At 39.6% G+C, this 66,683-nt stretch overlaps 2 protein-coding genes and 1 pseudogene across 4 annotated transcripts in view; all 3 read right to left on the minus strand.

Moving 5' to 3' along the window:
- Positions 1–11,769, minus strand: part of SELL (selectin L) — a 23,411-nt gene extending 11,642 nt beyond the window's left edge. The window contains exons 1-6 of one of the 2 annotated variants that reach the window (XM_081224822.1): positions 11,665–11,769; positions 10,510–10,591; positions 8,870–9,256; positions 7,813–7,920; positions 1,598–1,783; positions 1–44 (exon numbers count right to left, since the gene is read on the minus strand). The exon at positions 1–44 is cut by the window's left edge and continues 118 nt beyond it. In XM_081224822.1, the coding sequence (XP_081080948.1) occupies positions 1–44; positions 1,598–1,783; positions 7,813–7,920; positions 8,870–9,256; positions 10,510–10,591; positions 11,665–11,667 (810 nt within the window). In that variant the 5' untranslated portion in view covers positions 11,668–11,769. Of the gene's footprint in view, positions 69–1,597; positions 1,784–7,812; positions 7,921–8,869; positions 9,257–10,509; positions 10,592–11,664 lie in introns of both variants that reach the window. The other variant, XM_081224821.1, reaches the window with a different exon arrangement.
- An 11,909-nt stretch (positions 11,770–23,678) lies between these two features.
- SELE (selectin E) lies at positions 23,679–31,135 on the minus strand (the record flags this gene model as incomplete). The annotated part of the gene is made up of 11 exons (XM_081257387.1): positions 30,993–31,135; positions 30,569–30,652; positions 29,607–29,993; positions 28,941–29,048; positions 28,342–28,527; positions 27,356–27,541; positions 27,058–27,246; positions 25,682–25,870; positions 25,294–25,470; positions 24,614–24,724; positions 23,679–23,731 (listed from the first exon to the last, which is right to left on the minus strand). The coding sequence occupies exons 2-11, from the start codon at positions 30,603–30,605 to the stop codon at positions 23,679–23,681; spliced, it is 1,623 nt and encodes a 540-aa protein (XP_081113513.1). The 5' UTR covers positions 30,606–30,652; positions 30,993–31,135.
- A 15,128-nt stretch (positions 31,136–46,263) lies between these two features.
- On the minus strand, positions 46,264–46,985 carry LOC308612387 (14-3-3 protein theta-like; annotated as a pseudogene). Its single transcript has one exon. The product of its transcript is annotated as a 14-3-3 protein theta-like (transcript).
- Between the last annotated feature and the right edge of the window lie 19,698 nt (positions 46,986–66,683).

A 66,683-nucleotide genomic window follows, 5' to 3' on the forward strand; every position in this document is an offset into this window, starting at 1 on the left:
GTTGACCAGGGGGTGATTACAGTCCATGGTTCCAAAATCGGGTGCTGTTAGAGGCTCACAATGAATCACTTCAGTGAAAAAGAAAAAAATCAGTATTTCTGAGCAGAGACCCTCCCATGACAAACAGTCTTTAGGCAAACTGCCTAACTCAACTGTGGAGCCATTGACATGAATCTAACATTTCTAATTTCTAGAAATTACTTCTGATGATGCTTCCAGAGTTTATTTTCTTGAGAATGATGGAGAGTGGTGAGTCAGAGGTGAAGCCAGGAGAACACAGAAAGCCCTGGGTGGGCAGGGGGGCATTGGGGAGAGGAGGGGAGGGTTGGCTCTTTCAGATTGCTGCCCCAGCCCTGGTAACACTCCATCTGCTGGAAGTGCCATGCTATGTGGCCTTGGCCTCAAGAGCTCTTATGGTGCATTATCAATGAATGTAGAGAATTTCCACTCTTTCACCTCTTCTAAAGTCTACCCAAGCAGTTTTGAAAAACATCCCCATTCTCTGAAGCAAGTCCCTCAACTTTTATAAAATTCAGTAGGTTGGTCAATTAGTTCTATGATTTCAAAAAATGATTTGGATAGTTCTTTTGAGAATTCAGCCACTTAAACTAGTGAGTCAAAAGCATAAATGTAGAAAATGTAACCAAAACTTCGCAAGTTTAGACACCACCAGTTTTTCCCCTAAAGGGATAATCTTCTTGACAGTAAAAAAGAAAAAACCAAAGAACACCATATTTCAAATGAAAAAAAAAATCAAGAGATTGTGTTTTTGTTTTTCACAGAATTTGCTATTCTCCTGAGAGTTCATGGAGGAGGAAATCTAAAAAATGATTTTAAGAATAAACCAAATAAAACAATCAAAAAAGACCTCTAGCCCCCTGACTCCAAAAAAGGAAATTGCTTGCTGTTAAGTAGGACACCACATAAAATAGGTGTTATTGAAAGGAGAGAACAACAAAAATTCAACTGCAGTTCAGCAAGACTGATTATTTATGCCATAGCAATGAGAAAATAAAAATAAAATAAAATAAAAATGCAGTATAGGGCTTCCCTGGTGGCGCAGTGGTTGAGAGTCTGCCTGCCAATGCAGGGGACGCGGGTTCGAGCCCTGGTCTGGGAAGATCCCACATGCCGTGGAGCGACTGGGCCCATGAGCCACAATTACTGAGCCTGTGCGTCTGGAGCCTGTGCACCGCAACAAGAGAGGCCGCGATAGTGAGAGGCCCACGCACCGCAATGAAGAGTGACCCCCCTGCTTGCCACAACTAGAGAAAGCCCTCGCACAGAAACGAAGACCCAACACAGCCATAAAAAAAAAAACAAAAAAAAAAACAGTATAACCACACTGTATTGCTGAAAATTATATATATATTCTGTGACGTAGTCTCAGAGATATTTGGTTGTTATTTTTTGTTTCTGGTTTTTCTGTTTAATTAGTAAAAATAACCTCTTTGAAAATCATCACAGTATAATCTAAGTTAGGTTAAATTATGCTTCAAAAGAGGATACAGACTTCTTAGCAAGACTCTACTACATTTTCTCAGTCTATAAACACAGGATTGCCATGACAAAACCTCTAGTCTGAACAGTTACTCACCTCGACATGTTGGCTTTGGAGATGACCAGTTTCCAAATGGTCCACAAGTGGTTTCTTCAATCCCAACTATGTCTGTTCCCTCAAAGCAGTTGAAGGCACACTGTGATGTGAAGCTGAAGTTTCCCAAAGGGTGAATACAGGCCATGGTACCCAGCTCTGGGGCCTCCAAAGGCTCACACTGAGTCACTTCAATAAGAAAAAAAAAACACTAGGCAGTGTTCCAGGGACCTGATGACTGGGTTTGAATCTTAGCTCTGATACTTGATAAACAAGTGCCTTTAAGCACGGTGACTTAACCCTTCAGCTTAGCTTCTTTATCTCTGAAAGAGGGATAATGATAATTGTATTGACTTCCTAAAGTTGGTATGGGAATTAAATAATTTAATGTAAGTCAAGGACTTAGAGCCTGGCTCATAGGAAGCTTTAATTAAACATTAGGTAATCTTATTATCTTTGGCATTACCTGGGGAGAGAGCCTTTAAATATAGATACAGGTTTAAGTGGGAATGACCAGCTCAGTTTGGAAATAACTGTCACATCAAAGCCCCTGAGTATACTAGACTGTGGAAAATAGGAAGTTCGGAGAAAGACTGGGTGTCCATAACTGGTCTTCTTTAAAAGGGGAGAAGATAAAAGCTTTAGGAAGCATCTTAGCCTGGATTCTGCCTTCCCCATCTCTAGCTCAGTTCCAGAACTTTAGTTCTTTTGATTTTGCCAGTCCTCTCCAGAAAGTATGTCTACTTCCTTGCCTGATTGGTGGTGTAATAGATCAAATTAAGACTTGGAATTCCATCTTCATGTTTTAGACCCTGCCATGTCATTTAGGCAAATACTGCAACTCTTGTGTCTTATTCCTTATCAAATTTAAGCCATCATTTTAAACTTCTTCTTGAAAGTTCAATGAGGAATGAATTCAAGAAATTAGAAGAATTTTAATATTTTCCATACACAGTACAAGTCCAAATGAAAGTAACTTATGTTGTCCCATACAGTTCATGCCCACAAGCAAGTGCCTAGTCTCAATCTTACAGATGCAGTGATAAATAAAATGCTGACTGATCTCAAGTTGCTGTCAGTCTACTGGGGAATACAGACAAGAAAATCGATGACTTCAACAAATGTGGGATAAATAAGAAAGAAATATATGGAGCTATTGGAACACAGAACAGGGATGCTTAGCCTGTCTTGGCATCCAAAGAAAGCTTCCTGAGAGAAATGGTCCCTGAACTGTTATCTTCCAGATGAACAGGTGTGTTAGTCATGTGCAAAATGAGAAAGCCCTGAGCAAGTCAATGATTGATATACAAAGCAATATGGTAAGTGTGGAGAACTACAAGCATTTTGATGTTACTAGAAGGAAAGAGGAGGCAAGGGGTGATGTGAGATGAGATTAGGGAGAAAGATAGGAGCTAAGACAAAATGCCTTTATCTTTTTTCATGGGTTTAATGAGTATCTACTATATATCAAACATTACTCTATGCCTTGAGGAGTTTAGATTTTATTCTGTAGGACGAATGGTAGGTAGAAACTCAAGGGTGGATGGTCACATATGTGTGATGTTTACTTAATATTTAAAATTGATCAGATTGCCTATAGTATGAATAATATATTTGAGAGGAGCTAATTTAAAGATGTGGAACTCAGCTCATAAATGACTGCAATAATCTAGGAGGAAGATAATGAAGGCAATAGTGTAGCGTTAATGAGTAGAAGACAAATTGGAGAAACAGTAAGTTATAAAAATGAGTAGTAACCTTCCAAGACTGAACCAGGAAGAAATAGAAAATATGAACAGACCAGTCACAAGCACTGAAATTGAAATTGTGATTAAAAACCTTCCAACAAAAAAAAGCCCAGGACCAGATGGCTTCACAGGAGAATTCTATCAAACATTTAGAGAAGAGCTAACACCTATCCTTCTCAAACTCTTCCAAGATACAGCAGAGGGAGGAACACTCCAAACTCCTTCTATGAGGCCACCATCACCCTGATACCAAAACCAGACAAAGATGTCACAAAGAAAGAAAACTACAGGCCAATAACACTGATGAACATAGATGCAAAAATCCTCAACAAAATACTAGCAAACAGAATCCAACAGCACATTAAAAAGATCATACACCATGATGAAGTGGGGCTTATCCCAGGAATGCAAGGATCCTTCAATATATGCAAATCAATCAATGTGATACACCATATTAACAAATTGAAGAAGAAAAAACATATGATCATCTCAGTAGATGCAGAAAAAGCTTTTGACAAAATTCAACACCCATTTATGATAAAAACCCTCCAGAAAATAGGCATAGAGGGAACTTACCTCAACATAATAAAGGCCATATACGAAAACCCAACAACCAACATCATCCGCAATGGTGATAAACTGAAACCATTTCCACTAAGATCAGGAACAAGACAAGGTTGCCCACTCTCACCACTCTTATTCAACATAGTTTTGGAAGTTTTAGCCACAGCAATCAGAGAAGAAAAAGAAATAAAAGGAATCCAAATTGGAACAGAAGAAGTAAAACTGTCACTCTTTGCAGATGACATGATGCTATACATAGAGAATCCGAAATATGCTACCAGAAAACTACTAGAGCTAATCAATGAATTTGGTAAAGTTGCAGGATACAAAATTAATGCACAGAAATCTCTTGCATTCCTATACACTAATGATGAAATTTCTGAAAGTGAAATTAAGGAAACACTCCCATTTACCATTGAAACAAAAAGAATAAAATACCTAGGAATAAACCTACCTAAGGAGACAAAAGACCTGTATGCAGAAAACTATAAGACACTGATGAAAGAATTGAAAGATGATGCAAACAGATGGAGAGATATACCATGTTCTTGGATTGGAAGAATCAATATTGTGAAAATGACTATACTACCCAAAGCAATCTACAGATTGATTGCAATCCCTATCAAACTACCAATGGCATTTTTCACAGAACTAGAACAAAAAAATTCACAATTTGTATGGAAACACAAAAGACCACAAATAGCCGAAGCAATCTTGAGAAAGAAAAGCGGAGCTGGGGGAATCAGGTTCCCAGGCTTTGGACTGTACTACAAAGCTACAGTAATCAAGACAGTATGGTACTGGCACAAAAACAGAAAGATAGATCAATGGAACAGGATAGAAAGCCCAGAGATAAGCCCACACACCTATGGTCACCTTGTTTTTGATAAAGGAGGCAAGAATATACAATGGAGAAAAGACAGCCTCTTCAATAAGTGGTGCTGGGAAAACTGGACAGCTACATGTAAAAGAATGAAATTAGAACACTCCCTAACACCATACACAAAAGTAAACTCAAAATGGATTAAGGACCTAAATGTAAGGCCAGACACTATCAAACTCTTAGAGGAAAACATAGGCAGAACACTCTGTGACATAAATCACAGCAATATCCTTTTTGACCCACCTCCTAGAGAAATGGAAATAAAAACAAAAATAAACAAATGGGACCTAATGAAACTTCAAAGCTTTTGCACAGCAAAAGAAACCATAAACAAGATGAAAAGACGACCCTCAGAATTGGAGAAAATATTTGCAAATGAAGCAACTGACAAAGGATTAATCTCCAAAATTTACAAACATTTCATGCAGCTCAATATCAAAAAAACAACCCAATCCAAAAATGGGCAGAAGACCTAAAGAGACATTTCTCCAAAGAAGATATACAGGTTGCCAAAAAACACATGAAGGAATGCTCAGCATCACTAATCATTAGAGAAATACAAATCAAAACTACAATGAGGTATCACCTCACACCAGTCAGAATGGCCATCATCAAAAAATCTACAAACAATAAATTCTGGAGAGGGTGTGGGGAAAAGGGAACCCTCTTGCACTGTTGGTGGGAATGTAAATTGATACAGCCACTATGGAGAACAGTATGGAGGTTCCTTAAAAAACTAAAAATAGAACTACCATACGACCCAGCAATCCCACTACTGGACATATACCCTGAGAAAACCACAATTCAAAAAGGGTCATGTACCACAATATTCATTGCAGCTCTATTTACAATAGCCAAGACATGGAAGCAACCTAAGTGTCCATCGACAGATGATTGGATAAAGAAGATGTGGCACATATATACAATGGAATATTACTCAAACGAAATTGAGTTATTTGTAGTGGGGTGGATGGACCTAGAGTCTGTCATACAGAATGAAGTAAGTCAGAAGAGAAAAACAAATACCATATGCTAACACATATATATGGAATCTTAAAAAATGGAAAGTGGTCATGAAGAACCTAGGGGCAGGGCGGGAATAAAGATGCAGACCTACTAGAGAATGGACTTGAGGACACGGGGAGGGGGAAGGGTAAGCTGGGACAAAGTGAGAGAGTGGCATGTACATATATACACTATCAAATGTAAAACCGATAGCTAGTGAGAAGCAGCCGCATAGCACAGGGAGATGAGCTCGGTGCTTTGTGACCACCTAGAGAGGTGAGATAGGGAGGATGGGAGGGAGGCTCAAGAGCGAGGTGATACAGGGATATATGTATATATATATAGCTGATTCACTTTGTTATAAAGCAGAAACTAACACACCATTGTTAAGATTATACTCCAATAAAGGTGTTTAAAAAAAAAAAGAGTAGTGTGTTACTTTGCATAAATGTAAGGGGAGGTGAGAGAGTTTTATACCAGAGTACCCATATAAATCGTGGAACCACACACTGAGATAAGGAATACAAAAAGGAAAGCTGGCTGGGGACAATTGATTTTTCAGTCTTTTGGGCATCCCTAAGGTTATGCTTAGCGTATTTGGAGTTCGGGGCTGGATACACACTTGTCAGTCCAAAGTTCATGTAGATTTGTGAGTCCACATAAGTTGCTAGGTTTGACCAAAGGGGGCACATAAAGTTGGAAGAGCAATGGGCAAAAGATGGAAGGTGAGACATAATAATAAGTGTATGGGCTTGGATAAGTGCCCATGAAGAAACCCAAGGAGAAACGATCATAGGTAGAAAGAAAACCAGGAAAGACTGATATGATGGAAACCAAGACAAAAACAGAGTAAAATCTTCAAAAAGGAGTGAAATGGGCATGCCAATGACATAAGAATTTTTTTAAATTTAGAAATCGAGTGAAAGTAAAGTATTGGTAGAAGTCATGGCTCAGGAATTGACTGAAATGAGTCAGATCTGTTCCAGTTGGTTGATCATTTACATTTATTTTGGCTTTAATTCTTTATCTATTCATTGCAAGCACTGCTTTTTTTCTTATTATAATTTTCTATTTTATGCACCAGATACTTCAAATATAGTTCTGAAACTCAACCAGTATCAATCGAAGGACGTGAAGTTTCTTTCAGTAGTGAGTTGACTAGGTCAAAGACTCCATGTCTTTGAATCTACGAATTCTTTCCTTTCTGTTCCTACCACCGTGACTCTGAATGACTTCAATAGACCCCTGATGATGCTCTCCAGCTTCTCTCTTTTTGTTCAATCCATCTTATGTACCACTTCTAGGGTAATGGCCCTAAATGAAGGTGTTTAGATACTAAGTGGCCTCTCATTGTCAAATAAAGGGCAGATTCCTTCATTAGGCAGCTTTCAGTCTCCACAGGCTTACTCCAGCGTATCTGGCTTTCCATCACATTAAATTATAAGCATGTATAATTTCCACTACTTAACTGTAAATCCTTTAAGGTCAGGGTCTGTAATAGATTTGTCCTTGTACCCCCTGAAATGCCAGCCCAAGTAAATGCATTGGATTTATTATTATATTTTCCAACAGATACTGTATATCATGATGTGAACTTTTCTTGTTGGCCTTGCCCTGTCATGATCTTGAGGATGACGTGAAAAAGCAAGATTACCTTCTGGGTAACTCACCCTCCTAATGATAAATGTTATTGTTTCTTTCAGTTTCAGAGTTCTAATGAATCCAGCAAGCTTACTTGATTATGAATTCCTACCAAACCTGATTCATTATTGTAATCCTTACAGCTTTTATCCCAAAGCAATATTCTTTGTATCACTCAAAAAGACTTTTTGAGAAGTGAATTGAAACTTCATGCTGACTTATGAAATCTTTACGGAAAGGTAACAATATTGTGCAAGCATAGCCTAGTGATCAAAACTTCTCATTTCTCAGAATGGCTAGTATGATTTTCCTTCAACCAACTTTTGTAAACTACAATACTTTACATAGGAAGAAACAAAGGAACAAAAGTGGCTTACCGAACTGACACTGGGGCCCGTAGTACCCCAAATCACAGTTGCAGGTGTAATTATTGATGATTTCCATACATTGTCCATGGCCGCTGCATGACCAGGGTGGACAAGAAGCTTTAAGGGGGTGAGAAATTATATTAAGATGAATACTTTTATAGTACTCCTAGTCATTTCTTTAGACATAGATAACTTTGGGGCTGTGACTACTTTAATAAACAGGAAAATTTTATTTGTACATTAATAGCATTTTTTGCATAAAATCATATGCTAAAATTTTTATTTATGTAATATACTTGTCATACAGCCATAGACATTTTTTAAGAATGAATTTACTAATGCTAATACTCTATAACATTTGAGGGAACTTACTGACATACATTGAAATTCTTGAAATTTCTTTGATTTTAAGGTAGTAAGTGGATTAAGCTATGACCTGACCCCAATCATTTCCGCAGTATGTTTGGCAATCCCTCTCTTTATAGAAAGTACTGAATAGAGATTAGAAAATCTGAACCTGCTACATTACTAGAGAGTCCAATTTACAAGAGACCAAATGAACTATGTTTCACTGTTAAAAATGACTTGGAAAAAATGTTGATTGCTTTGGAACTGTCATCATGGTCTCTACAGAAGTTTTCATACACCACAGATAATGAAACACTGCAAAGTTTCATTATATAGAATTATATAAGATTAGGCCAAGAAGGAAACATGGCACCAAGCCGTCTACTTTACGAGGAGGAAATAGGTGACGTGAGCCTCAGCTCTTGGCTGGTTCCATCTCTCTGCTTCTACTTGCCTTATTATCAGCCACACTGGTTGTCTAGCTCTTCCTCCTTACTTTCCACATATATTTATCATCTTGATGTAAAAGTGATTCAGGGGTATAGATTTTGGGTATAGGGACGAGCCTCCCACACCAAAAATGCTCAGAAGTGACCTGACTCAAGCTTATTTAGAAGACGGGACTTATTTCAGAATGCCCTGGCAACTGCTCTGCCCCCCCCAGGTTTCCATGGGGTTAGTGCCATCATTCTCAGAGAAGCAGGCTGCTCCCTCCTACCTGTGTAGCAGAGGGCTGTCTTTGCTTTGTGGCAGGCGTCGTCATTCCATTTCCCTGCGTCTTTTTCCCTCTTGATGTAGATCTCCACACAGTCTTCTTTACTCTTCTTGTTGTTGGGCTCCCCATCGCCCCAGTTCTCCGCTTCTTGGGTGAGAGATTTGTTGGTCCCTACCCAGGTCCATGCCCCTCCTACCTTCCGGATTCCTATCCAGTAGTATTTAGGACTGAAGGGAAGCGTCTTGTTCAGGTACTCAATCTCCCCCTTGTTTTGTATGGCAACTAAATCCGTGTAATTTTTTCTGCAGAACATTCTAGCCTTTTCCCAGGTCATGGGTCTTTTAGAATAATGGTAAGTCCAGCAATCGGTTCCATGATGTGAGAAGAAATCTGAAAGACATCAGTGTGAACTATGTAGCCTCGTGGTTATAGCTGAAAAGAGCCCAGATCTAATCTGGGCTGAGGCTGCCAGAGACAAGGAAGCTGACACCTCAAGAGGGTAAGTTACCCTCTTGAGGTGATGGAATTAGTCATTTGCAGATTTGAAGTAGAACCTAGAAGTTCTAGTCTTAATCACTTTTCACCATGATATAGAATACTTTTGCTCATAGCTCTATTTTAGATGAATTTGGTGGCTTTTTAGATTTATTTTCATAAAACAGTTTTTTCTCAAAATTCTTTCAAGTAAAATTTAACCAACATTTTTTAGAAGTTCATATTTCTTTTTCTTAGCAGCTGTCAATCATTTAAGTTTAATTTAAGTGTAATATCATATAGCCCTAAAATTTACTGTCCACTCTTTTATTTTGGGATAATTTCCTAAAGGCCAATATTTGTGTTTCTAAGGGAGAAGTAAAATAAGAACAGGAATAATGGCATACTTTTAAGTAATCTCTTTTATATCAAAAAGATAATGTTTTACCATAGGAAGAGCTTCTTCTGGGGAAAGCATATAGTCCAAGCCTTATATATCTAACTACATAATAAAAGGAACAATTGACAAAACCAAATGATGTAGGATTATGAAATTGATTTAGATTATGTTATGCACACAAAAATACTCAACTGATGGTGTATAATAATCATATGGGTGCTTCAAATATGAGGGCTTTGAAGAAACCAAAACAAACACATAATTACACAATGATACCATAATAATATATGCCATTCTAAGCATGGTATGATCTATGTGAAACACTGTTATACCATAAGGTAAAGGTTTTCACAGCCATCACCATTTGTTGAGTTTTCACTGTATAGGGCAAATACTATGGAGAAATACCAAAGAAAACACAGATCCAATTTTTATACTTTCCTAAGGATTCTGAACAAGGAATAACAGATGCAAAGAAAACATAATTAATCTTGATCAACTTAAACATATCAAAAATATACAGAGAACTAGGAGACAGTTATGATTAATGAGTAAAGAATGTCATAAAATAAACCCTGTAGCAAAGGGTGGGGCAAGGTTAGGAGTTTTCTGGGGAAGTGAGAGGAAGAAAAGGGATGTTTGTAGAAAGGGTAGCGTAGCTATCTACCTAATAATTTTACCTGTGAATATGTACACCCAGTGGACATTTACCAAAAAATGAACATAAATTTTTTAAAAAGCTTAGTAATATATATATATCATAACATACCACAACAGAGCACAGTCCAGGCCCACAGCTCAAAAACATTCCATAAGCCCCTCTGAGCACTCTGACATTTCCATGGAAATATCTGCAAATAAAATACAAAATTATACTCAGACTTATGCTCTAAATCACAATTTATAGCAACTTGAGGAGGTGCCTACAACTTCTCAAAGTTCAAAGTATAACACTTATGCCTACTAAACCTGTCTGAGGCAAGAGATTTCTCAGACATGGGTGAAAAAGTAGAATTAAATTTGCCTGAAAACTGATGCATAGTTGATGTTATTGTTTTTTTCATATTTTAGCCTCAAGTTGCTGATTGTTACTGTTCTGATTTTTTCCACATTTTAGTAATTTTTTTGTATCTACTTATCTGCTGAGCTGTCAGATGAAACTATTTGATATTTAGTACGTGTATTTTTAAAGTGTTCTTTGGTCTTTAATGAACTATTGATGTCTAGATTTAATGTTAAAATCTCACACTTGGGGGCTTCCCTGGTGGCGCAGTGGTTGAGAGTCCGCCTGCCGATGCAGGGGACACGGGTTCATGCCCTGGTCCGGGAGGATCCCACATGCCGCGGAGAAGCTGGGCCCGTGAGCCATGGCCGCTGGGCCTGCGCGTCCAGAGCCTGTGCTCCGCAACGGGAGAGGCCACAACAGTGAGAGGCCCGCGTACCGCAAAAAAAAAAAAAAATCTCACACTTGACTATGATGGGTCAATACTTCAAATACCTAAAAGAATTAGGTAACCAAACAGACACTACTAAAAAAAAAAGAGTTCATTTATTTTTCAACTAGAAAGAAACATTTTGAGCAACTCAAGTGACAAAACCACAAATTTTCTTCACACCTTAACACCATCTTTTCTGAAGTGTATCAATTCTCAGGTAGCGCCAATCTTTAGTCACAAGAGTGCTAATTTCAACCAGATAGTAGTACTTCTTCAAGAACCTCACCAGAGACAAGTCAAGGAGAAGAAATCAGCACATCTGAGAAAGATTCTAGGAGCACTTTTTAAATTAGACTCAGCATTTTTAGTTTTGGCTTTTTTAAAACCAAAAAGGAAATGAGTTGCTTCTTTTCCTTTGCTACTTGCCTCTGCATCCCAAGAAGAGGTTCTATCTGAGCGTCTGGAAATCTTTTAGACTGAAAACTTACCATGGCTTTGCTCCGTCCTTCTCTAGTTCTTCTGTAGCACTTCAGCCTCTGGGCTCAGCACCAGAGGTCTCTGGGTCCTTGCCCAAGGATGGATGTACAGAGAGATTGTACTCACTGTCCCCAGAAAGGCTTACTTTCTTTTATTTCTCTAACCAAGGTTCACATCCTCCCCCTCCCCGATCCCTCCCCTTCCCCCACCTCTTCTGTTCCTCTTTCCCCACCCCTTTCGTAGTCTGGCCTCTAACACCTACCCTGAGAAAAAAAGAGCTGCTGACCAAGGACATTATTGTTAGCTTCTCCCTTCTTCCTTTCCTATTTCCTTCCTCACTTCCTTCCTCCCTCCCTTCATTCCTTCCATCCTTCCAATCTCCTCCTTCTCCTCCTCCCCTTCTTCTTCTTCCTCTTCTCCCTCTTCCTCTTCTACCTCTCCTTCTTCTTCTCCTTCTTCTCCTCCTCCTCCTCCCCCTCCTCCCCCTCCCCTCCTCCTCCTCCTCCTCCTCCTCCTCCTCCTCCTCCTCCTCCTCCTCCTCCTCCTCCTTCTTCTTCTTCTTCTTCTTCTTCTTCTTCTTCTTCTTCTTCTTCTTCTTCTTCTTCTTCTTCTTCTTCTTCTTTCTTCTCCTTCTTCTCCTTCTCGTTCTCTTCCTTCTCCTCCTCCTCCTCCTCCTTCTTCTTCTTCTTCTTCTTCTTCTTTCTTCTCCTTCTTCTCCTTCTCCTTCTCCTCCTTCTCCTTCTTCTTCTTCTTCTTCTTCTTCTTTCTTCTCCTTCTTCTCCTTCTCATTCTCCTCCTTCTCCTTCTCCTTCTTCTTCTTCTTCTTCTTCCTCTTCTTCTTCTCCTCTCAGTCTCTGTCTCTCTCTGTCTCTGTCTCTCTCCTTTCTTTTTATAAACATTAGACTAACTCCTGGTTATCCATGGTAGAGCGCCCCTGATAATTGCAAGCACCACACAATCAAAATATTATTTTGAGAGACACAAGTGTAGAGAACAAATGTATGGACACCAAGGGGGGAGAGTGGGGAGGGGGTGGTGGTGGTGTGATGAATTGGGAGATTGGGATTGACATGTATACACTAATATGTATAAAATAGATAACTAATAAGAACCTGCTGTATAAAAAACAAATTAAATTAAATTTTAAAAAAAGAAAGAATGGGAAAAGAACATTATTTCAGACAAATTTATAGTGTGTTAAACTTCAGTAGAGCTAACCCAAAAGACTGGATTAATTTCAGCTTTCTCCTCCCTCTTTCCTTGCTCACCCTCTAGTGGACATTCTTGTTAATGGCACCTCCTAAAGGTAAGTCCTGAAGAGAGCAAAGCAGCTCTAGCTTTATGCCCTAGCAGGTTTCAGGGCCTACAGGTACATTTACATTTCTGGAGGCTAAGATGTAAAGGAGATAGTCTGCATATAAAATTAGGACCTGTATGATGGAGGGTAATAGAAAGGAAGGGTCACTGACATAATCGGATTAGCATTTTTAAAAAGACAATAACAATAGCTGTAGAGCTCAACACTCCATATTTATTACCTTATTTAACCTTTATAAAACTTAAATATTACTGCTCCCCAGTGGATACCATTATTATCCCCATTTTTAAAAGTCTCAGAGAGGTTAAGAAAGTTGCCTTAGTCACAGAGCTAGTAAGAGACACGGCTGGGGTTTTGAACCAGGGCCAGTCGGTTCTGGAAACTATGCTCTTGATGGTTAAGCTGCAGTGCTGGAAGGAGCTCGGAAGACATGTTGAAGTGGGGACCAACCTGGAGCCAAGAAGACCCAGAAGTGCCAGTACTCCTGCTACACCCCAAAGACACGTCTAGACCTGTGTTTCTAAGTCCTTTCCTTCAATTCTCTCAACCCTTGTCCAATCGGGCTTCCAACCACACCTGAGACTGCTCTTGCCAAGGTCTTCCACTTCAATGAAGCCAGAAGCCAGTTATCTGTCCTCATCTTATTTGACCAATCAGCTCCTAGATTTCCTCCTACTTCCCTGACTAGTCCTTCTCTGTTTCATTTGTTGATTCTCCCTCATCTGTCCAACCACAAAATCTTTGGAGTGCTCCAGTGCCCACTGCTTTTCTCTTCTTATTTACCTTCACAAACTTGATGATCCAATCCAGTCTCTTCACTTTGATTACCAGCTAAATGCTGATGACTTTCAAATTTATGTTTCCATCCAGCCCATCCCCCTGCCCTGGGAATGTTCCCCATTCCCAGCCAAATGCCTACCTCATATTTCCATTTAGTTCCTTTATAAGCCTCTCAAATTGTACATATATCGAACTGAACTTCTGAATTTCCTCCAAATCTGGTGGGCTCTTCCCACAGCCTTTCCCATCTCAGGAAATTATAACCCCATCCTTCCAGTTACTTAAGCCAAAGATTTGGAGTTAACTGGGACTCCTCTCTTCTTCTCACAACTCATAGCCAATATGTCAGCAATTTTTTGGCTTTATCAAAGTATTTTCACTTCACTCACTTCTATTTTATTGCACCTCCAAACCACCATCACCTCTCATCTATGTTATTGCTGCAAAAGCCTCCCATCTGGACTCCATGTTTCTACTCTTTTCCTCTTATAGCCTGTTTCCAACAAAATAACTTAAGTGATTCAGCTAAAATGTGTATCATTCAGGGGCCCATCCAGAAACAAAATTGACCCCAGATGGGTGAATTCTTCACCCACTTAAGAGCCTTTAATGGAGGGGCCACTTACAACAGATTAACAACAAAGTTAAGAGAACAAACAAAAGAAAATGAGCTATCCAGGGACTGGCAATATAGGAAGCTGATGCATGTCTGGGACTAAAAATTCAAGGGGAGGAGATAGTGTATCATGACCCAGTGAGGACTGGGACCCTAGAGGAGAAGTCATAGTGGAGGAAGGATGCAGCTGCTTCCAGAAAGAGCACCAAAGCGGGAAAAGAATGGGTGAGAAACACCCTGACCACTGTCTCTTCTCATTCTCTAGTCTCCTTTAGGAGCCCCTAATTAGTTAAACCAATTGGAAACCAGCCCACCAGTGACTTGGTGATGCAATCTGCAGAGGTCAGCCCCCCCACCCCGGGACACTGAGCAGGGAATGGTGGGAATGGATGCTAGATGACAGTTGGACAGGGGGAGAAGATAACAAGCACAAAAGAACACAAGTCAGACCACTTCACTCCCCTGTTCAAAACCCTCCAACGGCTTCTCATCCCACTCAGAGTAAAATCTAAAGCCCTTACGTTGGCTTACAAAGTCTTGGATGGTCTGGTCCCTGCTCCCTAGTCATTTTTGTCCTCTGAGATTTCCATTGTTTTTTGTAAGCTCAGCTATTCACTTAAAGCAAGCTGTTGTAATCCACCTAGCAATTGTTAATATTATACTGGTAGAGGTTTTCAGAATATTAATCCTCCATATTTCCAGAAGGAGAAGGTCCAGCATTCAGTAAATATCAGTTAAACAAAAGGATGGATAAATGGATAAACAAACCCCTTCCTGGTCATAAACTATAAATGACATTTTTTTTAAAGGGAAGACTTTACCTTTTCTTCTTAGTCATTATTTTTCTGGATATCTTTGTTACTCTATTAGTTTTCTGGACATTTCTGTTCTTCTTTAAAAATTGTAGAAATAGCCAGAGCTTTCTTTAGAAAGCTAGTTTTGGTCGTCTGGCACCCAGCCAAAATTATATCATGCCCCAGGGTTGCATGATGTCTACATGGTATCCCAACACTTGAGGCCCTTGTCAGAGAGAAGGAGCAACCTTAGGTCCCATCCAAAGTTTTCTTTCTTCCTTTCTTTCTTTCTTTCTTTCTTCCTTCCTTCCTTCCTTCCTTTCTTTCTTGCTTTCTTGCTTTCTTGCTTTCCTTATTTATTTATGGTGTGTGTGGGAGCTATGTAGTGACCATTGTCAAATATGCATGCAATCCATTCACTTTTTCATACATTTAAAATTCTGCTCTTATATCAAGGTAGATTTCTAGAAGACTTGCACCACATCAGCTTAGCCTCTCACTAAATTCCTCTCACTGAGTTCACCAATGCTGGGTTTTTTTGACTTTTATCAAAGCTTTTTTTCATATGGATGTCTTTGAATCATATGGATGGATCTTACATTTGTTGAAAACATTTTTGGGGGGAATACAGTGAGAAATTTGCTTTAAATTTAATACAGATTTACCTATGCTATGGAATATGACTCAGCCATAAAAAGGAGTGAAGTCCTGATATATGCTGTAAAACAGATGAATCTTGAAAACATTATGCTAAGTGAAAGATGCCAGTCACAAAAGGACAGATATTGTGTGATTCCATTTATATGAAATATCTAGAATAAATAAGTTCATAGAGACAGAAAGCAAAGTGATGATTGCCAGGTGCTGGGGGAGGGGAGAGAGGGACTGACTGCTTGATGGGTACAGGATTTTCTTTTGATGAAAATATTTTCAACTAGATAGGGGTGAAGTTTGCATAATATTGTGAATGTACTAAATAGTATTCTGAATTGTACACTTTAAAATGGTTGCTTTTATGTTGTATAAATTTTGCCTAAATTAAAAAATAATAGTGCACATTCAGCCTAAAGAGAATATTTGGTGTAAGAAAGTCACAGGGACATGGTAGCAGTGACTTAAAGGATGGTCAGGAGAAGAGTAATTATTAGGCTATGGTCCCCAAAGGGCAGAACTAGATTAAGTAGGTGAGCACTATAAAACCATCACAAAATCAGAGAGATTGGAATACCGAAGGACCATTTGCTCACCATGAGATAGTTGAGGGAAGGGTCATCGGACGCCATTGAAAGCAGTAGCCTACATCCATAAAAATGACCAATGCCCAACCCTTCCCTAGCCTACACTCCCAACGAAGATGACCACAAGGTTGACTTGTTCACTGCTGCCAGCCAAGGCTGCATTCACTGCAGTTGCCAACATTAGTTTATCATGGATAGAAGGAATGCACAGCCCCACACAACAACCAGTAGACTTCACTCCAGGCCAGAGTTAGACCTAAATGTCCATCCTCCTCCACAATCCTTTCAAGACCAAATCCACCACAGCTGCCTATTTTCCTTACACTTGGAGTGTAAGCCCCTCTGATCACCTTCCATTTCCTAGACAATTCACCCAAGTTGCTGTCTCCTGACCTGACCTTTCTTTTCTTCCCAAACTCTTCCTTGCCATCCTCTGTAATTCCTGTTTTACAATCAACAAACTCCGATATATCCTCCAGTTCCTCTCCAAAACTTTCTTCTACCTCCTGCTTTAATAGAACCTGACCTCCCAAGAACATCACTTCCCCTGCAGATCTCTCAAGGTCATAATGTTCTCTCACACTCCGCACACCTCAGGGTTGGAAAGCAGAGTTGATTGTCCTCCTTTATGATGAATGCCTCTTACCAATCTTTGTTCTTCCAGCCCCTTGTAAAAAAAAGAAAAAGAAAGAAAAGAAAAGAAGAAATAAAATAACCCTGCTTCTTTGAAGCTCATGACATTGAGATATATGATCTTCTCACTGTTTTCATTGCAGCAACCTACCAGCCCCTCATACACTGATGACTTTGGCACCTAGCTCCTGGACTTCCTTCCTCTTTAAGCAACTCCTGTAATCCCATATGACATCACTATCCAAGTGCACTACCCATCCCAGAGCTTGGATTCCCAGTTCTACAATAGCATGCTTCTCCACTCAGCTTGAGCTACCTTCTCTCCTGGACATAGCCAGAACCTTGACATCACCCTTAAATGTTATCAACTCAAAAAATCATATAATCAAGCATCCCACTCTTTAATCACAGTCTCCTATTCTTGTAATTTATTACTCAAGTATCTCATTGCATTGCCTCTTCACTCTACCTCACTGAACCTCTAGGCCATTAACTAGTTCCTTTATTTCTAGCCATCAGTTTGCTCCTTCTTTATTTCCATTCCATGCTGTACTGTTGCGAAACATATTTTGCTATATAACTGGCTTTAAAATTTTTGCCTTCTGAGACAACTCATTCCATTTGTGAAAAGCAGTCCTGCTCCTTAGGATGAGCCCAAATCTGCTTTCATTTGTCTGCTTATTTATTCATTGATTCAATAAATATTTGTTGAGTATCTACTATGTGTCAGGAATATGCCAGTTTCTAGATATATAGCAATGAATAAGGTAATTTGTTCCTACTCCTGAGAAACTTAAAATCCAGTGGGAAAGACAGATATTCAACAAATAACTACACATATAATTATTTAGTCACAATTAAAGGAAGGAAGAATATGGGCTGTGAGAGAATTAAAGAGGTGCCGTTCTGAGAGCTATCAGTGGGAATCAGTTGATGAAAGTTACTAAAGGGATTATTGATAGGATTTGGCACCATTGGGAGATCAAGGAGAGGGAAAAATATCTCCTTGATTTTGACCAAAACTCTGTTGTGGTTTTATTAATTGATTGATTGATTGATTGGCAAGACAGGAGGCTCATCTTATTGCTACATGCCCCTTTGCAGTAAAATGATTTTATAAACCAGAAGCATGAATATATATATGTGTAAATGAAGAGATAAATATTTTAATTTCTCTTGGCTTAGAATCTTTTGAGAGAGAGAACCTAAAATTTTGAGGTAGAATCTATATTTATTATTTCAAATTGAAAGAACAAAAGCTTTCTGTTTAGGTAGATGTTTGTTTTCTTTCATTAAAAAGTTCTTTTCTAATCTTTTAATCTGCTGATGCCAAGAATTGTTCTACTTTGCACTTCTGTGCTTTCTACTTGCCTATGTCCATTTGACTTGGGCACCTGTTTTCCTTCTGAATACATTTAATTTGTTCAATTTACTCTCTTTTTTTAGACCTGGAAAAGCTAACATTCCTGCTTTCTCTGCACTTCAAGCTGATGTCTCAAGTGTGTACCCATTTCAGTCCTACATGAAAACAGCCCTAATTAGCAGAATCTATCCTTGTTTTTCATTTTTTTCTTTAATTTTCTCTTAAGTAATACTTTGAGCTAAGAAGAAGTATAAAATCAAAGTGAAAACAACCGTAGTCTGTAACAGTGTTATAACCACATTTCTTCTTTTTCAGTCTGGATAACCAAGCCAAAAGTTAAACCATGTTTTCTTAGGAAATTCAGGTATTCGGATTCTTTGATAGTGATGAGATTCTCGAGGTGGTTTTTAGTTTGGTACACACCAGGCTTTGTGCATTGACATTATTCTAGAAAAGAGAAGACACATATTTTGGGTGGGAAAAAACAGCTCTGTCTCTAATCCTGGAGAATAACTGAGTCTGCAGAATAAATCAAGATGAATTGGTTGACTTGAGCAGCCTAGAATTGAGACTGGCATGATGCAAAGACTCCAGGAGTCTTTGTTTCATTGAGCTTAATGACTGTTTTCAGATTATTAATACTTTTTCAGACAACTGTAGAGTATTGATGCAAAAGCCCATATGTATACTACTTCATACCCATTAGGGTGGTGATAATCAAAATGACAGACAGTAACAAGTATTGAACGGAATATGGAGAAATAGGAACTTTCATACATTGCTGGGGGGGTTGTGAAATGGTGCTACCCTTCTGGGAAACAATTTGGCAGTTCCTCAAAAAGTAAAACGTGAAGTTACCATATGACCCAACAATTCCATTTCTGGGTATATGTCCAAGAGAACTGAAAACATAAGTCTACTCAAAAACTTGTGCATGGGGGCCTCCCTGGGGGCCTCCCTGGTGGCGCAGTGGTTGAGAGTCCGCCTGCCGATGCAGGGGATACGGGTTCGTGCCCCGGTCTGGGAGGATCCCATATGCCGCGGAGCGGCTGGGCCCGTGAGCCATGGCCGCTGAGCCTGCGCATCCGGAGCCTGTGCTCCACAACGGGAGAGGCCACAACAGTGAGAGGCCCGCGTACCGCAAAAAAAAACAAAAACAAAAACAAAAAACTTGTGCATGAATGTTCATAGCAGCATTATTCACAATAGCCAAAAAGCAGAAACAATCCAAATGTCCATCAGTTGATGAATGGAAAAAGAAAATGTGGCATATTCATACAATAGAGAATTATTCAGTTTATAAAAAGGAATGGAGTACTGATACATGGTACAAAATGGCTGAACCTTGAAAACATTATGTCAAATGAAAGATGCTAGACACAACAGGCCATGTACTGTATGATTCTATTTGTATGAAATGTCCACAATAGGTAAATTTATAGAGGCAAAAAGTAGATTAGTAGTTACCAGTGGCTGGGGAAGATGGAGAATGACTTCTAATGGGTCCTGGGTCTCTTTGTGGAGATAGAAGTGTTCCAGAGTTAGATAGCAGTGATGGTCACAGGATCTTGTAAATATACTAAAAGCTGTTGGATTGTACACTTAAAAAGGGTGAATTTTATGGTATCTTTTATCTAAGTAAAACAGAATTTTTAAGAAAGAACCTGGGGCTTCCCTGGTGGCGCAGTGGTTGATAGTCTGCCTGCCGATCCAGGGGACACGTGTTCATGCCCCGGTCTGGGAAGATCCCACATGCCGCGGAGCGGCTGGGCCCGTGAGCCATGGCCGCTGAGCCTGCGCATCTGGAGCCTGTGCTCTGCAACGGGAGAGGCCACAACAGGGAGAGGCCCGTGTACCGCCAAAAAAAAAAAAAAAAAAAAAAGAAAAAAAGAAAGAGCCTGTACACAGGGCTAAATATAACCATGTTTATTATAAAACTTCATAATGCCATGTCAAATACAATAGGTATGACATAAGCTTAAATAAATACATACTTAAAACATTTTAAATCATAATTTTAAATACTTTATAAAACCCACAGACCACATTTATATTTCACACAGCTATTTCCAATGCAATATATACAAATATTTACAACATTTGAACAATTTCAAAGAAAACAATAATTCATTCCATATGTAGCGTGCTCATAATACTTGTTTTTTTTTTTTCCTCTCTCTCCTTTATTTCCCAGAGTTCTTTTGCCCCTTAAAAACCTCTGCTGTTCTGATCCTTATCATATCTCTCTGTTTCCTTTTGGTTTTGTCTTTGCCAGTGTGCAGCCAGCACTTCTCTGAAATTTTGCTTTTTCAACACATCCTAAGTTAATGAAAGGGTGGGAGAATTTTGATTCTTATACTATCCTGCAAGGTTGGAGCAGCTTTGGCAATTACTGGCCCAGTATCTCTTATGGCCAGTGATCAACCAATAACTAGGGATTCCTTAGGAATTTTAAACTCTCTTATAAATAAATACATATACTTGCTCATTCAGGCTTTCCTCTCTTTAAGAACACCTGAACAGACAGAATAAGACAATTAGGGAATACTTATTAGACATGTTTACTTTTAAAAAATCCACTGGACAGATCCATTACATGGTATGTTTCTAGCATGGATTTAAAATCTTATGTAATATACAAGAATTGTATGTTGACACATCACATCTGACAAACATCTTTGTAGGAATGCAAAACACATTTATATATCTATATGTTTTTTTCCAAGAAAGACATTCACAAAACTGTACCTTCGTTTGTTTGCATTTATGCTTTTATCAAATCAGAACATTTAACCTCATGGAAGTTTTTCATCATAGAAACCATATAGCTATGAAAAAATACCTGACAGCGTACAAGTGCGTGCCATGTGGATTTTGCTCTCCTGAGACTACTCATGTTTTTTAAAGAAACTGTAGTCAAACATTCAGAACTTTATACTGGTTTATGCATTGCTAGGGCTCAGTATTTGCTCTTTTTGAAATACATTTACTACAGATGAAACTTTAGAATTTGTTAATAAAGATCTGGGATAAGCAACTTTTACCCTATTATAGTCCTAATATTTACATATTTTAAAGTCCCTACCACACTTGTACTGAATTAAGACTTATGGACTTTATACTATAGTCGATGCAAGTAAAAAGAACACACAGCCTCTAAAAATACTTTAAAAAGCACTGAATCCCACAGGGATAAAAGTGATTGAGACTGTGTTTGCACTCCCACAGAGTGCTAAATAGAATTTCCACCATTAACAACGCTTCCAATGTCGTCACCCCATGGCATTAAAAATTTGTCATTGTTTTCCAGGTCTGTTAGTAGACTATCTTTGATCAATTTGTTTCCTCTAAACTCTTGACAAGTATTATTCATCCCAATGACAGCAACTACATAAGCAGCAGTTGAAACACTGTGAGGGACAAAAGAAAGAAACAGTGCCACAAAATAGTGTGTTGCACCACAAGATTTTACAGTGAGTGAAGGGTGAGTTAGAAAAGGAATTCTGAGATTGCAGAGCCTTAGTCTCTTCACTCTTGCATGGAAGCGAATATTCTTTCCTTCCAGTGGCCAGCACTGGAAAGGAGAAAACTGAGTCTTTTTGGTGGCAGGCTGGACTTGCCCACTGGATTTTAGTCCGTTGAAGTCCTTATAGGTACCATAGTCCCAGCTATAAAGGCAGCCAGCGGGTGTAGTAGGTGAGAAGGGCCAGAGACCCAAGCAGACCTCTCTGTCTCTGCCGTCTTCAGGGTATCGTTCTAGTTTCCTAATGTACCTGTGCTCCTGCAATGATAAGAGTGCATGCAGTCAGGACATTTAATATTTTGCATACTAACAGCAGCGACAAAATTCCCCTTCTAGCACAGACAACTGTGTGCACTCTCCCAAGGCTAGTCCAAATACAAATCGCAAAATCCTATATAGCTGGGATAGTGAAACTATTCTGTATGATACTGTAATGGCAGATACATGTCATTATACATTTGTCAAAACCCATGGAATACACAAAACCAGAAGTGAACCCTACTGTAAACTGTGGGATTTAGTTAATCATAATGTATCAATACTGGCCCATTGATTTTAACAAAATACCATACAAATGTAAGATGTCAATAATAGAGGAGGGCTTCCCTGGTGGCACAGTGGTTGAGAATCCACCTGCCAATGCAGGGGACACGGGTTCGAGCCCTGGTCCAGGAAGACCCCACGTGCCGTGGAGCAACTAAGCCCATGCACCACAACTACTGAGCCTGCGCTCTAAAGCCCACGAGCCACAACTACTGAAGCCCGCGCGCCTAGAGCCCCTGCTCCGAAACAAGAGAAGCCACCGCAGTGAGAAGCCTGCACACCACAACAAGGGGAGTCCCCACTCGCCGCAACTAGAGAAAGCCCACGGGCAGCAATGAAGACCCAACACAGCCGAAAATAAAATAAATAAATAAATAATTTAAAAATAATAGAGGAAATTGGAGGGCATGAGGGGATATGCTGGAACTCTGTACTTTCTACTGAATTTTCTGTAAACCTGAAACTGCACACACAAAAATGTCTATTAATTTTAAAAAATCTATTCAGAGGGGACTTGAGCCTTCCAAATTCTCACAAAGCAGAGCAGAGTGGTTAAGAATACACATTTTAGGGGCTTCCCTGGTGGCACAGTGGTTGAGAGTCCGCCTGCCGATGCAGGGGACATGGGTTCGTGCCCCTATCCCGGAAGATCCCACATGCCGCGCAGCGGCTGGGCCCGCGAGCCATGGCCGTGGAGCCTGTGTGTCCGGAGCCTGTGCTCCGCAACGGGAGAGGCCACAGCAGTGAGAGGCCCGCGTACAGCAAAAAAAAAAAAAAAAGAATACACATTTTAGAGCCAGACTGCCTGGGTGTGAATCCTGGCTACTATACCACTTACTGGTTTTTGAGATTTTAGGCATTAAGTTCTCTGTGCCTCATTTTCTTCATCTATATAATAATAAATACAATGGCCCTTATCTCATATAATTCCTAGCTTAGAAGGTTCCTAGAACATAGTAAGTGCCATATAAGGGTTAGCTATTATTATTATTCATGTTCATAAACGAAATGACTCCATAAAGGCCAGATCCTTGTTCCTTTCCTCTCCTCCTACCAAAAAATGAAACAACTTTCCCTAAAATAACATGAAGGTGGTGATATCCTCCCTAGACCTGCAGGTTCAGAAGGTTCCAGGAGCAACAGAACATGTAGAGAAGATATCTTCTTTCAAAACCATATGTGATTTTCAAGTCTTACCTGATTCCTCTGGACTTAAATTAACTCGGAAAGCGTTTGGTAAGATCCATCTGATTGAAGGCTTTGGCAGCTGCTGTGGAATACATGAGAACACTAAGTAAAGCACTGGTTTCCAGCATGAAGAGAGAAAAATGTGTAAAATGTTCAATGGTATGCTTTATATAAGAGTGCAGCTTACCTGGCAGGAACAAATTTTTTTGCTGCAAGAGAAAGAAAACCATCATTTGGACTAAATGACTTTTAAGGATACATTAAATCCGGAAACAACATGACTCTTTTCATCAGGGGTTGCAAACTCAGTACGTACACGGCCCCTGTAACTATCAGAGCCCAGACACGGCTTGGTGGCAACAAGGGGGCAGGGCAGGGGATGCAAAGTGCACACTCATGCAAAGGACACAGCAGCTTCCTAATGCAAGCGGATAGCAACATGCTCTGCTTGCCAGGTTCGGCTGTCTTCCAATTTGCCATGAGAAATCTCAGATCTGGATTAGATGTGAAATTTCTTATTCTGTAAATGTCAGAACTTAATTCAAAAAATGTTAAAGACTCTGTAGGTCAAACAAACTAGGAGTGTGGCTAGATGTGTTTGCATATCCCCTGAGATACTCCCATATTTAAGCCTGTATTCCAAATAAAATTTTTGGAAACATTTTATTGATTTTCCCAGGACTGCTAATTATGGCAGCCTCATTGCAACAACTCCCAGGGGGACCACAGCATTCAATGTGAATAGCATCCCCTGGAGTTGTACAGTGTTAGCACACTAACATTTGTATTTCCTGAAACTCTTTCCCTAAGACTTCTGCTTAATTACCCTGCAGTTTATTAGTGTTTAATGACTAGTGACTAGATTCTAATTACTTTTTAAATCTGTGAGAGATAACATGACTCATCAATGAGAAAATAATGTTTTTCAAAAACCTTTTTGGAGTACGTTCATAAATGCCCTTACCTTTCTTCTGAAGGCGTTTCAGAAGCCAGAGGAGAAATGATGCTAATGTCATGAGGGAGATCCCAGCAGCAGAAAGTCCAACTGCCAAGGGAGTCTGGGACTCAGAAGGAGCTAAGGAAACAGAGGGGGGTAAACTGTCATGAGAAGGAATTAAATTCAAAGTCTTTCTGTTCTGTCCATTTGCCCTTTTCTTTGTGCACTGATTACAGTGTACAAAGCAGAAGAGTCATCTAGTTCAATACATGAGGCAGAGACATGGTACTAAAGGCCTTAGAGATCAGCCCCAAACCACCTTTTGTGAGCTTATCTCCCAGTGTGGCTAGGCAGAGCTCTAACTTACCAAGCTTTCACAGCACACCTTGGTTAACCTCTCTCTCTCTCTCTCTCTCTCTCTCTCTTTTTCTCGCTCTCTCTCTCGTTTCCCTTCCCACCCCCCCAACTTTTCCCACTAGCTCTCCTTTTTCCAATTATCAAAATTCCATTGACATGTCACTTCTTCTGTTTTCTCTTTATCCCCATAAAATGAAATGTCCATCCATTAATGTTAACCTGAGTAACCTTTCTGACCTTTCTGGTTTGGATATACTGGGTAGTTCATTACTGTAGCCAGATAGCTTCCTTTCTTAGCTCCCTTTCTTCTCTCTGGTCCCCCAGACAACCACCATCAATCAATGCTTCACCTTCACAGGTAGGCAGCATCCCAGACCAGTGTCCTGTGGCACCACATGTCAGAGCTGCAGGGCCATTGAGTGTCCATCCTTCAGGACATGCAAATGTACACTCGGTGCCAAACACAGGCTCCCCACTGCAGTTTATGTCGATCTTTCTGGGAACCTCCAAACGTGAACATTGTACCACTGCAAATGATAGGACATAGGTAGAGGTTAAGAAAAATCTACTGGAAAAATTTTAAAACTGGCAGAAGAGTCACCAATAAGTGTAACTTATAAGCACTACTTAGTTTTCAGCATGTAGGACATTAGGATCAAGTCCCTTGGGGCAGTCTAGGTTCAGAAATGTTTTAAGGTACTTGACCTATACTCCTTTAAAGATTGAATTCAGTCCTACCTTGGCAGGAGGGGACCTCCTGTGTCCACTGTCCCTGAGATGTGCACTCAAGTTGAGCTGATCCATGTAATTCAAAGCCTTCCTCACAGCTGATGGCACAGGAGGACTTGTAGGTAAACTCTCCAGTGGGGGAATGGGTACAGTTCACTGAACCGCTTCTGGGCTGAGGGACAGCATCACATTTCACAGCTGGAAGACACGAGTGAGCACATTAGAAGTTTGTTTTTATTGGGCAGCAACAGGTTTCCCAAGGTAACCAAGTCCCTAGCTCTTCAATAGTGCTCACAGGAAAACTCACCCATGGACCCACTTTGGAAACTTTCAGAAGGACTAGAAGCACTAGACTAGTTGTCTTTCAGAAGACAACTCATGTAGCCTCTCTCTGGGCTGGACAAAGCTTTCACGGGAAAACTGAGCTACCAAAATTATGGTCAGAAAATAATGTAGTGGAACTGGATAGTACTTGGCATTTGACGACTGAACCCAGATCACTTTGGACAAAGGAACACTCAGAGAATTCAAGACTCTTCATTAGTCCCTGGACAAGTGGGAAGATGGCTGTGTTTTCTTTGAATTCCAGTCCCTTCATTGACAGGGGTACTAATTAAAGGACAGCCTTTAACAGGACCAGTGGTTCCTGAGCTCTGTTCTGATGTGTGAAAGAAGTCAGGGTTAGGAGAAAGATTTTATGTAGTCAGGGAGCAACTTATGGGTCCTGGATGCTTACAGATGAGGCCAAAAAGAAAGGAGGATAAGAAGGCAGCCACATAAAACTTGTATGCTTTGCAGTTTTGTTTTTGTCTTGTATTTTTTTGCCACTGTAAATCATTCTGTGCTGTATTTGGCTACAAAAATGCCCGTACTTGATAGTGAAAACTGCTTGCTTTCAATGTTCTTGCTCTTGCTTTATTAAATTAAATTAAACTAAATTTTAGTACTTATGTATATATTAAGGGTGTCTCTATATCTGACACCACACTTGAAACATTTTCATCACTGCTAGCTATGAACAATTTCAGAAGAAAGGCATGACAAGTATTTTGGAATCAAGTCATGTTCTCATAATCCTACTTTGTAAATTTTCTAATGTGGTTTCCCTTCAGATTAAGATTTCTGCTTACTCCATGCCAACGTCTATAAAGTTATATTAGTCCAGTACAGTTAAGAAACCAGCAAAGCATCCACTCTTACTACATACAATCCTTTCCCTGGACAGTTCTTTTATATGCATCTCACAAATATAAGATGAATGTTGCCCATCAGATCTGATTACTATAGTTAAAGTAGGCATCAGATTTCATTTTCAGTGCTTCACATTTGAAGACTGCTGCTCTTTGAGAAAGGGAGAGTAGTGTAAAGGAGACTCTCAGGCTTACCTTCACAAACTGGGACCTGCTGTGTCCATTGCCCCTGGGTAGTGCATTCAACCTGGGCTGGCCCCCGCAACACGAAGCCTTCTGCACAGGCAAAGTGGCAGGATGACTTATAGGTGAACTCTCCAGCAGGGGAGTGGCTACAGCTCACAGTGCCATTCTGAGGATGGCTGATGGCATCACATGTCACAGCTGTAACACATGTCCCAATTTACATTAGCAGGTCTGGCTTACCCATTTGGAGTATAGGTTGAGAAAAAAGAATATTTACAATATAAACCCTGATGTAGAACCACTGTACCTTTACATGTTGGTTTCTTGTTGTCCCAAATCCCAGAGGAGAGACACTGCAGGTGCTGGGGTCCAGTGAGTTTATATCCTTCATTGCACTCAAATTCACAGGTGGTGTTCCACAGGAAGCTTCCGTGGCTTTGGAAACATTTCACAGCTCCATTGACAGGATTTGTCAAAGCTTCACACTTAGCCACTGGGGATTTGAAAGAACACCATGAATTTTACAGAAGAGTGACATATTCACTTCTTATTGAACTGGAATTTATAATACAGTAAGATAGATCAGAGGGTAGATTCCCAAAGCCCTGCGTGTATCCTTGGGGACATGCGCACACCCAATAAAGTTTTTATACTTTTTTCTTGATATTTTCATCTTCTCTGATTGACTCGGACTATGCTAAGTGGTTTCTGATCTATTTTATCAGATCTCTCATCAGGTCTCTGGTCTATTTTACATAAGGAAAAAACAAAGAAAAATAACAGGTTCTAGATTAGGATTTGTGACTAGTGATTAAAAAAAACAATCCCAATGTACATAGAACATTCATTTATTTTAACCCAGCATGACCTGGAGGAAAGAATTTTTTTGTCTTTGGCCTAGAAAGATAAGACAGAGAGAAAAGGGTATACTGAGGCTGCTTGATTATCATGCTCTTAAATTGGTGCAGTTGTATGGGTGAGCTTAAACAGAGAAAGGGGAAAGTCATTAAGATGTTAAGAGTATGGTTCCACTGTTTTATGTGTTTTCTTACAAATCACCGGAGCCTCAGAAACACTTATGTCAAACATAGGATCCAAACCTCTCTCAAAGCCAGCTGGTACCATATTGGCCATACATATTGGCCAAGAGAACAAGTTTAATTAGAACTTGTTTAATTAGGACAAGTTTAAAGGAACTTTCCCTGATGTGCTGAAAATGGTATAAATTGGATAAAAAGTAAGGCAATGAGGGATGAGTTAGAGAATGTTCTGTGCCTTCTGAGAGAGACTTACTATTGCAGGCTGGAAGAAGAGCACTCCATTCTCCAGAGGAAGTGCACTGTGTGGCCTCCGTGCTGCTTGGGAGATAGCCCTCCCCACAGCTGACAGAGCAGGAAGAATTGTAGCTGAAGTTCCCCAAAGGATCGTTGCACACCAGGCTTCCATGCTCAGGGGCTTCCTGTGCCTGACAGGTCACAACTGAAAAGGGAAACCAAATCAATTCTTCTCCTCTCTCGCCTTATCAGGTGGGAAGAACCCTGGAAACTATAACTACTGTTTATTGAATAGCAGGCACTATGAAAATGTGTCTGCATTTGTTCACATGATCCAAACCATAAGCCCGTGAAGTTGGTACTATATTGTCCTCATTTTACAATGAGAAAACTGGGGCTCAGAGAGTTTTACTATGTTGTCAAGGTGCCGTAATTAGTAAGTGGTGAATCTGGGATTCAAAGCCAGGAGGGTCTGACTTCATAGCCTCACCTCTTAACCACCTTCTGAAACCATATGCCCTAGGGAAGGGAAGGCATGCAGACCTGACTCTGAAGCCAGCTGGGACACGAAATCCTCCTACCATCTCTAGCGAAGGAAAAGGTGAGACCAAGCCTTACCTTGCTCACACTTGAGTCCCTTGAAGCCAGGGTGGCACTGACAAGTGTAGCTGTTGATGGTCTCTCTACAGTCACCGTGGCCGCTGCAGGATGTCGGGGTACAGGCAGCTGTGGAAAAGACAGTCCGTGGTGACGATTGTTATTGTGCTTCAGATGAGTTTCTTTAGGAATTCAGGGTCAACAGTGTGTAACGGGGATGTCACCAATGATACAGGGTGCCAGAGATTTTTAACAGAAGTGCTTGAGGAAATGCCAAAGCTGAGTTTTAGGCTCAACCATTTTAAACCTTGATGTTAATGTCAGGGGTATAGCTGTAACTGGCTCCCCAAATAGAAAATTCCCTTTATCACAAACTCTAAAGAAAGTTCCCCTACGGCACATAAACAACAAGTAGCTAAAAATGTATCGTGTGTGTGCACACACGGTATATAAGTATAGACCTACATATATGCATATATGTATACATAAATACATACATTCTTGTCTACATTCACACAAAGAAGCAAAAACACATTCTGTTTTAAAACATCAAACAGAATGTTTTAAAACCGTATCTTTTAGAACATAAAATTCCCACAATAGAGACCAGTTTTTGCATACAGTCCACAATCTGTCAAGATGCTCACACACTGAATCTCCCTCCCACTGCTGCCACAAACTCCCTACCTGTATAGCACAAGGCTAGCTTCTTTTTGCTGCATCTCTCATCGTTCCACTTGCCCGAGTCCTTTTCTCTCTTGATGTAGATCTCTACACAATCCTCCTTGCTTTGCTTATTGTTTGGTTCACCTGGAGCCCAGTTGGTGGCCTCTTCAGTCAAAGGCTTCTGGGTCCCTATCCAGGTCCATGTATTGTTGACCTTTCTGATTCCGATCCAGTAATAACTTGGCGAATAGCTGAATGTGGAGTTCAGGTGTTTAATCTCTTCCTGGTTTTGAATTGCAACCAGATGTGTGTACCTTTGCTGGCAATAAGCACTGGCCTCATCAAAAGTCATGGTTTCCGTGGAGGCGTTGTAAGACCAGGCTCTACTTTCTTTAAACAGGAGAAGCACTAAGGGGGAAAATGTGAAAGGAATGGGAAAGTTTAGTCCTGCTATTGTTTGACTCTGTTAACTGGACCTTTTGTTGTCTTTTTTTTGGCATCTAGTGGCCTTTGGCTTGACTCAACCTTTTTTCACCTTTTCCAAAGTAAGAATGGGTACGAATGGAGAAACTACCATTTACTGTGTATCTCTTTTGTGGTTGCCCTTCTACTTGGTGCTTCACCCACCATAACCTACCCAATATACCTACCTAATAGTAGAATAATAATCAGAATAACTAAGCTTTTTTGGGCACTAAATATGCACTGTTGGAGGCACTTTACACGAACCACGATACTGGATCCTCAAAATGCCTCTGGGAAATAGGTTATTTATGATCAACTCTTTATATGTAAGGAAGCTGAGACACAATGAGGTAAATTGCTCCTAGCCCAGGGCATGACACATTGTGAGGAGAGGCCAGGGATGCTGCTAAACAACCTACAATGCACAGGGCAGCCCCCACAAGGAAGACTTATCTTGTCCAAAATGTCAGTAGTGCCAAGGATAAGAAACCCTTGTCTAACTACAGGCACTGACTTACCGAAAGTGAGAGCAGAGAGAAACAGTGAAGCAATCATGACTTCAAGACTTCTTTTGATCCCAAGATTAGACTTGAAATGCTTTTCTGGGGGGAAAAGTACAAAATTAATTATAGAATGAAATCCCAGGCTACCAGTTACTCAAATCATTCTACAATGTTGAGTATAGCAACATCATAAGATTTTCAGATAAAGGATTGAAATCTTTTGCCACCATCTTCATTTCAAAGACATTTACCCAAATGAATACATATAAAAGTTAAGATTCTCATCATTTAGGTCAAAGAGAAAAGCCAGGTTTTAACTTGTCTGAATACAATAAGAGCTTGCACAGATCTTTTATCAAAGGCTTCTTGCCTATCTGTTCATATTAATAATCTGTGTTTCATGGCCAGATTAGTTAAGTGAAAGACTTCTTGCACTTACCTGTTCAGTGAAGCAGTTGTTTCAGTGTCAGATTCCTCCGGAGTTGCTGCTGCTTCTGTCTCTCGCCACTCTTGCAGTTCTGATGCGAGGTCAGCCAAGAACAGTGGAGCACTGCTCCTGCTGGAGCTGCTTTATAGAACGATGCTTCCTATGAGTAATATGAGGATATGTCCAAACCCAGTAAAGAGGAATTCCCCGGCAGCATCCAAAAAGTTTCCAGGAATATCCATAATGCGAAAAATTACAGTGATGTCAAAATGAATTCTCCTTTTTTACATATCTTTTAATTTTACATGAATTCTATTGATATGACACAAATACATGGTTTTAATCCCCAAAACATAAAATCTATGTCTTTAAATTTTTTTTTAACTTTGCTTATTAGTAGTCCCTCTCCTGAAATTGTGGTAGCAATCAGAATTTCATCACCCTAAGCAAACTAAGAATAGTTGTGTCATCTATGGACTATTACCCTCAATTTTCCTACCCCATACCAGTCAATTATGTCATCCCTCACTTTCTTTCTCTTTCTCACCTACCAACTCAATCCATTTTAAGGTACAATACCTCATTGGAATGAATCATGAAGTAAATGTTAATCCTCAGATTCTGTGCATAGTTAGGCTAAATTACTAGAAACAATATCTCCCACTTTAATGTCTGAAATAATGCCTTGTTTCTTAATATAAGAAAAATGGGAAACAGACTTAGATATTCCTGTCGGGAAAACATTCATGATTTGTTCAGTGAGAAAATAAAGATGAAAACTATATATACTCGTGTTTAATTTACCCAAATTTGGTTTAAAAATTTTTAATGTGAATTGCAAAAACATAAAAAATGTATCAAAATGTTAACAATGGATTTCTAGATGGCAGGATTCAGGGGTTATTTTTATAACTTTCGTGATTATTTTCAGTTTTTCCCAGTTTTTGCAATGACCCTCTATTACTTTTATAGTAAAAAGAACACAGTTTAAAGAATTCTGTGTCTAAATGCAACTGAAGGGTGTATATATATATATATATATATATATATATATATATATATATATGTATGTATGTATATATAATATCACTGATTCCTGGTCTTTATACTGGCATTTCTTTTGGGCAGTTATATACAATCACCATTCTCCATCTCTGCATCTTGTTTAATTCAAACAGTAGAGAAAGTAAATGGGAATCTTTTACTCTCCATGTTCTGTAGAGATCAAGTGAAGCTAATATTCTATAATTACAGTTTTTTAGAATAGGACATCTAAGAATGTACTCTAAGCAGACATGAAGTAGTAGTGGCAGGGGAATGAGGGGGGAAATAACAGGTTAATTTGTCTCATTACACATGTTAGCCCTGGCTCTTTCTATGAACATAAAGACCTAAGCCAAACAGGCAAAGAGAAGAAAACTTCCAATGAGTACAACTGATTTTAAAAATTAAATAAATAACCCAGTTAGCTAATTTAACTCCTAAAACTGCCCTTCTCTGAACAGAGACATTATCATCCACCTCCCGCTCTTTTATATTTTCTAGATACTGACATTATTTTTTTAATCAGACTTTATTTATGTAATGTGGTCGTTATGGCTCAGTAAATGTGGAAGAGCAGTCAGTCACAAGTATTTATTTAGATTTTAGAGAAGGATGTGAAGCTGGGTTAATACGTAATCTGTATATATTTTATTTTTTAATAAGCTGTGAACATATCATTTGCCATTAAAAAATGTGTACTGTAGGCAGATCTTAAAATTTATCTGACACACTAATAAAGTACCTAATAATTATTTTGAAGATGGAAATTAGTCATAAACAGCCCTAGATAACTACATTTACTATTATGATTTTTCATAACTAAATTAAGTTTATAATTTGTCTCTTTCCCTTCACAAATATCTAAAAATAGCCCCAATGGTGGTACAGTCCCTATTTCATTTACAAATATATGTCCTGGACACCCCCCCCCCCATACCCAGTTATAATCTGTAACATCTACTGAGCGCTTACTACGTGTCAGGCCCTGTTCTAAGCTTTTTTGCATATTTATCTAGATGATTATTTAATTCTTACAACAGCCTATGAAATAGGCACTCTTATCATCCCCATGATACAGATGAGGAAATTGAGGAACCAAGGATTATACCTATCTCATCCAAAAACACAGAGCTAAGGAGTTGAAACTCAGGCAGTCAGTCTCCAGAGCCAGCTTCCTTAACTGCTATCCCAAACCACAGTTTCTCTTGTTATTTTGCCCCATGATGAGCCTCCCTGTTCTTCCCAAGTCCCCAGTCTCTCTCTTCTTCCCAAGAGCAATGTGATCATCCCAGCTGTCCACCAAGAGGGCTGTGTCCTGGTTTCCAAGACATAAAGGCAGGAAGGGAACCAAGGGGCAGTAAGCAGTAGACAGACAATGCAATGAAAAAGAACCCTAGGTTCTCAGCTATGGGGGAAAAGTGGATGAAGATACAAGCAAGGCAGGCTGAGCTATACCTAGGAAAAGTTTTGATCCCTAGGTCACACTTTCCAGGAGATCCTGATTCAAAAGCAGATTCTCCCTATGGCTAAAGGGTAAAATGTTTTAAATGTACACTGAGAGAACTTCAGGGACAGAACCCAATACCAAAACAGAAGGATAAGAGAAATAAGAAGTCAAAGAGATTGTGAGTAAAGGTAATTTATTATTATTATTGTGGTTGTTGTCACTACCAGAGATGTAACATTCCAAACTCACTCACCCTTATAGTTATCCTACATTCTCCCAGAATATTTTCCACATCCCTGCCACCTGAGGTTGGGACCACAAATCATGTACCTGGCTGCTAGGAGCTGAGGGGCTTTCTTCAGGCTCCAGGGTTGCTGAAGAGGTCATAGACAGACCTAGTTTGCCTTTCATAGAGAGACGTCAGCACTGTGAGGGGCTGACAGCTGGACTGTAGCTTCTTCACCTGCTTTTCCTGATCTGATGAGGGGCACCCTCATTTGGGGATGGAAGAATGAGTTGAAGAGGAAATTAGGTGAGTGTTGAATAACTGGGGGTGTTGAGTATTATCTCCTCTTCCTCAAATAAACCTAATGTCCCAAGTAGCAGGCTGACTAGAGGTCCCTCAAGGCCCTATTGAGTCTCCCAAGCTCAGAAGATGTAGTCCCTGGACTGCTCCATTTTCAACCCTGGCCTCATATGGACACCCGTTACAATCTCCAACTTGGAGAGGCAAAGAGAAAAGGAAAGAAGATGGTGAAAACACAGGCACACGCCAGGCTCCACCACCAGGGCTATTTTGTCTCTGAGATGCCACCCTTCCTGGCTTTATCATCCCTTTTCCTGGAAGTGCCCTGGCCTCTCCTCCACGTCCTGTAATGGGGCACCAAGGACTTTAACCGCTTTTGCTTCTGTGCCCAGGCCAACTCATTCTCACCTTTATGGTGATGGGACATCCCTGAGGGAGTGGGGGAAAGCCAGAAAGAGAAGGTTAGGGTTCCCAAGGCAAATGTTACAGTGTTACTCAAGGCCATCCTGTTCATCTTCCATATATAGGGACAAATAAAAGCCATGGACAGGAGATTATTGGATTTAATGGGAAGTAGCACTGGCCATAAGCACATGTGGCAAGACCATCTATTAAAGTGTGAATTTAGCTTTGGTTCCTCAGTGCTGCAGGGAACTATGAAGCATGGACAGTGGCCTTCCTGAGGTTCTTGGTTCCCTCATCTCTGGGCAGTGTCGCTAGGTGCTTATTTTTGAAAGCTTTGGTAACTTTTCCCCAAATTCGACTCTGCTAACATCTAAAGTACTTCTGTAGAGTGTAAGGTAGGGAGACAAAATCCCAATAAAGATTCAATACTATTTGCAGAATACAAATATGATATTTCTTACAGACCCAAAATTGTGAAATAAAATTAATAACAGTATGCCATCATGTTGTAGAATGGCATTTCTTGCTTGACTGAAACATACGCATCTTTGATAAAAAATTAGTCTGGTTCCCTCTAAAGTCATTCTCCAGAAAGGCATATTCACTTCTTTGGATGCGTAGCTATCTCAGAACACCTGGGTCAAGTAGGAGACCTGGGCTCTCTGTCTGCACTCCCACACCCAGGGACCAGGAATCCGTACTTTAAATGAATATTCAGGTAATTCTGATACAGATGCCCAAATCCTACCACACTTTGAGATATATTGGCCCAGGGTCACCTAATTTGGGAGAGAATATCAAGAAGACCCCATGGCTGGTGCTCAGCCCTAAGTACAATTATGACCAAAATGTCACTACAGTTACTGACACCCTCTCTACTGGAAGACTGGAGGCACTATTTGTAACAGTGTTGGGCAAATACAGAAAATATTTAGGATGAGTCGATGTTTTGACTTCTCGTACATGGAAAGTAAATGGTTTTTAACCAAAGAAAGAGAATAGCTCTAAAGAAGTACCATAAGTCGATATATATTAAGTTAGTCTCCTTTCTTGTCTGATTCAAGAGGACTCTGTAATTTCCACTAATTTCCCTTTTTAAACTTCTGGCACTATTCTGAGATTTCAATTCTAATGTGCTTCCTTGCTTCCTGCTTGGTAGCACCTTATCTTGAAACTTCCGTTTTCTGTTTTGGAATCCAAGAACTAACAGTGGGAATATCTTCAAAATGAGCCAACTCACACCAGTCAGAATGGCCATCATCAAGAAATCTAGAAACAATAAATGCTGGAGAGGGTGTGGAAAAAAGGGGACACTCTTGCACTGCTGGTGGGAATGTGAATTGGTACAGCCACTATGGAGAACAGTATGGAGGTTCCTTAAAAAACTAAAAATAGAACTACCATATGACCCAGCAATCCCACTACTAGGCATATACCCTGAGAAAACCATAATTCAAAAAGAGACATGTACCAAAATGTTCATTGCAGCTCTATTCACAATAGCCCGGAGCTGGAAACAACCTAAGTGTCCATCATCTGATGAATGGATAAAGAAGATGTGGCACATATATACAGTGGAATATTACTCAGCCATAAAAAGAAACGAAACTGAGCTATTTGTAATGAGGTGGATAGACCTAGAGTCTGTCATACAGAGTGAAGTTAGTCAGAAAGAGAAAGACAAATACCGTATGCTAACACATATATACGGAATTTAAAAAAAAAATGTCATGAAGAACCTAGGGGTAAAACAGGAATAAAGACACAGACCTACTTGAGAATGGACTTGAGGATATGGGGAGGGGGAAGGGTAAGCTGTGACAAAGCGAAAGAGAGGCATGGACATATATACACTACCAAACGTAAGGTAGATAGATAGGGGGAAGCAGCCGCATAGCACAGGGAGATCAGCTCGGTGGTTTGTGACCGCCTGGAGGGGTGGGATGGGGAGGGTGGGAGGGAGGGAGATGCATGAGGGAAGGGATGTGGGAACAGATGTATATGTATGACTGATTCACTTTGTTATAAAGCAGAAACTAATAAAAAAATATATAAATTAAAAACAAAATTCAGACAGAAACTAAGTCAAAAATAAGCAGTTAGTATAAAATCTTAACTTATCAAGAATAATTTAGGTTATGAGGTTAATTAGATTGGTGAGCAATGTGTTGTAGGGATATAGAGACATATTTTAATTATCAAGTGTTTATAATTCAATCTAACAATACACTGCCACAAATGAGAATAAAAATAGATGCATAATTGCTGTCGGTAAAAAAAAAAAAAAAAAAATGAGCCAACTCCAGCGGTGAATTCCCAAGAAGAAGAAATAATTGCAGATGGGCTGGTTAATTGACAGAGCCCTTCCTGAATGTAGCCAGACTGCTTGCCGTCAGTTGTTAACAGAGAGGGGAAAATATCCCTGGATTTTAGAAAAGCTTCCTTGCTTGTTTTCCTTGGCCATCATGCTGCTTGTTTTGTAATCAGAAGTCTCCTAAAGGATTATTATTAGCTTTGCTCTCAGTGTCTTATATCAGGAGAAAAATCTGGCCTCGTCACTTTTTGAATAAAAAGACCTGCCTTTTCCCTTGTATATTGTTTTAATTTTTGAACTTGTGAATGTACTATCAAAAAAATCTTCAGTTTAACACCAACACTGTGAATTGGAGCAAGCTTCTTGGCCTCTTTAAGTCTCAGATCTCCCATCTAGAACTAAAGGTGTTTGACTACAGTCCCTGCCGGCTGTAACATACTGTGGCATAACATATAAATACAGGAAGAGACTAATTTAAATCCAAGTGTTCTGTATTTTTCTTTGCTGTGACATTTTTAGCTAATAATTAATAACGATACCATATATATTATTGGTATATATGTGTGCCTACTGTGTGTGCACTTTACATGCATTACTTATACAAATTTCACAAAATGAAAGGTAGATATTATTAATTCCATTTTCCAGAGGATGAAACACAGACCTCAAAAGGTTAAGTAACTTGCCTATGTTTTTTCAGTTAATACATGGTCAAGCAGAGATTCAAATCCATGCCTGTGTTATTCTAAAGCCTGTGTCCTTTGTGTTGATTCCATGCCTTCTCAGATTGAAACCTCAGAAGGTAGATATACCTTAGTTTTTACATTAAAAAAAATGTTATAGCAACCTGCTTGGCTTCCTTTACCTCCAGCCAGCTCATAAGTGCAGTGTCTTAGGTTGAGTTCCTTCTGAAGTGGACCCGGAGACAAGGACATAGGTGCAAGTCATTTATGTGGGAGGTGATCCCAGGAAGCACTAGTAAGGGAGTAAGGAAGTGAGACAGGGAAAGGGACAAAGCTAGTAAAGGGTGTGCTAATCAGCAGCTTACCACTGTGGGAACCAAGACTCAGTCCCACAAGAGAACCCTGGGAGACACCTCAGAGTATCCCCAAGGAGTGGTGAGGGAGATGGGGGATGCATCTACCAATTCCAGTCCGTCATTGGCTAGGGGCTGATCCTAGGAGGGCATGGTTAATTCTCCTGCTCTTCCAAGTGGATTCCTGAGGCCAGAGAAAGCCCTCCACCAAGAGATGCAGGTGCTTATGGTTGGAAATGACATGATTTGACCTGGGTGGTTTTTTTTGTTTTTTGGGGTTTTTTTGTTTTGTTTTTTGCGGTACGTGGGCCTCTCACTGTTGTGGCCTCTCCGGTTGCGGAGCACAGGCTCCGGACGCACAGGCTCAGCGGCCATGGCTCAGGGGCACAGCCGCTCCGCGGCATGCGGGATCTTCCCGGACCGGGGCATGAACCCGTGTCCCCTGCATCAGCAGGCGAGCTCTCAACCACTGCGCCACCAGGGAAGCCCTGACCTGGGTTTTTAAAGGATGATCTGTATGCTGTATTGGGACAAAATAGGCATGTTAGTTTTCTATCACTGCTGTAACAAATTACTACAAATCTGATGGTTGAAAATAACCCAGATTTATTATTTCATTGTTTCTGTAGGTCAGAAGTACAGGTTGGGTCAACTGGTTTCTCTGCTCTGGGTTTCACATTCCCAAAGTCAAGATGTCAGCCAGTTGGGCTCTTCTTGGGAGAGTCTGGGAAAAATCTACTTCCAAGGTCATCCAAATTGTTGGTAGACTCCAGTTCCTTGTGGTTGTCAGACTGGGGTCCCTATTTCCTTGCTGGCTGTCAGCCAGGAGTCATTTTCATCCTCTTCAGGCCATTTTCATTCCCTGGCTTATGGCTCTCTTCGCTGTCCAAAATGGTAGTTTGAGTCCCTCTCCTCAAATCTCTCCAACTTCCCCTTCTGCATCATCGTTCGTTGGCCTACGACTTCTGCCACATCTCTCTGCCTTACTCTGCTGCCTCCAATTCTACTACTAAGGGCTCATGTGATTACACTGGGCTCATTCAGATTATCCAGGATAATCTCCCTATTTTAAGGTCAATTCATTAATAACTGAATTCCATCAGCAAAATCCCTTCCCAGCAGTACCTAGATTAGTGTTTGATTGGATAATCAAAGAGGAGATGGGAAGTTGTAGGGGTTGAGGAGGACACATTTAGAGTTTTGCCTACCAGAGTAGGCACTTGGTCACAGAGATGCAATCCAGGACCTAGTTGCATGGCTAGCCTAAATTAGTGCTGGTGTGCTAAGGCCAATTCTGTTGTGATGTGCTTTCTGACTTGGTGCTTATTATATCTCCTCTGCTTAGAAGTGGGACTAATTCCCTGAATCCAAGGATGTTCCAGACCTTTAAGTGGGGATTAAATATAAGTGGGGATTAAATTTATACATTATATACATCGTCCCACCTGTACCCCCTGGGCAGTCATCTTTCCTGAATAACCCAACCCTGTTAGTTTTTATATCACACTTGGTCCTTCACTCTGTGAACTGATATTCCACACATAGACACTTCATTTTGTCAATCCTACTACTTGAATTAAATTATTATTATTAATCTAGCAACTATCATTAATTGGCCATTTCACACCAGAGGCAATACTAAGAACTTTAAATATACCATGTCATTTGATTATCATAACAGCATTAGGAACTAGGTGTTACTATCCCCATTTTACAGATGAGAACCCTGAGGTTTAGAGAGTTTAAATAACTTGCCTGAGATCTCATAGCCTGTAAGAGGTAGAACTAGGACCTAACTGACTTCAAAGTCTATGTTCTTGGCTACCACACTGCCTCTGCTATAACTAACTGAACAACTGAACAATTTTAATCCACTGCATGGAATCACTGGCATGCCCCATGATGTCAGGCACAGCCATAGTCACCAGGTGCAAGATCACCACCAAGGATTTGAAGGAGAAAAAGGACATTGTGGAGAGGGGGAGAATAAAGGAGCCACACTTGCTAGTGGGAATGCTAATGAGAAAAATAGGAAGCAAGATGTAGGTGAAGAAGAGGAAGAAAGTGATGAGGAAGAGGAAGAGGAGGAGGATGAATGACATGGTGAAGAAGAGAATAGAGAGGAAGATGAAGAGGCTGAGGCAGCTACATGCAAATGGGCAGTTGAAGATGATGAGGATGACAATGCTGATACCAAGAGCAGAAGACTGATGAGGAGGACTACACAGCAAAAAAGGAAAAGTTAAGCTAAAAATTAAAAAAATAGGGCTTCCCTGGTTGCGCAGTGGTTAAGAATCCGCCTGCCAATGCAGGGGACAGAGGTTCGAGCCCTGGTCCAGGAAGATCCCACATGTCGCAGAGCAGCTAAGCCTGCGTGCCACAGCTACTGAACCTGTGCTCTAGAGCCCGTGAGCCACAACTACTGAAGCCCACGTGCCTAGAACCTGTGCTCTGAAACAAGAGAAGCCACCACAACAAAGAGTAGCCCCCACTGGCTGCAACTAGAGAAAGCCCACATGCAGCAACAAAGACCCAACACAGCCAAAAATAAATAAATAAAAATAAAATAAAATAAATTTATTTTTTAAAAAATGAACAAATACAATTCAATACAATACACAAAAAGCCACTGTGACCTATTCATCATTCTGTGTCAGAATCTAAACATGGTCACCTTTGGACAGAGTCCCGCCAGTCAGCCCACCTTGGGCAACACACCCATTGATGACACTTCTTGTCCATTACCTGACCAAAACCATAACATGAATTTGAAACAGGGAAGGAAAAAAGAACCAACATTTCTAAGGCCCTGCTTTTTTTTCTTCTTTTTATTTAAATTGAAATATAGTTGACTGTAAAATATTGTATTAGTTTCAGGTGTACAACATGGTGATCCAACAATTAAATACATTATGAAATGATCACCACAAATCCAGTAACTATCTGTCACCATACAAAATCATTACAGTATTAACTCTCTTCCTTATGGTACATATTACACCTCTGTAACTTACTCATTTCATAACTTGAAGTTTGTATCTCTTAATCCTCTTCACCTATTTCACTCAACCCCCTGCCTCCTTCTCCTCTGGCAACCACCAATTTGCTCTATGTATCTATAAGTCTGTTTCTTACTATTCTTAAGTTTTGTTTTCTTTGTTCATTTGTTTTGTTTTTTAGATTCCAGGTATAAATGAAATCATATAGTATTTGTCTTTCTCTGACTTATTTCACTTAGCATAATACCCTCTAGGCCCATCCATGCTGTCACAAATGGCAAGCTTTCATTCTTTTTCATGGGTGAGTAATATTCCAGTGTGTGTGTGTGTGTGTGTGTGTGTGTGTGTGTGTGTGTGTATACTAGGCTTTATCCATTCATCTATCCATGGACATTTAGGTTCCTTTTATATCTTGGCTGCTATAAATAATGCTGCAGTGAACATAGGGGTGCATATATCTTTTTAAATTATTGTTTTTGTTTTCTTTGGGTAAATACCCAGAAGTGAAATTGTTGGATCATATGATTTTTCTAATGATATTTTTAATTTTTTGAGAAACCTCCATACTGTTTTCTGTAATGGTTGCACCAATTTATATTCCTAACAACAGTGTATGAGCGTTTCCTTTTCTCCACATCCTTGCCAACATTTGCTATTTGTTTGCTGCCTTTTTGACAATAGCCATTCTGACAGGTGTGAGGTTATGTCTCATTGTGGTTTTGATTTACATTTCCCTGATGATTAATGATCTTGAACATCTTTTCATGTGTCTGTTGGCCATCTGTATGTCTTCTTTGGAAAAATGTCTATTCAAGTCCTCTGCCCATTTTTAATTGGATTTTTAAATATTTAGTTGTGTGATTTCTTTATATAATTTGGATATTAACCCCTTATCAAATATATCATTTGCAAATATTGTCTTCCATTCAGTAGGCTGCCTTCTCATTTTGTTGAAGGTTTCTTTCACTGTGCAAAAGTTTTTTAGTTTAATGTAGTTCCATTTGTTTATTTTTGTTTTTGTTGCCCTTGCCTAAGACAGATCCAAAAAACACTATTGCTAGGATCAATGTCAAGGAGCATACTGTGTATGTTTCCTTCTAGGGGTCTTATGGTTTCAAGTCTTACATTTAAGTCTTTAATCCATTTTGAGTTTTTTTATATATGTAGTAGGAAAATGGTCTAGTTTGATTCTTTTGCATGTAGCTGTCCAGTTTTCCAGACACCATTTATCAAAGAGGCTCTCTTTTCCCCATTGTATATTCTTGCCTCCCTTGTCAAAGATTAATTGACCATATTAGCATGGGTTTATTTATGGACTTCCAGTACTGTTCCATTGATCTACGTGTCTGTTTTTGTGCCTGCTTATTTTCTTGAAAGCACTTCAAAAAGGAAAATGTGTTTGTAAATTTTATTTACATTTTATATTTTTGTACATATTGTTAGGGGTCAGCCATTTCTAACGATCTCAGATGACCAAACCAACCTTCAGAGTGTTTTCTGCCCTACCTCTGACTTTACTTATGGTGTGCCCATCTTCGTTCTAATCTCAAATGAGAAAAAAAATACACTCGTAAAAAGAGCAAAAACAACAAAAAATCTTATTCCAAGCGCTTAGTAACATCTTTTGTGTTTATATTTAGCTGTACAATAAGTACTTGGTTTGTATAAGATGATTTAAAAGGCCAAAGGTAAAAGCTTCTTTTTTTTTTTTTCCTTTTTTTGGTCTGTGAGGTTGCTGTTTATTTTTTGGCCCATGTGATGTATGTGTGAAACACTGTTGTCCAACAATAAATTGGAATTTTATTTCACTGAGTTGTTCTTAAGAAAGAGAAAGAGATGGAATGGCCAATTCACTGTATGAAGTCATTTTCCAGTACATGATGTTTTCTATAATCCAGTTTTACTTACTGTCCATTAGTTGCTGGTGTCCAAATTTGTACTGAAAAATGGGGTTAATTTTGGAAATCATAATAATGTCCTTCTCATAGAGTGTTTTTTTAGTCGTCACATCCCCAGCCTCCGACTCAGCCTGGCTTTTAGTAAACAATCACAGATACTTGTTGAATGAAAAAATGAATGAAGCCACTTGAAACATGTAAAACATTTGTTAATGTGTCCTAATCATAGGTTTTAGAAAGGTTGGCATCCTAAAAAAAGTGTGTGCACTCTTCTTTCCACTTTAATTTTTCACAATGTAAAGACAGAAAAGCATCTGGGAAAAGCTGCCAGCCTCAGTATCTCCTAATAATAAATTGAGTGCCAACTTTGAGAAGCTAAGTGAGAGGGTTGATGAGGCTTACCTACACCCCTCGCTGTGCTGAGAGCCCTGTGGGTAGTCAGATCGCAGGAGAGCAGGGAGCACCCCTCTAGGGGCACATTTCCACACTGAAAATAATGAGGCTCAAATATCAGATGCATCGCTAAAATGTTTTTTATGTTTAAAGGCATAAAGAAGATATCTCAGTAAAGAATCACTCTGATTTACAGCATCTGCAAACCCTTTTTAAAATATCTAAAATTTTACTAGAATATATTGAACCTTCCCAACAAATTCTAGGAAGTTATAACCTTCCTATCAAAACTGGACAGTGCAAGCGCAAAAGTAAGAAACCAGTCTTTTGACATCCAAAAAAAAGAGTCCCAATCTGGAAACCCCACCTGAGTCAGCCACCCTGGCATTGCCTCTGTGTATCTTGTCTACACACGACAGTCATCTGTGTAAGACACAGGAGTCAGGGTAATAAGCCACATCCCCTTCATCTGGTTTGCCAGTGTTACAGATTGAAAAGTTAATGTTTCTGTAGGGCAGAGCATCCATGGTTATGAAATGATAAATCTGACAATGGGGAGCTTGCATGCATTGTCCAGAAAAGAGGCTGGAAGAAGAGTTGGGGCTGACTTTCAAAATGGAATTTCCTTGCTCTATGGGTGTTGTCTTCCTTGGCGTTTGATGTTTAGAGGTTCCTTTCCTTGTTCAACAATGTTGATTTTGGAGAGAAAACAGAGTTCAAAACCCCAGGGGTCATGTTCTAGGGAGTGTTACAGGAATACAGAGGGCAGTTTCACGAAGCCAACAAGGCTTCATCTCTGCTTTTAATAGATAGAAAGAGAGGAAGAGATGAACAATACATTTTTAAGAAGCTTTATCTCATAAAAAGATGCCTCCAGTCAGTCTGGATAAAGGTAATTGGCATGGGAGCGTCTTTATGATTCTAAAGAGTGGAATGTTTCCCTTAATTAAGAGAGCCTTGTCTGACTCAAGGGAAATGAAACGCTTTCTCAGATATGAGTGGACCATAATCCCCACTAATAAAACACAAATAAGGCGATTGTCTGGAGTGTCAGAAATGAGTCTTTTCCCCCTCTTGAAATATTCAGAAAATTGAAGCAAAGCTATATATTTTTTGCATTTTCTTTGTCTAACAGATAATTTTTTTGGTTTATAAAATATAATTTAATTTTATGTTACTCTGCTGTTATATAGGGCATAACATTTTCACAAGGCTTTTTTGGAACTACGATCAATGATTAGCAACACACAGTAGTGGTCAAGCTCTCTAAACAATAATCACTAGACCACTGGACAACCTGTCACATGTGCACAAATCTGCATGGAAAAGTACTAAAGTTTTAGACTCAGACTTGTGTACTTTAGCTTATTTCCCCCTTTTAGTGTATTAGGAAATGACATGCACTTCAATTTGCCAAAAGCAATGCTTGTATTCTGAAAGCAACACGTTACTTCTGTTATATGGTACAGTGAATACCAGGACTCCAAAGGCAGCAGGCGTAAGTGAATTTTTCTTGGGAAGGGAAGCTGTCAACTTAAACAGCAGCAAATGAAGAGCAAATAAGGAAACTCTGTTGTTATAGATACACGAGACCTCCATCATGTATGATACAAGAGGCATCTCAGTTTGTGACTCTTAGCCCAGAAATGTGAAATGCTTTTTCATTCAATCTAATACTTCTGGATTCCTACCGAAAAGGAATACATTAAGAGCATGGAAAGTTGCTTACTGAAAGGAAACCCTTGAAGAAGAGTAAGGGAGGGAATGTAGAAATTAAGAAGTTATGTAGAACACTCTTTATATTGTAGTTAATTACATTTTCATATCTTCACAGTAATGCAAAACACAGTCACTTACAGAACTGGTTCAGATTACTTAAATACCCGATACATTTTTAGTCCTCTACATAAGCGTTTGGAAGTTATGTTTATATGAAATGAAGCTATTAATACTTTCTACAGCAGTAACTGCACACCAGGAAGGCCAAGACAAACACAAATCAAAGAGTTTTGCCAAAGCTGCAATGTGAAAAGACTACAGACAATTGATTCCACACACATGAATGGGCTTCTTTGCTATAGGAAATCCAAATGAAATAAGGAGATGAATACAGTAAGTCCCCTACATACGAATGAGTTCCGTTCCAAGAGCACATTCATAAGTCCAATTATAAGTCCAGCAAAGTTAGCCTAGGTACCCAACTAACACAATCGGCTGTATAGTACTGTACTATAATAGGTTTGTAATACTTTTCACACAAATAATACATAAAAAACAAACACAAAAAATAAAGAAAACATTTTTAATCTTACAGTACAGTACCTTGAAAAGTACAGTAGTTCAGTACAACAGCTAGCATACAAGAGCTGGCATTGAGTGACCAGGCAAGAAGAGTTACTGACTGGAGGAGGGGGAAGAGGTGGGAGATGATAGAGCTGAAGGATCATCAGCAACAGGAGATGGCAGGCAAGCTGCAATTTCACTCACATCTGATGTTGATGGCACAGGTTCTGGTTCCTTGCTGGATTCAATTCCATCTACCCTCTTGAAAAAATGATCCAGTGATGTCTGGGTAGTAGCTCTTTTTTTCTCATCATAGATGACACAGTAGCACTGGATTGCATTCTGAACGGCTGCTGTAACCTCCGTGTACCGTTCTACATTCAGGTCCTGTGCCTCAAAAACTAACAGTGCCTCCTCAAATAAAGAAAACCCCCTTGCCATGTCCTGCGTCGTGAATCTCTTCGCTTCTTCACTTACTTCTTCCTCTTGTCTCTCTTCATCCTTCCTCTGGGCCTCCAGTTCCATCAGGTCTTCATTAGTAAGCTCCTCATGTTGCACAGCAAGGAAGTTCAATGAAGTGGTCCTTTTGCAGATCTAGCTCTAGCGATGTTTCCATCGTTATCGCTTGGCTCTTCTCAGCAGTACCAGCTACCATAACCACTGCTTTTACGCTTGCTTCCAGACATCCTGGGCTTGAAATAAAGATACCGTACTACTGTACTCTATACAGTATTATACAGTAGAGTACACAAAAGCACAACCACTTGTAGAGTACGCAGGCACGTCACAATGTACGCCAGGCACGTGAACTAACTTACGTAACTGGACATGCAAACCACATTCACATCTTTGAAGGCTCGCAACTTGAAGGTTCGTATGTAAGGGACTTACTGTAGAACGGTTTCTTGAGAGGAAGAAGGCTGACACCCTACATGTACTTAGTTTTCTGCCCCTGCTGCCACATCACATTCTTCTCCTGCACTGTCTGATGTCCATAAAGTTGTCTCTAAGAAACTGCATGTTGAAGGCACTGTCTTTACACGCCTCGTCTTCGTTCAGTGTATCAAGTTCTTCAGTGACCGCATCAAAAGCTATTTTAGCCAGCGTGCAGGCACGTTCTGGGTTATTAAGGATCTCATAGTAAAATACAGAGAAGTTAATAGCCAGCCACAGGCAGATGGGGTGTGTGGGATGCATCTCTTTCTTGCTTAAGCCTCTTGGTAAGCTCCTAGGGAATTATCTATCATTTATTTCTGATCATCACCACATGAAACTTCAGCAAGGCACTGGAAGTAATCTCCCTTCATTTTCAGATAGAAGATCTTACTCTCTGGATTAGGTGCAATGGCTATTAAATGCTTGTCCAACAAATCCAGGACTGTGGCGCAGGTGGACCTCAGTTTGGACTCCACCATCCCTCGACAGTCCTTAATCAGCTGCAACTTCTGGTCAGAGGTGTAAGTTTTCTGCTGGATGTTCAAGATGACCCTCCAGGTGGACCTGCGGCCCCTGACCACATTCGTGTAGGCCAGGGACAGGAGGTTGCGCTCCGGCTTTAACGGCACGGCGCCCGCGGTCCATCACGGCCTTCAGTGCTGGTGACCATATCGTCATAGCGCTCGGCCAGCTCCGCCTTCTGGATCAGCTCTGTCTTCTCCATGGGGCGGGGGAGAGGAGAGCTAGGGCGAGCACCCACCCACCTGGATCAGGAGGGAGCTGAGGAGGGCCTTCTCGTCTCAGTGGCGCGAGTCTCACCACTTTGATCTGCTTTGGCTTTAGCCGAGGACCCTCTGGTCTCAGCTCAGCCCACCACACCCCGGTGCCTGCAGAGGGAAGGTCTGCCACTCCAACAGATAATTGGCTAAGGTCTCCGCTTTGCTAAATAACTGGGAAGCAGCATGAAATAAAATAAAAATTTGGTCAAATCAGCAAAACAAACAATTCTGGGTATTGCCAGGAACTGGCTGTGTGAACTTGAGTAAGGCATGTCTCTCTGAACTTCAGGTTCATCATCTGTAAAGCAGTATGGTATCTGTAAAATGGGAATTCTTTCTATACTGTAAAGCTGTGGGTTTCTTTTTTTTAAAGTAAAAATAGATGACATAAAAGGAATAAAACACTTGGCGGATATAGTCACTCAATAAATAGTACCATGTAAAATACTATTAGAAATGCTAATTTTAGACTTAGCTATTCAGAGATGATCAGCCAAAGCTGGCTATGACAGATGGCAACTAAGAATTTGCCTGGTCTTTAGAATGGAAATAAATAAGTGTTAGCAATGTCTCAATCCTAAAAAAGAGCCTATCAGCCTGGACAGGTGGGAAATTTCCAGGCTAGTGTCATGAAACCCATTCCTTGAGAAATAGATCCTGGATTGAGTGAAGGAAAATTAATAGGAAATGCTGCCCATAGCAAAGCAATAAGGCCCCCCAGAGGCTCTGGAGTAGGTAGATGACATTCTGGAAAATGAAGAAGAGCAGCCACTTGACCTTCCTCTGAAATGGGTACCAAGATTTTACAGACTTCCTAATTGTATAAATGCCACCACAGCACTGGTTTACAAAATATGTTCTATGGAACACTACTTTCCAGAGATGTGAAAAGAATATCATAAATACATTTGAAAACACTGCATAATATAGTTCTCTTCTTAAAGAATCTTAATGCAGGTTAGCATGTTAAAGGCTCTGAGAAGTCCTTCAGAGTAGAACTATGTTCCACATCTGTCTAAGTTGGTATTTTCCCAGTCTACTTGATTATGGATACCTTTTCCCCCTACAATACCATTCTCTGATATATCTCTAACAGTATGAAAATAATATATGCACAAGGTTATTCATTATGGTATAATTTTTAATAGAAAATATTGGGAACAATCTAAATATAAATGCACAGCATTTACCTTTTCTCTATAAACTATGTGCACATAATTAAGACTTACAGAGCCCTAGAGAAAATGACTCACTCCCTGGGGAGCATTCTAACCAACATATATTTGCCTTTCTGTGTGCTGTGTATACAATTTAAATTTCAGTCTCAGAAAAACTGCAAATTACAAAATGTGTGCCAAGGACTGACTGTGTAGACAAGTGTTTCTATAAGCACTGGTTCTTCTCTAATGAAAATAGTCCTGTTGATAAAAATAATGAAAACATTTTGTGCAAGTATAAGTTTCTCCCAGCCTCCTACCTATATAAGCAGAAATGTAAGCTGTTTTCCTGTCATCTTTCACATCTATCTTCCAAACTTTGGTGCTGGCTTGGACATTCATTTTCCCTTTTGCAAGTAATCTTGTAAAAGTTCAAGGTAGGAAGAAATTGTATTGAGATTTGTTTTGCTGAGTGATCGGTTCCAAAAGAAATTTGGCTTTGCTTTTGTGAAGTTCAGCATGATATAGTGTGAATGTTTCATAGCTCACTATTTTTAGGAATGTTTTTATTTGTTTAGATGTTCTAAGAATATGAAGCAGAACCTCCCTATCTTAGAACAGACTCATTGCAAGTAAGCAGCCTCTCTGAAAATGTTGTAAATGTAAAAATTCCGAGGCAAATATGACATACTCCTAGTCTGCTCTGTTTCTGGAGACTTAACAGAATCAAAGAAAGTCCTGACAAGGCAAAATAAACTATAAAGTTTATGAGTGGTGGGAGCAAGGAAGAGAATAGAGACCATACGAGGACAAACCATGTAAAAGGGGGTCTCTTCAAAAGCTTGACAGCATACTCTTTTGGTGAGGCTCAAGGGAAGCATTCACTTCCATACCTTGCTGGTGTGGATGTGAAACAGTACCCCACTTATAGAAAGGAATTCAGCAATATCTAGCAAAACTACACATGCATTTATTCTTTGACCAAGCAATCCAATTTCTAGGAATTTGTGGTGAAGATACACTCCAACAATATAAATATATATATGCACAAGATTATTCATTATACTCTACTTTTAGTAATAAAATATTGGGAACAATCTAAATGGACAAAATAGGAGATATTGAATAAACTATGGACCCTCTGTACAGTGGAGTGCTATTCAATTACATTGTTAATTTTAAAAAATCATGGTGCTTATTTTATTTTATATTTAAAAAAAATTTTTTTACAACTTTATTGGAGTATAATTGCTTCACAATGGTGTGTTAGTTTCTGCTTTATAACAAAATGAATCAGTTATACATATACATCTGTTCCCATATCCCTTCCCTCTTGCATCTCCCTCCCTCCCACTCAAGGTGCTTATTTTAAAATAAACAGATGCATACCTTATTTATCTTATTTCCCTTTTTTTAATACTAAAGGAAGCATACTATATAATCCTTGAGTATGCTACCTTTAGTATAAAAATAGGGAAATTAAGTAACTATGTATGCATCTGCTTATTTTGCAATAATAAGCACAAGAAGGATAAATCAGAAATTAATGAATTTGATTTTCTCCTGGTGTTAGTGGGAATAGGGTGGAAGAGAATGCAGCTTCTTTGGCTATATAATTATATATTGTTTTGACTCTTGAGCTATATTCGTGTTTACACACTAAAGTAAAAATAAAATAAAATAAAAAATAAAAATAAACTAACATGAGTAGAAAAAACAAAAATGTAAAATTGAATGCAAACAGGAAATAATTGACCCTAACGGTATTGATAACATAAACTCAGAGGAGAAAAAAAGAGCCAATCCAAGTACCAGTGGAGCATAGTACTCTAACTGTACATGCTCAGCAGATATATTCTAAGGACAAAAAGAAATGCCAAACATTTCTTGAATGTTAGCTTGTAGGGTTTTATTGGTAGTGAAATTGATATACTAATCCTGAAATTGTTTTTCATGTGTTATAGGATTGAGTAAATGAATAAATATATTGATGTTATTGGGAACTAAGATCATCAGTATGGGAAAAGGGAAATTAAAATATGGGTTTGACAACCCTTATATGGTGAGATATCCATATAAGCTCATTACTTAAGAAAATATATCTCCTAGCTCTGTCTGACAGGGCCTAGATTCAGTGGCAATCCTAGTAGAAATAGGCACACCTATTGTCAGAACTTAATTTCTCATTACTATTCTCCACTAAAAGGACAAAGGTCTCCTTGGGGAAATGACTGACCCCAGGTCTGGAGCAGGAAAAGCACAAAGTGAGCCTGGAATTTCTTGCTGTGCCAGAAATAAGCAAATGCGCAAAAACTTATGGGAACATATCTAAAGGACATATGGGGTAGCTTGAAATAATCCTCACTGGCCAAATATGGGGCAATTTGAACATGAGAAAGAATATTGAGAATAATGAATTATAACATGTTGATTACAAAAGAATCCATGAGCCCATAGAGAAAGAAGGAAGGGGAAGCCCTTATTTACAGAAGAATATCAAAATAAATAAAGAGGAAGTGACAGAACAGGAGAAAATTGTTTTCCAAAAATGATTGTAATAGTCAATTCAGGCAAGTATTATTTTTAAGCATTTTGAATACATATAAAAAACTTTTTTTCATAAAAAATAGGTTATGCTACATACCAGGGTTTTTTTGGTTTTTGTTTTTTTTGATGGGGAACCTTATTATTATATCTATTGATAGATCTGGTTGACCACATTTTTACCTATTGATTGACAATCAGACATTATGTGCCTCTTGACGTGATACAGTAGGAAATATACAGAATCATGTATGAAATATCCTTGCCTAGATAAATGAACCTGAATCTATAGCAAACGTCTAAATCTGTCAGTTTATAGGAAATACAATCCCATACTCATTAAAGTGATAAAACTTGGTAAGTCTGACCTTAGCAAGTTTGGTGAAGATGTGGATCATTGGAAATTCACACCTAGCTGGTGGGAGTGCAAATTGGCTCAAGCAGTTTGAATTTGACAGTACTTAAATGATGGGAAAAAAATCACCTTCTTTCAGGCAAGTGTTGTTAATGGATGTATAATATTACTATTGGGTAAAGATGGTTGGAGAACAAGGTATTTATACAGTTTCAAGGTAACACCCTAAAGATAACTTATTCATTACAAGTGGGTAAAGATGCCTTTACAATGGAGAAATCTGACAGATACCACCTTAATCTAGTGATCAAACTTAATGTCACCAATAATATATCAAATTGAATCATGTGTTTCTTAATATGATACAAGTATCATACTAAGAAAGGATACAAATCATCAATGTGGTATTCTTCTGTGTTGAGCAGTACCCAAGGTAAAGGAGAGCTTTAGTACTTACTTTCCAGGGTTGTTGGTTTTAATCCATTTTGAGGATCTTAGATTCTGTATTTTCTTGTCAGTTCAGTAATTAATTTAAGAAAATGGCTTTTATATTTTATTCAATATCTTGGTTGTTTTAATGCAGAGAGTCTTTCAAGGTTCCTAACTCATCAAATTGCCAGGAATGGAAAACAGCATGGTTTCTTTTGAAAATATCTAACTCTGCACTTACTTATGTGTGCCACTTAGATTAATAGAGCCCTTTTGCCTAGTAATGTGGTACCATGTGGGAAGGGCTATAAAAAATGTTTATACCCTTTTATTCAATAATATGGCTCTTGAGAATTTATTCTAAGGAAATAATTTAACAGTAACAAAATGCTTAGCCCAAAACATAATTTGATTTGGACAACCAAATACTGGAAACAACCTAAATGTCCATGGGGAAAATCACTTACTCTGCAACCACTAAAATGCTCATTATGAAGATTGTGATAACATGGAAGATGGTTCTGATGCTAAATTTTAAAAGTGAACATAAAATTTGCATACATGTCGATTGCAAATTCTAGGAAAATGTATGCACGTAATAAGACAGTACACCAGAGATAGCTGTGTTAGATTGGTGGAATTTTTGATTTTGCTGTTTTAATTTTTTCTTTAACACTTGATGCATCATTTTAATTTTAATATGCAAAGGAATCTGCCACTCGTCTTTGCCACTTCAAGATGAAAAGAGACATGTTTGACTATTCTGTTCTTACTGGAGTCTTGACATATAAAGTACATTGACATGAATGTACAAAGTCTTGTACATTCCTGACATGTAAGATGGGCATAATAAGTCCAGTTTAGATTAGATAATATTAAAGAATCTAGTCCAGTAATTGGCACGTAGAAGCTAGTTAATAAATGGTCATTGAGGTTTTTCTCTCATACTTAATCATAGTCAGGTGAGGGGTGGGAGGAATAAGTGCTCCCCTAGAGGTCCAGTGTTGAGTTGGCAGCATCAATCCCTGCGAGAGAAGATCTTAGGAAGGATGGTGGTTCCAGAGCAGACAGCAAGGTGAGAATTCAGGAGCAGATACCTATGTAAGAAATAACTGTCTACCAACCTTTTCCCATGCAAGGTACCCCTTTCCACTGTACTTTGCTTACTCTTACATGAATGAAGGCAGGGGAAAGGAAGCCAAGTTTACTCTTAACTATTCACCGTGCTGTTTAACCTGCCTCAGTCTTTCTTGTGAGCTCAAACTGGAATGTAGGTCTGAGTTTAAGTCCCTGTTTGGCCACTTACAATGTGACCCTGGGCAAGACACTTGTGTTCTCTGAAACGCAGTTTCTTCATGTTTTAAATGTGGATATTAATCCACACCCCACTTGTCTTTCAAGTGTTTTGTAAGGTCTCTAATCTAAACATAGACAAGTTTTTATTATCATTATGTTGGTAAACTATTTTGAAATATGATACCAGAAGTGTTTGGTTTAGCTCCACTGGCATGTTTCAGTTCAGAATATGGAATTAAAAGGCTTTATCCTCAAAAATGACTTCCATCCTACTTTTATATCCCCATTCTCTACCACCAAGCCCCTCAGGAAATGGAAAACTTTTCATGGTTAAAAATAAATCTTGTTGAGTGTTTGACATCCACATGTTCGAACCATATATTGAAAAACTGGATATATTTCTGTTGTCTATATAGAAATTGGGGACATATTGTTGAAGAGAGAGAGGACAACACATTTATCAGCAAATATTGCATCTTTTACAGAATGTCCCAGACAGTAGACAGTCCCTAGGGATTGGTGTCTACAAAGAGTATTAAGATGTGGATGAATGAGGCAGTCAAAATGGAGCTCCTACAAGTTTGCATGAGGACAGATGGATGGTCCAAATGAAAAGATAGGAGGTTGTGAAAAATTGGTGGGTGTAAAAATTGTTACAACGTATTCTGGAGGAAATTTTGTCAATAGTTATCAGCCTTTAACCCATTGGCCCAGCAATGCCATTTCTTTCTTCAGAAATATCCATGTAACTCCCTCTTGAGAGAGCACAGGAATCACAACTAACTGCTGAACAATCACTGACAGGAAGACACTGGAACTCACCAAAAAAGATACCCCACATCTAAAGACAAAGGAGAAGCCACAATGAGATGGTAGGAGGGGCGCAATCACAATAAAATCAAATCCCATAACTGCTAGGTGGGTGACTCACAAACTGGAGAACACTTATACCACAGAAGTCCACCCACTGGAGTGAAGGTTCTGAGCCCCATGTCAGGCTTCCCAACCTGGGGGTCCGGCAACGGGAGGAGGAATTCCTAGAGAATCAGACTTTGAAGGCTAGTGAGATTTGACTGCAGGACTTTGACAGGACTGGGGGAAACAGAGACTCCACTCTTGGCGGGCACACACAAAGTAGTGTGTGCATCAGGACCCAGGGGAAGGAGCAGTGATCCCATAGGAGACTGAACCAGACCTACCTGCTAGTGTCAGAGGGTCTCTTGCAGAGGCAAGGGTTGGCTGTGGCTCACCATGAGGACAAGGACACTGGTGGCAGAAGTTCTGGAAAGTACTCCTTTGCATGAGTCCTCCCAGAGTCCGCCATTAGCCCCACCAAAGAGCCGGGTAGGCTCCACTGTTGGGTCACCTCAGCCAAACAACAAACAGGGAGGGGACACAGCCCCACCCATCAGCAGACAAGTGGATTAAAGTTTTACTGAGCTCTGCCCACCAGAGCAACACCCAGCTCTACCCACAACCAGTCCCTCCCATCAGTGCACAATCCTCTTGGATAGCCTCATCCACCAGAGGGCAGAGAGCAGAAGCAAGAAGAACTACAATCCTGCAGGCTGTGGAAAAAAACCCACATTCACAGAAAGATAGACAAGATGAAAAGGCAGAGGGCTATGTACCAGATGAAGGAACAAGATAAAACCCCAGAAAAACAACTAAAGGAAGTGGAGATAGGCAACCTTCCAGAAAAAGAATTCAGAATGATAGTGAAGATGATACAGGACCTCAAAAAAGAATGGAGGCAAAAATCGAGAAGATGCAAGAAATGTTTAACAAACACCTAGAAGAATTCAAGAACAAACACCTAGAAGAATTAGAGAACAAAGAAACAGAGATAAACAATACAATAACTGAAATGAAAAATACACTAGAAGGAATCAATAGCAGAATAACTGAGGCAGAAGAATGGGTAAGTGACCTGGAAGACAGAAAGGTGGAATTCACTGCCGCAGAACAGAATAAAGAAAAAAGAATGAAAAGAAATGAAGACAGCCTAAGAGAACTCTGGGACAACATTAAACATAACAACATTCGCATTACAGGGGTCCCAGAAGGAGAAGAGAGAGAGAAAGGACCAGAGAAAATACTTGAAGAGATTAGAGTCGAAAACTTCCCTAACATGGGAAAGGAAATAGCCACCCAAGTCCAGGAAGCGCAGAGAGTCCCATACAGGATAAACCCAAGGAGAAACACACCGAGACACATAGTAATCAAATTGACAAAAATTAAAGACAAAGAAAAATTATTGAAAACAACAAGGGAAAAATGACAAATAACATACAAGGGAACTCCCATAAGGTTAACAGCTTATTTCTCAGCAGAAACTCTACAAGCCAGAAGGGAGTGGCATGACATATTTAAAGTGATGAAATGGAAGAACCTACAATGAAGATTACTCTACCTGGCAAGGATCTCATTCAGATTCGATGGAGAAATCAAAAGCTTTACAGACAAGCAAAAGCTAAGAGAATTCAGCACCACCAAACCAGCTCTACAACAAATGCTAAAGGATCTTCTCTAAGTGTGAAACACAAGAGAAGAAAAGGACCTACAAAAACAAACCCAAAACAATAAAGAAAATGGTAACAGGAACATACATATCCATAATTATCTTAAATGTGAATGGATTCAATGGTCCAACCAAAAGACACAGGCTTGCTGAATGGATACAAAAACAAGACCCATATATATGCTATCTACAAGAGACCCACTTCAGACCTAGGGACATATACAGACTGAAAGCAAAGGGATGGAAAAAGATATTCCCTGCAAATGGAAATCAAAAGAAAACTGGAGTAGCAATACTCAAATCAGACAAATTAGACTTTAAATAAAGACTATTACAAGAGACAAAAAGGACACTACATAGGGGATCAATCCAAGAAGAAGATATAACAATTGTAAATATATATGCACCCAACATAGGAGCACCTCAATACTTAAGGCAGCTGCTAACAGCTATAAAAGAGGAAATCTACAGTAACACAATAATAGTGGGGGACTTTAACACCTGACTTACACCAATGGACAGATCATCCAGACAGAAAATTAATAAGGAAACACAAGCTTTAAATTACACAATAGACCAGATAGATTTAATTGATATTTATAGGACATTCCATTCAAAAACAGTAGATCACACTTTCTTCTCAAGTGCTCATTGAACATTTTCCAGGATAGATCATATCTTGGGTCACAAATCAAGCCTTGGTAAATTTGAGAAAATTGAAATCTTCTCCGACCACAACGCTATGAGATTAGATATCAATAACAGGAAAAAAATCTGTAAAAAATACAAACACATGGAGGCTAAACAATACATTACTAAATAGCCAGGAGATCACTGAAGAAATCAAAAAGGAAATGAAAAAATACCTAGAGACAAATGCCAACAAAAACACAATGATCCAAAAACCTATGGGATTCAGCAAAAGCAGTTCTAAGAGGGAAGTTTATAGCAAGACAAGCCTACCTCAAGAAACAAGAAAAATTTCAAATAAACAATTTTACCTCACACCTAAAGGAACTAGAGAAAGAAGAACAAACAAAACCCAAAGTTAGTAGAAGGAAAGAAAGCATAAAGATCAGAACATAAATAAATGAAATAGAAACAGAAAACAATAGCAAAGATGAATAAAACTAAAAGCTGGTTCTTTGAGAAGATAAACAAGATTGATAAACCATTAGCCAGACTCATCAAGAAAAAGGGGGAGAGGACTCAAATCAATAAAATTAGAAATGAAAACGGAGAAGTTACAACAGACACTGCAGAAACACAAAGCATCCTAAGCGACTACTACAAGCAACTCTATGCCAATAAAATGGACAACCTGGAAGAAATGGACAAATTCTGAGAAAGGTATAACCTTCCAAGACTGAACCAGCAAGATATACAAAGTACGAACAGACCAATCACAAGTAATGAAATTGAAACTGTGATTTAAAATCTTCCAACAGGGCCTCCCTGGTGGCTCAGTGGTTGAGAGTCCGCCTGCTGATGCAGGGGACGCGGGTTCGTGCCCCGGTCCAGGAGGATCCCATATGCCACGGAGCGGCTGGGCCCGTGAGCCATGGCCGCTGAGCCTGCGTGTCTGGAGCCTGTGCTCCGCAACGGGAGAGGCCACAACAGTGAGAGGCCTGCATACCGCAAAAAAAAAAAAAAAATCTTCCAACAAACAAAAGTTCAGGACTGGATGGCTTCACAGGTGAATTCTATCAAACATTTAGAGAAGAGCTAACACCCATCCTTCTCAAACTCTTCAAAAAAATTGCAGAGGAAGGTATGCTCCCAAACTCATTCTATGAGGTCACCATCACCCTGATACCAAAACCAGACAAAAGATACTACAAAAAAAGAAAATTACAGACCAATATCACTGATGAATATAGATGCAAAAATCCTCAACAAAATACTAGCAAACAGAATCCAACAACACATTAAAAGGATCATACACCACGATCAAGTGTGATTTATCCCAGGGATGCAAGGATTCTTCAATATACACAAATCAATCAATGTGATACACCATATTAACAAATTGAAGAATAAAAACCATAAGATCATCTCAATAGGTGCAGAAAAAGCTTTTGACAAAATTCAATACCTATTTGTGATAAAAAGTCTCCAGAAAGTGGGCACAGAGGGATCCTACCTCAACATAATAAAGGCCATATACGACAAACCCACAGCAAACATCATTCTCAATGGTGAAAAACTGAAACCGTTTCCTCTAAGATCAGGAACAAGACAAGGATGTCCACTCTCACCACTAGTATTCAACATAGTTTTGGAAGTCCTAGCTACGGCAATCAGAGAAGGACAAGAAATAAAAGGAATACAAATTGGAAAAGAAGAAGTAAAACTGTCACTGTTTGCAGATGCCATGATACTATAGACAGAGAATCCTAAAGATGCCACCAGAAAACTACTAGAGCTAATCAATGAATTTGGTAAAGTTGCAGGATACAAAATTAATGCACAGAAATCTCTTGCATTCCTGTACACTAATGATGAAAAATCTGAAAGAGAAATTAAGGAAACACTCCCATTTACCATTGCAAGAAAAAGAATAAAATACCTAGGAATAAACCTACCTAGGGAGAAAAAAACCTGTATGCAGAAAACTATAAGCCACTGATGAAAGCAATTAAAGATGATACAAGCAAATGGAGAGATATACCATGTTCTTGGATTGGAAGAATCAGTATTGTGAAAAGGACTATACTACCCAAAGCAATCTACAGATTCAGTGCAATCCCTATCAAATTACCAATGGCATTTTTTACAGAACTAGAACAAAAAATCTTAAAAGTTGTATGGAGACACGAAAGACCCTGAATAGCCAAAGCAGTCTTGAGGGGAAAAAAAGAGCTGGAGGAATCAGACTCCCGGACTTCAGGCTATACTACAAAGCTACAGTAATCAAGACAGTATGGTACTGACACAAAAACAGAAATATAGATCAATGGAACAGGATAGAAAGCTGAGAGATAAACCCAAGCACCTATGGTCAACTAATCTATGACAAAGGAGGCAAGGATATACAGTGGAGAAAAGACAGTCTCTTCAATAAGTGGTGCTGAGAAAACTGGCCAGCTACATTTCAAAGAATGAAATTAGAACACTCCCTAACACCATACACAAAATAAATGCAAAATGGATTAGAGACCTAAATGTAAGACCAGACACTATAAAACTCTTAGAGGAAAACATAGGCAGAAGACTCTATGACAAAAATCACAGCAAGATCTTTTTTGACCCACCTCCTAGAGTAATGGAAATAAAACCAAAAATAAACAAATGGGACCTAATGAAAAGCTTTCTCACAGCAAAGGAAACCATAAACAAGATGAAAAGACAACCCTCAGTCTGGGAGAAAATATTTGCAAACTAAGCAACGGACAAAGGATTAATCTCCAAAATATATAAACAGCTCAGGCAGCTCAATATTGAAAAAACAAACAACCCAAATAAAAATGGGCAGAAGACCTAAATAGACATTTCTTCAAAGAAGACATACAGATGGCCAAGAAGCACATGAAAAGCTGCTCAACATCACTAATTATTAAAGAAATGTAAATCAAACCTACAATGAGGTATCACCTCACACCAGTTAGAATGGGCATCATCAGAAAATCTACAAACAACAAATGCTGCAGAGGATGTGGAGAAAAGGGAACCCTCTTGCACTGTTGGTGGGAATGTAAATTGATACAGCACTATGGAGAACAGTATGGAGGTTCCTTAGAAAACTAAAACTAGAATTACCATATGACCCAGCAATCCCACTACTGGGCATATACCCAGAGAAAACCATAATTCAAAAAGACACATGCACCCCGTGTTCATTGCAGCACTATTTACAATTGCCAGGACATGGAAGCAACCTAAATGCCCATTAACAGACGAATTGATAAAGAAGATGTGGTACATATATACAATGGAATATTACTCTGCCATAAAAAAGAATGAAATTGGGTCCTTTGTAGAGACGTGGATGGATCTAGAGACTGTTATACAGAGTGAAGGAGTCAGAAAGAGAAAAACAAATATCATATATTAAGTCATATATGTGGAACCTAGATAAATGGTACAGCTGAACAGGTTTGCAGGGCAGAAATAGAGACACAGATGTAGAGATCAAATATATGGACACCAAGGGGGGAAAGTGTCCAGGGGAAGTGGTAATGTGATAAATTGGGAGATTGGGATTAACACATATACACTAACATGTATAAAATGGATAACTAATAAGAACCTGCTGTAGGGCTTCCCTGGTGGCGCAGTGGTTGAGAGTCCACGTGCTGATGCAGGGGACACGGATTCTTGCCCCGGTCCGGGAAGATCCCACATGCCGCGGAGCAGCTGGGCCCGTGAGCCATGGCCGCTGAGCCTGCGCGTCCAGAGCCTGTGCTCCGCAACAGGAGAGGCCACAACAGTGAGAGGCCCGTGTACTGCAAAAAAAAAAAAAAAAAAAAAAAAAAAAAAAAGAACCTGCTGTATATAAAAAAAATTAAATTTAAAACTTCCAAAAAATAAAAAAGATATACATATAAAAATTTGCTCATTGCAGTACTATTAGTAACAGCAAAAAGAAAAAATCAGAAACAACCTAAACTATGGTACATATACATCATCAAAATACTATACCACCACTAAAAATGTTAATATAGACATACAATTTGGTGAACTTGGCTTACGTCTCCAGCAACTGACTTCTTAATGTTGCACCTAGAACTGGACTTACCCACTTCGTCTCTGACCTCACATGTTCAACACAAGTCTTGTCCTGCAAGGACAACACCTTATACCACATATCACAGAGTAGGACACAAGTTCTCTGTGGGCAAGCAGATCCCAAAGAGAAGGGAGGGAGGGACTGAAACACTGTGGGGTCAACTCCTTCTCCTGCTCTCTCCAGTGTAAGGAGGTGGACAGTTGCTGAAAGAATTACTCCAGTGAACCTCTCATCATAATAATACAATAGCCTTTTGCCTGCATCTCTAGTGTAGCACTCATTTCATGCCCTTTCAAGAACAATATCCATTTCATCTATTTTCTACAGCAATTAGCACAGTGGCTGATACAAGGAAAAAAGGCTCCATAACAGCTGGGTGAATTAACTAATCAAAACCATTGGAGATGGGACTAGCAGGCCTCATAGAAAGAAAACTATAGCCAAATATTGACATCATCCTGAAAGCAGATTTAGTATATGCAGATAGCATGTACTTAGAATGTAGGAAATGTGGGTTTTATGATCAGTAAGAAAACATCTTTGTATTATCTTACCCAACCACATTATCAGTTCCACATGTCACTGAACCTTTTTTTCTTTTTCTTTCTTCTTTTTTTTTTTTTGCTGTACGCAATCTTTCTGTTCTTCAGATTGAGTAATGCTTATTTAGCTAACTTGAAGTTCAATAATTCTATTTGGTCATCACCAATCTACCGTTAAGTCCACCCAGTGAATTTTAAAATTTTAGACACTATATTTTTTAGTTCTAGAATTTCCACACTTTTATGTAGTTTCCATTTCTCTGCTGAGATTTCCTATTTGAACATTAATTATGACCATATTTTCATTTACATTTTTGAGCATAATTATAATAGCTGATCTAAAATCTTTGTCTCAGTTTCCAACACCTGAGTTATTTGGGGGTCAGTCTCTATTACATTGCCTTTTTTAAAAGTGTGGGTCACATTTTCTTGTTTATTTATATGTATAATAATTTTTTGTTGCCACCTGGACATTTTGAACTGCTCATTGTGGAGTTGCTGGAATCCCTGAAGATTATGGAGTATTTTTTCTACCAGGCAGGTAACTCAACTGAACTCAAACTCCAAACTCTAACTCCTTCATAATGGACAGCAGCAGAAATCTTTGTTCAATTCTTTGAGCCTTAGCCATATGCTTGACCTCTACCATCCACACAGCAGTTCATGAGCAGCTAGAGATTTGGGCACATTATATACACAATTTGGGACTCCCTTTCCCTGGAGTTCTCCTTTTCTAGATTTTTTCCCTCTAGCTGCTATGGTTGCCCTGAACTTTGCCTTCTGACTCTTCAGGTCAGTAAGATTTTGGATTTTCTATCTAAGTTTTAGCCTTGTCTGAGGCAAAAATTTGACAAAAATGGGAAAAATTTTCATCTTGGTGCTATTCCCTTCTTCCAAGTGTAGATGACCCCCCTCCCCAATGTCTACCTGCTTTGGGTTGCTCTCTGGAGTCCAGAGTTTATGCTTGTTTTCTCTTGGAGAGTTGGTTTGATAGGGACTACTTCCCTGTAACTGGAAGTTGGAATCTTCCAGATATAATTGGCCTCTGAACAGCATTCTTCTCTGGAAAAGACTTTTAGCTACTTCCTGTGTACCTCCTTATTTTCCATTTTTCTCAGCCATAATCTTTTTATTTCCTTACTTCTTAGGTATTTTTTCTGCTTGAAGATTCAGTGATTGTTATCATGTCCTCCATATTGTTAAGTATAATGCCCCCCCTTGTATTTATAAAAAGGAATATGTATTGTTGTTTATTAGTGAAAATGATATAATAATAAAAGTACAGGTCTTTGCAGCCAGGGAATCAAGGTTAACATCTCAGATTCTCACTTATTAGCTGAATGACCTTGACAAACTCATTTATTCTGGACAAAAACCAGTTTTCTAATTTGTAGAATAAAGTTAATAACACCTATTTTACGGATTGCTGTGAGGACAAGAAATAGCTAACATAGCCTGGCCTGGTATCTGGCACAAAATAGGTGCTCAGAAAATAGTAGCAATAGCATTTTTAAAAATAGGGTTTATTTTTAGAGCAGTTTTAGGTTCATAGGAAATTTGAGCAGCATGTACAGAGCTCCCATATAACTCCTTACCCCTCCTCATGCATAGCCTACCCCATTATCCACAGGCCCCACCACTCAGGGGTACATTTGTTACAACTGATGACCCTGCATTGACACATCATTATCACCCAAAGTCCATAATTTACCTTAGAGTTCGCTCTTGGTGTCATACAATCTATGGGTTTGGATAAATTTCTAATGAGAATGGACTTGAGGATACGGGGAGGGGGAAGGGTAAGCTGGGAGAAAGTGAGAGAGTGGCATGGACATATATACACTACCAAACGTAAAATAGATAGCAAGTGGGAAGCAGCCGCATAGCACAGGGAGATGAGCTCGGTGCTTTGTGACCACCTAGAGGGGTGGGATAGGGAGGGTGGGATAGGGAGGGTGGGAGGGAGGGAGACGCAAGAGGGAAGAGATATGGGGACATATGTATATGTATAACTGATTCACTTTGTTATATTACAGAAACTAACACACCATTGTAAAGCAATTATACTCCAATAAAGATGTTAAAAAAATTTTTTAATTCCTAATGATATATATCCACCTTTGTAGTATTATACACAATAGTTTCACTGCCCCGAAAAGCCTCCGTGCCTCCAAACCCATGGCAACCACTGAAATTTTTCTGTCTCCATAGCTGTGATTTTTCCAGAATGTCATGTGGTTGGAATCATACAATATGTAATTTTTTTAAGGGAACTTTATTATTTTTTATTTATTTATTCTTGGCTGCGTTCAGTCTTCGTTGCTGCGTGGGCTTTCTCTAGTTGCTGTGAACGGGGGCTACTCTTCATTGCGGTGCATGGGCTTCTCACTGCGGTGGCTTCTCTTGTTGTGGAGCACGGGCTCTAGGCACGCAGGCTTCAGTAGTTGTGGCATGTGGGCTCAGTAGTTGTGGCTCGCTGGCTCCAGAGCGCAGGCTCAGTAGTTATGGTGCACGGGTTTAGTTGCTCCGCAGCATGTGGGATCTTTCCAGACCTGGGATCGAACCCATGTCCCCAGCATTGGCAGACGGATTCTTGACCACTGCACCACCAGGGAAGTCCCGGTCCCAGATTTCTTGTTTGCTGTCAGCTGAGGGCTCTTCCCAGTTTCTTGAAGTTACTCACATTCCTAGGTTTGTGGCCCCCTTCCTCCATCTTCAAAGGCAGCAATAGTGGGTAAACTCATTCTCTCACTTTGAATCTCTTCTCTTTTTTCCTCTATCTCATCCTTTTATAACCTAACCAGGAAAGGTTTTCTGCCTTTAAGGTCTCATGTGATTAGACTGGGCCCACATGGGTAATCCAGGATAATCTCACAATCTCAAGGTCTGTACCCTTAATTACATCAGGAAATTCCTTCTCGCCATGTCATGCAACATAATCACAAGTTCCAGGAATTAGAGTTTGGGCATTTTGGGAGGTCCATTACTGTGCCTACTAAATTATCTAAAGGTAAAAAGTCATTCATTGACTTATTCATTTATTCATTTTTTTCAACAAATATTTATTTAGTGCCTACTATATACCATAAAATTTACGAGGCATTGGATGTTCTGTCCTACTTCACTTGTGAACTGTGAGAGGTGATAAAGAATTTGTGCATTGAGCAAATTTATCTTTTGAATTTTCTCTTGTGCCACATATTGTCTACAAGGAGAAGAGGCCTGGGAGGGAACTGACAACATAGAAGACTCTCAGACAACCATAATTGTGGTGCATGGTCATCCATCTCTAACTCTTATGCTGATTCAGTTCACTTTTCACAGATCAGGGGCTGGGTGTGAAATGAGGAATAAATGATGTAGATGTACTACTGTGGAAATTATCTTTTGGATGTACTACTGTGGGAGTTATCTTTAATTCAGAAAGAATCAATTCCTGTAACAATACATAAAGGCTTATGATGATGTGTGCTGTGGTGTCACACTAGCATTCATAAATACAGGTTTTTCCCTACAAGAGCTTACAATTTAATTCAGGAGATATGGCACTTCAAATAGTTTGATAACAATGCAATATTGCATTTCATTAAAGCAAAAGTCATGCTTCACTTACAGGGAGCATAAGAAGGGCACAACCAGTGCAAGCTTGAGATGTAGGAAAACTTCCTTTCCTTCTTGTGTATGTCACCAGCAGGGGTGGTGGTGGAGGTGTGAGAGAAGGATCAGAGTTCTCAATACCAACTGTGGCCAGAGCATCTCATTAATTGATGGACTACAAATAAAAGATAGCATTGTCATTATATATCCTTTCTCTGTTATCTGTTATCTTCCTTGAAAAAGAAAATCTAGGAAAAATTACACAAAATATAATACTCAAACACTGACAATACCAAATGCTGGTGAGGACGTGGAGTAAGAGGAACTCATTCATTGCTGGTGGGAATGCAAAATGGTACAACCACGTTGGAAGACAGTTTGGTAGTTCCTTACAAAACTAAATATACCCTTACAATATGATCCAGCAATCCTGCCTGTTGGTGTTTACCGAAATGAATTGAAAACTTATGTCCACCTAAAAACCTGCACACAGATGTTTATAGCAGCTTTATTCATATTTATCAAAACCTGGAAATGATCAACATGTTCAGTAGGTGAATGGATAAATAAACGGTGGTGCACTTGGAAAATGGAAACGTGCTAAAAAGAAATGAGCTATCAAACCATGAAAAGATATGAAGAAAACTTGAATGTATATTACTAAGTGAAAGAAGCCATCTTTCAAAATTACATATTGTGGGCTTCCCTGGTGGCACAGTGGTTAAGAATCCACCTCCCAGTGCAGGGGACACGGGATCGAGTCCTGGTCTGGGAAGATCCCACATGCCGCGGAGCAACTAAGCCCGTGTGCCATAACTACTGAGCCTGCGCTCTAGAGCCTGCCTGCCACAACTATTGAAGCCCGTGTGCCTAGAGCCCGTGCTCCGCAACAAGAGAAGCCCCCACAATGAGAAGCCCGCGCACCGCAACAAAGAGTAACCCCCCGCTCACCACAACTAGAGAAAGCCCACGTGCAGCAACGAAGACCCCAACACAGCCAAAAATCAATCAATCAATCAATCAATTAATTAATTAATTATAAAAAGAAATCAGGGACCTTAGTCCTAAAACCACAAGGAACTGAATTCTGTCAACAACTCAGATGATGGACTTCCCTGGTGGTGCAGTGGGTAAGACTCTGTGCTCCCAATGCAGGGGGCCTGGGTTTGATCCTTGGTCAGGGAACTAGATCCCACACGCATGCCACAACTAAGAGTTCACATGCTACAACTAAGGAGCCCGCCTGCCACAACTAAGTAGCCCACGTGCTGCAACCAAGACCTGGCACAACCAAATAAATAAATAAATATTTAAAAAATAATAATAATACTCAAATGAGCAAGGAAGTGAATCTTCCCCTAGAGCCTTCAGAAAGGAATGCAGCCCTATGACACCTTGATTTTAGCCGGGTGAGACCTGTGTCAGACTTCTGACCTACAGAATTGTAAGATAATACATTTGTGATAATTTATTACTGCATCAATGAAAAGCTAATACAGAAAGACTTAAGCAAGAGAGAGTGAGCTCTTCCCTGAAAACTTTGCAGGTATATGGGCCTACACTGGACAAACTTCTCAGAAGATTAACTGGTTCTATTGTAAACTATTATGTCTAGTCCTCCAGCCTCACTTTTGTAGACTCACTGTATGTCCAGTATATCCATAGGAAAGTCCAAGCTGGACCCTGCATAGCTGGAAGAAAAGATGGGGATTGGAAATGAGCTGTGCTCCAAGTGACAAGACAAACGGTCAGACTCTGGCCTCTCTTCCTCATGTCTAAGGCTGAAGTCTTGTGAGTGTCTCCCCGTCGCGACTGTTGTTGACAGTCCAGTAACCTGATGGAACTTGGAGCATATGAAGGATATGACAGCGATAATCGCTCTGACTTCCAAGGATTCCAATGTCTCATAGCACTCATTGAACAAATCTGGTTGGAAATGAGCTTAAATGGGGAATTTCCTGAACGTACTCCCTATTGTTACAAAGCCACGTTCACTTCCTCACCTACAGTTATGCCAAGCAGTCACTACACAGTCTCTAGGGACATGCTATTAGTGATTCCTTTCAAACTACCAACTTCTTTTTTTTTTTTTTTCCTGTGGTACGTGGGCCTCTCACTGCTGTGGCCCCTCCCCTTGTGGAGCACAGGCTCTGGACGCACAGGCCCAGCGGCCATGGCTCACAGGCCCAGCCGCTCCGTGGCACGTGGGATCCTCCCGGACTGGGGCATGAACCCGCATCCCCTGCATTGGCAGGCGGACGCTCAACCACTGTGCCACCAGGGAGGCCCCCAACTTCTTAATAGACATTTATACTAAATGCAAAAGAGTCGATGGCTTTTCCACCAGAAGTGGAATTGGCTACCCAACTGGAAAAGAAGACAGGGTAATCTCCAAGAAGCCACTAAATGGATTGGCACCTGACTCTGCATTGTACATTTCCTTACTTTACTTCTCAGCACTGACAGGGCCTTT

This window comes from Mesoplodon bidens, assembly GCF_964165515.1.
Source record: "Mesoplodon bidens genome assembly, chromosome: 2".
Taxonomy (NCBI): domain Eukaryota; kingdom Metazoa; phylum Chordata; class Mammalia; order Artiodactyla; family Ziphiidae; genus Mesoplodon; species Mesoplodon bidens.